Source organism: Pyrus communis, chromosome 17 (genome assembly GCF_041283825.1).
Source record: "Pyrus communis isolate YQ-2024b chromosome 17, ASM4128382v1, whole genome shotgun sequence".
Taxonomy (NCBI): Eukaryota; Viridiplantae; Streptophyta; class Magnoliopsida; order Rosales; family Rosaceae; genus Pyrus; species Pyrus communis.
Window position 1 is genome coordinate 28021489 of NC_142581.1, and position 70520 is coordinate 28092008.

The 70520-nt window shown below is 39.2% G+C and overlaps 5 protein-coding genes and 8 pseudogenes across 12 annotated transcripts in view; 8 read left to right on the forward strand and 5 right to left on the reverse strand.

Moving 5' to 3' along the window:
* The window catches only part of LOC137707676 (beta-carotene isomerase D27, chloroplastic-like), a 3991-nt pseudogene extending 828 nt beyond the window's left edge, over positions 1 to 3163 (reverse strand).
* Positions 3164 to 14633: 11470 nt separating this feature from the next.
* Positions 14634 to 16931, forward strand: LOC148689764 (uncharacterized; annotated as a pseudogene).
* Positions 16932 to 20192: 3261 nt separating this feature from the next.
* LOC137707674 (disease resistance protein RPV1 pseudogene) lies at positions 20193 to 21275 on the forward strand (annotated as a pseudogene).
* A 14-nt stretch (positions 21276 to 21289) lies between these two features.
* LOC148689765 (disease resistance protein RUN1-like) lies at positions 21290 to 22069 on the forward strand. Its single transcript, XM_088688530.1, has one exon. The coding sequence runs from the start codon at positions 21290 to 21292 to the stop codon at positions 22067 to 22069; it is 780 nt and encodes a 259-aa protein (XP_088544656.1).
* Positions 22070 to 28573: 6504 nt separating this feature from the next.
* LOC137707673 (ribonucleases P/MRP protein subunit POP1-like) lies at positions 28574 to 33291 on the reverse strand (annotated as a pseudogene). The gene is made up of 10 exons (XR_015958481.1): positions 32588 to 33291; positions 32373 to 32469; positions 32120 to 32227; positions 31813 to 32043; positions 31296 to 31414; positions 30734 to 31216; positions 30193 to 30293; positions 29522 to 30106; positions 29024 to 29191; positions 28574 to 28931 (listed from the first exon to the last, which is right to left on the reverse strand). The product of XR_015958481.1 is annotated as a ribonucleases P/MRP protein subunit POP1-like (transcript).
* A 476-nt stretch (positions 33292 to 33767) lies between these two features.
* LOC137708563 (TMV resistance protein N) lies at positions 33768 to 43035 on the forward strand. 4 transcript variants are annotated; one of them, XM_088689255.1, is made up of 10 exons: positions 33768 to 33993; positions 34083 to 34148; positions 34257 to 34343; positions 34520 to 34556; positions 35634 to 35787; positions 36765 to 37487; positions 39519 to 40611; positions 40704 to 41117; positions 41209 to 42144; positions 42254 to 43035. In XM_088689255.1, the coding sequence occupies exons 6-10, from the start codon at positions 36994 to 36996 to the stop codon at positions 42869 to 42871; spliced, it is 3555 nt and encodes a 1184-aa protein (XP_088545381.1). In that variant the 5' UTR covers positions 33768 to 33993; positions 34083 to 34148; positions 34257 to 34343; positions 34520 to 34556; positions 35634 to 35787; positions 36765 to 36993; the 3' UTR covers positions 42872 to 43035. The 4 variants fall into 4 exon arrangements, with proteins under 4 accessions (XP_088545381.1, XP_088545380.1, XP_088545382.1 ...); XM_088689254.1 differs by lacking the exon at positions 35634 to 35787; XM_088689258.1 differs by lacking the exon at positions 35634 to 35787 and having other exon boundaries at positions 33772 to 33993; positions 40707 to 41117.
* A 1240-nt stretch (positions 43036 to 44275) lies between these two features.
* Positions 44276 to 51186, reverse strand: LOC148689766 (putative alpha-xylosidase 2 pseudogene; annotated as a pseudogene). The gene is made up of 8 exons (XR_015958154.1): positions 50603 to 51186; positions 47333 to 47382; positions 46532 to 46718; positions 46247 to 46372; positions 46040 to 46107; positions 45357 to 45393; positions 44497 to 44571; positions 44276 to 44416 (listed from the first exon to the last, which is right to left on the reverse strand). The product of XR_015958154.1 is annotated as a putative alpha-xylosidase 2 pseudogene (transcript).
* Positions 51187 to 51654: 468 nt separating this feature from the next.
* Positions 51655 to 55215, reverse strand: LOC137749191 (uncharacterized; annotated as a pseudogene). Its single transcript, XR_015958155.1, has 6 exons — positions 55212 to 55215; positions 54944 to 55067; positions 54180 to 54827; positions 53725 to 53924; positions 53406 to 53650; positions 51655 to 53243 (listed from the first exon to the last, which is right to left on the reverse strand). The product of XR_015958155.1 is annotated as an uncharacterized LOC137749191 (transcript).
* A 959-nt stretch (positions 55216 to 56174) lies between these two features.
* LOC137749163 (pentatricopeptide repeat-containing protein At1g02370, mitochondrial-like) lies at positions 56175 to 58191 on the forward strand (annotated as a pseudogene). Its single transcript, XR_015958483.1, has 2 exons — positions 56175 to 56496; positions 56865 to 58191. The product of XR_015958483.1 is annotated as a pentatricopeptide repeat-containing protein At1g02370, mitochondrial-like (transcript).
* A 342-nt stretch (positions 58192 to 58533) lies between these two features.
* Positions 58534 to 63765, reverse strand: LOC148689767 (ribonucleases P/MRP protein subunit POP1-like). Its single transcript, XM_088689268.1, has 12 exons — positions 63661 to 63765; positions 63481 to 63552; positions 62631 to 63195; positions 62417 to 62512; positions 62159 to 62266; positions 61852 to 62082; positions 61328 to 61446; positions 60756 to 61241; positions 60253 to 60361; positions 59590 to 60173; positions 59003 to 59170; positions 58534 to 58896 (listed from the first exon to the last, which is right to left on the reverse strand). Exons 3-12 carry the CDS (start codon positions 63072 to 63074, stop codon positions 58701 to 58703), a joined length of 2541 nt encoding a protein of 846 aa, XP_088545394.1. The 5' UTR covers positions 63075 to 63195; positions 63481 to 63552; positions 63661 to 63765; the 3' UTR covers positions 58534 to 58700.
* Positions 63766 to 66288: 2523 nt separating this feature from the next.
* LOC148689768 (uncharacterized) lies at positions 66289 to 67385 on the forward strand. The gene is made up of 4 exons (XM_088689275.1): positions 66289 to 66518; positions 66607 to 66672; positions 66782 to 66868; positions 67041 to 67385. Exons 1-4 carry the CDS (start codon positions 66414 to 66416, stop codon positions 67050 to 67052), a joined length of 270 nt encoding a protein of 89 aa, XP_088545401.1. The 5' UTR covers positions 66289 to 66413; the 3' UTR covers positions 67053 to 67385.
* Positions 67386 to 69953: 2568 nt separating this feature from the next.
* Positions 69954 to 70520, forward strand: part of LOC137707672 (disease resistance protein RUN1) — a 6547-nt gene continuing 5980 nt past the window's right edge. Inside the window, exon 1 of the mRNA XM_088689265.1 lies at positions 69954 to 70520. This exon is cut by the window's right edge and continues 137 nt beyond it. The gene's annotated coding sequence lies outside the window, so the exon portion shown is untranslated.
* LOC148689769 (TMV resistance protein N pseudogene) overlaps positions 70164 to 70520 on the forward strand; it is a 363-nt pseudogene continuing 6 nt past the window's right edge.

The window sequence follows — 70520 nt, forward strand, 5'->3', positions numbered from 1 at the left end:
GGTAAGTCGACAAAACTTACTGTGTAAGAACCCATGAGCCATTGACAAGTAATTGCAGTTACCCTTGCAACCATGATGGGCCCTGGCAGCTACTTTTCCACCTTGTAAAGGTAGTATCAATAACCGATAAAGGTCTAGCAGCAACGGTGGAAACAAGGATCTCAATATTCTTACCTGCCAATTGAGCACAAAGCACATAAATAACACTCACTTATGGGCATCATCTACCCAATTAACAAACACACGCGGCTCCTTACATCTAAGAGAATAATTTTTGGGTGGGCGAATCGCAACTGACATATCAACAATGCGAATCACCCATAATTCAACACGTGATTAATAACTACAGGTGACAGTGTTAGCATCGACATCAAAATATCCTCAATTTGTATAGTATTCCTTCCTTGTAGACAAGTCACAGTTTGACATTTTTACATAATTGTTTCTATTTTTTATGCAAGTTATTTCACGTTACTATAAGTTTCAGTTTTTGATTTGCATGTAAGGAGTTAAGCAGCGTTGGTCAACTAATGTAGCACATGGATTAATAACTACATGTGACAATGACAATGTCAAAACTAAAAATTTTCTTCATACGTAGTATTGCCGGCCTCCTTACAAACAGATCACAATTCGACACAGGTTGATAAGTTTTTCTTAACAAGTTACTTCACATTACGTCAATATATGGTTCAGTTTGTGATTTGCTGGTAAGGAATCAAGAATTTTATTAGCCACTCTCCCTCCTGGTCTCCTCTAATATTATTTCATAGTTATTTTTGTAGTTTGATCGTATTATCATGTTTAGTTTGGTCTCCTCTAATATAATTGTTGAAAAGGACTGGAACAAAAGTAATTTGAGTGCCTTCTTCTTCGTTCTCGCAGCCACAAAAATAATATTTTAAGATTAGAGATTACAAACTGATCTACACACAATGATAGAATCAGTGCCATTTTCTCCGTGTTATAGCAATACATCATAACAAAATCAGTTTTTAGTTTTTTGAAATAAAGAAAAAGCCAAAAATCATAACAGCCTTAGCAGACAAACTCAGAAAAAGATAGAAACAAATAAAATATAGATTAGACAAACTCAGAAATTTTAGTTACTTCCGCTCATTATGAACGAAATCTAATCAAATAATATCCTAATCTCAAAGGGTTCTCCTCCACCACTCAAAATCTACTTTCAAACAACCACCAACAAAAGCAAAAAAAAAAAAAAAAAAAAAAAAAGGGCCACCAAGAGACACTAAAATAGTAAATCAACTTAATTCCAAAGATAATTTTGCATGATTGACAACGAAAAAGGGTATAGATACACCAATTACTGCTCTTAAATTTGGAAAGAGAGCTAAATTAGGATTAGAGTTCTTTCTCAAACTCGTGCCTGCCAACAGCAATTCTAGTTCGCACAGCCTCAAATGACCATCATGAAGGCAAATCTTAAACATCCAACACGGAAACAAATCAATTCCCTAAAATTTGAAATTGAAGATAATCCGAATATCGACCAAAACCTAGAATAGCTTACCTTCGTGTGTACAGCTCGTGACCAAGAATTTGTAGGTGAAACCGAATCAAGTTTGGAGTAGTGTAATTGGTAAACCAATTCCCAATAACATTCCTAATTACACTGGAAGAAGTTACTGCAATCTATTTGAATCTAAATGGCAACCCAAATCTGTGCCTACAAGAAAACATCAAGGCTGGAGAATGCTTTGTTAGACTTCCTATATATAACTATAGGAAAGGAGCTTTTAGTAATGTGGCATCATCAAATTTTCTTACAGAAGAACATTACATATTCATTTGTCATATCAATCAGAACATTAAGCGACCACAAAAGAATGATGTGCAAAAAAACATAAATAAAATAGATACACGGATGAAGTATACTGGCTTCTAACTTCATTCCTGTAGAATGAATGTAGCGTCGTAGTTCAGGATCTACGGGTTCAATGCTTCTCCCACAGCCGAGAATCAAAATCTCTGAAATAAATTATCAACTAATATCACTACAGAAATAACAAGAAGTAATTTATAAACAGAGTAACTTATTGTTTCCAGTATTCTGACAAGATGTAACAGATATCAACAAACATGAAAAGAAAAAAGGAATTACATCTGCTTTTTCTTAACCTTGTAAAGAGACCCAAAAATTAATGAAAAAGTGATACCCCTTCATCTTCTAATTTTCATTGCCCAAAACTCATCACAGAAATCAACAAAATCTGTAAGAGCCAAAAACTTTTGAGGCATTCTACATTTATCATTCTGTGCACCAGAATTTCTTACAATTTTCTACATTGTTTTTAGTAGAATCAATTTATGAGCCTGTTTGGGTCCAAAATATTACTGCTGGGCCGAGCAGCAGGATGTGCTCGGCCCAAGGTGATAACAAATACTATGGGTCGAATAATAAATCCCGGGCCAAGTGGCTGGGTCGGCCAAATCCTATCCTAAGTAGTCCGGATAAATAGAAAAGGTCAAGGAAGTCCTGGTGCGACCAGGATTCTTGACCGGCAAGGAATAAAGCCTCGAAAGGAAGGAAAATTCAGAATCCCAGTAGGAGTAGGTTTGTTCGAGTTAGAGGTGAAATGGGACAAGGACTCCCAATCCGAATCAGAGTGCGAATTGGTCTCAAGGAATGGGGTGCTATAAATACAAGAAATCACGCAACAGAAAGGCCCCTTCAATCAGCATACAATTGCCCTGCGCAAAACCTCTCAAACACCTTGAGATTTTTCCTTTTCTTTTCCTGCCGACACACCTTCATTTTGGATAAACAACACTGTGGAAGCACCCGGCGAGCATCTTCAGTTTGGATAAACAGCACTGCTGCCGCAGAATCAGCCGACTGATAAGCACCTTCAGTTTGGACAAACAGCACTGCGTCGAGGTCGACCGGTTATCTATCTAAGTCTCGGCCGAGAAGGGTTTTCGAACCTTTGTTGGCAGAGGTCACCTCGCTAGCCTTCTCGGCATAGTCAGGTGTTACGAATTGCATTGCTCGGCGTACTGGACTCCGAGTGATTTTATGATTAGATACTTGCGAGTAAGTTTCAGGGTTCGGCACTCCGACGGCCGAACTACGTTTACCATCAAGACATACATCATATTTGAGTACCTGTGCCCATATAGTTTGGTTTCGATTCGGCATGCTTATACTCTTACGAATATAATCACAGTGACCGAATCAGGCTCCGACGATTTGTGAACTCCGTAGAATTAGTGGCCTTGTTTTCAGGCTATAGAACCCAGAGACCGAGAGCGTTCCTTCCTCGGTCGCAATCGCAAGATACAGAAGTCAACAGCGCGCTTAACGCGACATCAACAAATTTTACTCCTCGGCCGACGAGTTAGCATGCCCCGCATTCAACCGAATGACGTAGTTAGCTTATTAGTTACTCGGCCTGCGCGCCACGTAGGTTTTGTAATTTTTAGAGTCAACATTTTGGCACGCCCCGTTCTTTCTTTCGATAAAGTTCAGGCTGCACCGGCCGAACTCGAAGACCATCGACCCCAGGTTAAGGACCCATTAAAAGAAGTTAATGTAGGCACGGCCGATGATCCTCGAACATTGTTTATCAGCGCGTTACTCCCACCGTCCATGAAGGCCGAACTCCGTAAGTTACTCCAGGAATTTAAAGATTGCTTCGCGTGGAGCTACCATGAAATGCCAAGCCTCGATCGAAACCTCGTAGAACATGAGTTACCCATCAAGGACGGGTGTAAGCCTTTTCGACAACCCCCTCGCCGATTTTCGACCGAAGTACAACTCGGCATTAAAGAAGAATTAGTTCGGCTTCTAAAAGCTAGGTTTATTAGGACCGCTCGGTATGTCGAATGGTTGGCCAATATCATCCCAGTGTTGAAGAAAAACGGTGCCCTTCGCATTTGCATCGATTTCCGTAATCTCAATCTGGTTACTCCCAAGGACGAATATACAATGCCAATCTTAGATTTATTAATTGATGCCGCAGCTAATCATGAACTGTTATCTTTTATGGACGGTCATGCGGGTTACAACCAGATTTTCATTGCCGAAGCTGACGTCCACAAAACGGCTTTCCGTTGCCCTGGGGCACTTGGAACTTACGAATGGGTAGTCATGCCATTCGGCCTCAAGAATGCCGGCGCCACATACCAACGCGCCATGAATATGATATTCCACGACTTAATCGGTACAATCGTCGAAGTTTATATCGATGATGTGGTCGTAAAATCTAAACGCCGTCAAACGCACCTGGACGATCTGCGGCAAGCGTTCCTTCATATGCGCAAGAACAACCTCAAAATGAACCCGGCCAAGTGTGCTTTCGGTGTTTCGGCCGGGAATTTCCTAGGATTTTTGGTGCACCATTGTGGCATCGAAGTCGACGAAAATAAAGCCCGCGCCATCATTAGCGCCCCACCTCCGACGACAAAGAAACAGCTCCAGTCGTTACTCGGGCAGATAAATTTCCTCCGTCGTTTCATCGCCAATTCGGCCGGTAAGATGAAGGCATTCTCTACGCTCCTTAAACTTAAGGATACCGACCAATTTGAGTGGCGTGAAGAGCATCAAACTGCATTTACGCAAATCAAGGTGGCCCTTTCCACTCCACCCGTGCTGGTTCCACCCTGTCGCAACAAACTCCTTAAATTGTACATTTCGGCAGCCGCCGAATCCATTGGTTGTCTCCTCGCGCAAGATAACAATGTAGGACATGAACAAGCTATCTTTTATCTTAGCCGAAATCTGAATTCACCAGAGCTCAATTATTCACCTGTCGAAAAACTTTGCTTAGCTTTGTTTTTTGCCGCATCCAAGCTTCGGCATTACATGCTCCCATCAGTTACGCAGGTCATCGCCCAAACAGACATAATTCGGTACATGCTTACTCGGCCTATCGTCAAAGGCCGAATCGGGAAATGGACGCTCGCCTTATCCGAGTTCAGCCTGCAGTACGTACCCTACAAGGCCGTCAAGGGGCAAGCTCTCGCTGACTTTTTGGCCCAACACCCTTCCCCTTATGGTTTTGCAGAGGGCGACGTCGACATCGGTTTAGTCACCACACGCGATAACCATTGGACCATGCATTTTGATGGTTCCAGTACTTCGACTTCGGCGGGTGTCGGTATTGCAATTCAATCGCCCCAACACCACCGATGGTATTTTTCTCTCAAGTTGGATTTCAGCTGCACAAATAATCAGGCCGAATATGAAGCCCTCATTATCGGCTTCCACGTTTTACACGATCTACGGGCCTCCCGCGTTCTTGTCCTCGGTGATTCCGAACTTGTGATTAACCAATTGAACGGCATTTTTCGTTGCATGAGTTGTACTTTAGCGCCATATCACATGGTCGCCACCTACCTGGCCGAGTCATTCGAACGGATCACATTTGAACATATTTCACGAGTCCACAACACAGACGCCGATGAACTCGCCCAGATCGCCTCCGGAGCACAACTCATGGGGGGCAGGCTAGGCCGAATTGCAGCCACAGGTCTACAATCGTACCCGGCCTTGATCAATTGGCAAACTCTCCAGCGCACACACGTAATACGTACTAGAGTAATATCGCTCCCATCCCTACTAGAACGAGGAGACCTCGTAGAAGTATGTGCCGTCGAGGTAGAACCAGATGATTGGAGAAAGACGATGTTACGGTACCTCGATAACCCCAACGGGAAACACGACCGAAGAACGAAGGTCCTCGCCACGAATTACGTGTCGTACCAAAATGAATTGTACCACAAGGGTGAGAATGGGTTACTACTATTGTGCCTCGGCCCACACGAGGCTGCCCAAGCAATGGCCAATGTACATGAAGGAATTTGTGGGACACATCAGTCTGGACGAAAGATGCGCTGGTTGCTTCGACGACACGGTTATTTTTGGCCCAATATATTGAAGGATTGCATTGAATATGCACGAAGATGCGTACCATGCCAAATTCATAGACCCGTGCAGAGAGCCCCGGCCGAATTACTTCACTCGGTTACTAAACCATGGCCGTTCAGGGGATGGGCAATGGACATAATTGGCAAAATTACGCCATCGTCGGGAGCAGCGAAACACGCGTGGATAATTGTAGCAACTGACTATTTCACTAAATGGGTCGAGGCAAGATCATACGCCGATTTAACAGCCAAAGAGGTATGCAATTTCGTAGAGGAGAACATTGTGACCAGATTCGGCGTGCCAGAAACGATCATAACTGACAATGGCACCATATTCATGGCCGATAGGTTTAAGGAATACGCAGCAAATTTGAATATCCGACTTGAGCAATCTACGCAGTACTACCCTCAGGCAAACGGACAGGCCGAGGCAAGCAATAAGGTGTTGATCGGCATCCTTGAGAAAATGGTAAGAGAGAGACCTGGGTTATGACATTTGAAGTTAAATGAAGCATTATGGGCATACCGAACTTCACCCCGGTCGGCCACTGGAACCACTCCTTACGCGTTAACTTATGGACACGACGCTATGTTACCAGTCGAATTGAGTATAAGCTCATTACGAGTGATCGAGCAGAGTAGTTTGTTCAGTGTCAAGTATGGTCAGGCGATGCGACAAGAATTAGAAGACTTAGAAGTAAATCGAATCGACGCGAGTAACTTATTGATAGCACAAAAGAAAATTGCCGAGCGAGCGTATAACCAGCGTGTAAGACAAAAAACGTTCGGTGAAGGAGAATTGGTTTGGCAAACCATGTTGCCTGTCGGGATTAAAGACCCCCGATTTGGTAAGTGGTCGCCGAATTGGGAAGGGCCATTCATCGTTCACAAAGTCCTCGGCAAGGGGGCATATCATCTCAAAGATCGGGCGGGTTCAGTTCACAAATTGCCGATTAATGGAAAATTTTTAAAAAAGTACTATCCAATTACATGGGAAATGCAAGAGTAAAAAGACCATTGTACGGGTAGCAAAAGAACCATTGTATTTATAGCAAAGAACAAATACAAAGATCAAATACAAAGATAATTTCCTAGGGGGTCGAGGGGAGGAAAGTCTCGAGGGCAGCTTTTAGCTCCAGCCACTTCGCTTCGCTCAAAATTATCTCAGCCTGCCTTGTCTTCTTGTTGCACTGCAGTTGCTGGATACGCCGTGTGCCGGCAGCGAAGGCCGTCAGCCTTGTTGGCCTCAAAGTCCTTCTCAAGCTCGGAAGCAGCAGCCGACCTTTGCCGTTGACGGTCAGAAATTTGACGCTGGAGGTCAGAGATTTGGCAATCAAACTCGGTCAGCTTCGTTTTCTTTGCTTTGATTGCCTCCAGCTCCACTCGGCCAGCCTCTTGCGCGACCTTGGCCACCTTCAAGTCGTCCTCAGCTTGTAGGGCTCGCTCGAAGATGAGAAAGTGTTGCCGAGTCCGCACCAAGAGGTCGGTGAGGAAAGAGATACTCTCCGTGCTCAGGTGACCACCGCTGGCGAGGTCATTAAGACACTCTCCAACGGAGTCAAGGCCCTTGCATCGGAGAGCTTGGGAGGCAGTAAGAGACAGGACTTCGTGCAGCTTCACGAAGGCTTCGGCCTCGGGCATGGCTCCCGCTGGTTCGGCAGGAGCAGCGGAGGAGCCGGCCTCACTGGTCGTGCTCTGCAGAAGGGCGTCAAACTCCAATTCCCACGATGGCTGCACATAAGAGGAAAACTTTGTAAATGACAGTAAGACGTCGTGATATAGTGCATAAAAAAAAGGGGATTGTTTTAGACCTGCCGAGAGGAGACTTCGTCCATGCCCTCTGGGTCATTGCTCGAACCCAGGGAACTTAATGGCCGAGCCCAGTGCCTTAGACCGCTTCGCAATTCACGCGGCCGATGGAGGTCATCTACATTTGATGGCCACGACGGTGGCCAGGAAATATAGACAACGCCCGTCGGCGCATAAAATTGTCGGTGAAATGAACGTTCGAGCACCTGACATTTAATAGTCTTCTAAGAACATGTGTCATAAGAAATCAACGCAAAAGAAACAAGACTTACAAAGGCCGAGGAGACTTCCTGCGGAGGAATGGGGAGATCTTCATCCTGCGGGTGGATCGGCGTTTCGGCCGTGGCCTTAGATTCGGTCATAGGCCTCTTGCCGCGATCCGCCGCAGAAGGACGCGGTCGAGCGGTCGCCTCGACGACCGGAGTAGGATGGACGGGAGGAGAGTTGACTGGTCGACGACGGCGTTCCAGTGGGACTTCGTCACTCTTACTCTCGACATCCTGAAAAAAAAAACATTTTGCATTACGACTAGAAACCTAAAGAAACAAGAGTGGGAGTGGAATTATACCTCTTCCAGAATGACCGTTGGAGTAGAGGGTGCCTCGGCAGGTGCAGCCGACTCCCCCACGGCAGGTGCCACGACCGGCTCCGAAGCTGGAGCTAATGCGACGGTGGGATCGGCCGTGGTCTCAGGAAGGGAGACGGCTAGAGGAGTCGGGTTCGGAGAAGCTGGGGCAGCCAGAACATAAGGAGAGCCGGCAGGAGCAGGCGTCCCTGTAGTGTCACTGGGGACAACATGAATCTCCCGATCGCCCTTCTTCGCCAATTTCTTGACGCGTTTAGAAGGGCGAGGGGCATCACCCTCCGGATTGGCCTCTCGGTGGGGGCGTTTGGCAGGGACTGCCCGCTCGGTGGTGATGGTCCTCTTCGTGGGCACCAACTTCTTCGCCCTCGCCACCGCGACGACCGTTTCCACTTTCCTCGACACACGACCCCCTGAAGAGCAAAGTAATTAATAACAAGGATTAAGAAAAAGAGAGAAAAGAAGAGCGGAAAGACTACCTTGGGCCGACTCCTTAGGATGAGCCGAAGGCGTTGGCCCGGGACGGTCGCCAAAGATCTTGCTCACCAGATCTTCGGCCGGGGCGCCGAAGAAGTCGCCGGTATACTCCTCCCACCAGTCCCCGAAGGTGTCGGTTCCCAAAGATTCAGAAACCGTCGGCCGGAGCCGGAATTTCCTGCACTTCTCTTGAAACTCCTGCTCCGACGTCTTGCATTCCCTTTCAGAGGAACCGAAAAGACGCCCTCAACTCAAGAGAGACCGAGAGGCAAGCAGGGGGACAGGGCAGCCTTGAAGATAGCCGAGCTGCCGAGCGACAAAATGGGGGTGGTAGACCTCCCAGCTGGCTCGGCGGGCATCGCAACCAAGAGGAAGATCGCGAGCCAGAACGAACGACCCCCAGCATTGACGGATGTCCGCATCCTCGGACTCGGCCCATGCTGCCGTAGGGAGCTTGAGCGAGGTAGGGTACTCCTGGCGCCGGCATACCAGGAACTCGTCATCCGAGAGGACGTCGAGACTGAGGAAGTGTTTGAAGACCTCGTCGGCTCGGTGAGGTAGCACCGGTCGAGAAGCCAGTTAAAGGCCGAGGACGGCCGTTCGTTGGAATGCAGGAACTTCCGGTCGAAGGGTGGAGAAGTAAACTTGCAACCAGAGTTGGAACACCCAGAGGGGTCCGTTCTGGTGCGGGTCAATCTTGCTAATGGTCGCATCGGCCAGGCAACGGTAGAGGTTGGCGAGTATGGCTGGACTGAGCGCCAGTGAGCGACCATTAGCCAATGCCTGGGCCACCGACATGTTCTCGACCAGGCATTTGTTTGACCTGGTACAACAGATGAATTTGTTGTACCAGTAGAAGAGGAAGGCCTCGTGCTCTCCCTTCCTAAGGCCTTCCTCGCCTCGGCCGGCGAAGTGAAGGATGAGAGTATTGTAGTTGAAGAAGTTCTTGTGGAGCTTCTGAACTTCTTCCCTTGAGGGCTCCTGATCGCCCCGGCTCAGCGTCTCGACGGCCCTTTCGTCGAATAATGCCTTCAGGTCGAGAGGAGAAGGGTATCCGGAAAGGGCGGCATCAATAGAAATGCCGGTTGGAGAAGTCCCAATGATGGCCGAGATGTCGAGGACTGTGGGGCCAAGAGGGCCGAATGGCAGGATCATGGTGTTGGTGGCCGAACACCATAAACTCAGGGCCGCCATTAGCAGCTCCTTATCCATGGCAATCTCCATGGTCGACAGAATAATGGCATCGTAGATGCCGAGAGCCTTCCATTCCTTGCCAAAGAATGTGCTCATTCGGTCAACCCAGGCGGCCCAGGCCGTGGTGGTTGAGGGCCAGGCTCCCTGAGGCCGCGCCAGAGTCCACTTCGACCAGTCGAACCCCTGCAGCAGGGGTATTAAACACTGCTCCTTGAGCATATTAGTGACAGACGACGGCACTACGTCTCTGAAGAGGGGACCCAGAATCTGGTGGGTGGTGGCCATGTCATTTTCAAATCGCAGCGTCTTGACGGCGCTCCGATCAATGAAATCTTTGCACTTATTGACCTCGTCAGAGAGCTTCAAAATAAAGGAGGCCATTTGTAGAGAGGAGAGGATATGTTTTGGAAGAAGAAGATATTGCAAAAGGAAGAACTGGAGGGTTTTTGTTTGAGCGAACAGGAATGATAAAATTGAGATTTTGGAATTTCTGAAGGCGTGAGATGCGAATGACAGAAGTGTGGGTATTTATAGGCTTTTCAGAATAAAGATCAAACGTCTGGAATTTGAAAAGCACTGGAATTCAAAAAGCAATGGTTCAAATTGGGGGGAAATTTAACCGGGAAAGGTTCCAATCATTTCGGATATTTTGGGAACATGTGAAGATAAGATCGAGGGGTCGAAAATCCAGGACGCACGATTGTGTGCGGCGACGGTTTTAATGCATTAATGAGGATAAGACGTTTCAGTTAGTGCACGATTTCGAGGGCCATGATTAAGAACTTTTAAGAGCGGCGGAATCGACACGTGGCTGTACGTTGGGGGCAACGAGGAGAATGCAATCATGTCTCATAAATGTGCAGGAATAATGGTCATTAAGGAAGTAAAGTCCAAAAAAGCAATAGGTGTTTCCGCTTCTTCAAGGCCGAGGCCCGACCAAGAGTTAACAGTCGGCGACCTCAGAAGCGAGGGGGCAATGTTTGGGTCCAAAATATTACTGCTGGGCCGAGCAGCAGGATGTGCTCGGCCCAAGGTGATAACAAATACTATGGGTCGAATAATAAATCCTGGGCTAGGTGGCTGGGTCGGCCAAATCTTATCCTAAGTAGTCCGGATAAATAGAAAAGGTCAAGGAAGTCCTGGTGCGACCAGGATTCTCGACCAGCAAGGAATAAAGCCTCGAAAGGAAGGAAAATTCAGAATCCCAGTAGGAGTAGGTTTGTTCGAGTTAGAGGTGAAATGGGACAAGGACTCCCAATCCGAATCAGAGTGCGAATTGGTCTCAAGGAATGGGGTGCTATAAATACAAGAAATCACGCAACAAAAAGGCCCCTTCAATCAGCATACAATTGCCCTGCGCAAAACCTCTCAAACACCTTGAGATTTTTCCTTTTCTTTTCCTGCCGACACACCTTCAGTTTGGATAAACAGCACTGTGGAAGCACCCGGCGAGCATCTTCAGTTTGGATAAACAGCACTGCTGCCGCAGAATCAGCCGACCGAGAAGCACCTTCAGTTTGGACAAACAGCACTGCGTCGAGGTCGACCGGTTATCTATCTAAGTCTCGGCCGAGAAGGGTTTTCGAACCTTTGTTGGCAGAGGTCACCTCGCTAGCCTTCTCGGCATAGTCAGGTGTTACGAATTGCATTGCTCGGCGTACTGGACGCCGAGTGATTTTATGATTGGATACTCGCGAGTAAGTTTCAGGGTTCGGCACTCCGATGGCCGAACTACGTTTACCATCAAGACATACATCGTATTTGAGTACCTGTGCCCATATAGTTTGGTTTCGATTCGGCGTGCTTATACTCTTACGAATATAATCACAGTGACCGAATCAGGCTCCGACGATTTGTGAACTCCGTAGAATTAGTGGCCTTGTCTTCAGGCTATAGAATCCAGAGACCGAGAGCGTTCCTTCCTCGGTCGCAATCGCAAGATACAAAAGTCAACAGCGCGCTCAACGTGACATCAACAAATTTTACTCCTCGGCCGAGCTCGGCCGACGAGTTGGCACGCCCCGCATTCAACCGAAGGACGTAGTTAGCTTATTAGTTACTCGGCCTGCGCACCACGTAGGTTTTGTAATTTTTAGAGTCAACAGAGCCATATAAATAGCAGTTTAAGTCAATTTTGTCATCCAGTGAGGAGGGGACGGCCAGACATAGCAAGGGAGATGAGGAAAAGAAAATCGGTTTGGAAAGAAAATTAAAAGAACCCCATGATTGAAGCCAAGGTTGTACATATCAATTTAGTCGACATTAAATTTTCCCATCAGAATGACATGTACTAGTAGGTCATTACTTTTTCAGATTTGGATGCAAAAGATGAAACACGATCACAATACTACAAGTTAACAATATAAGGACGTATATTTATGTTCTTATTCTCGGTCGGCCTCTCATGGGATTTTCATAAGTGCCATCTAAGTCACATGCTACGTGAAGAACACTATTCCCTGTAGCCTATAGTTATAAAAAGGTTTTCGGTTCAGTTACTTAAAGATCCAAGACCTTTTTGATTTGCTTTGGGTGTTGTCGTGAGAATGTTAGATTATTAGTGCTAGAATGTTAGAGGTATTATAAGCTTCTGCCCGTGTTTTGTACAAAGGAACTGGTCACGTATTGACTTGCTGCTTCTTAAAGAAAGGAAAATTGTTCTTCTGAATTCCACCTATGTGTCTACCTCAAGTAATTGACTAAGGCCAACCTAAAACCGAAGTTTGAAATTTAACAGGTATAGGCCGCACAAGTTGGAAGATTGATAAGCTGCATCACAACAACAATGTAGATGAAATTCAGATAAAACTGCTAGCTCACTGCTCAACTCAATTACTAAATATATTTACATACATATCGATAACACAATATGTATTTGGGTTAATATTTGAACATTGGACTTGGATGAAGAAAAGCCCAAGAATACTTAATAAAAGGAGACTTGCCCAAAACCCAGAAGAAAATTAAGGCATTCTCAACCAAAATGCAAGCCACGTGCTTGCCACTGAAGTGACAAGTGATGGAGACTAACCTACTATCAGCCAAAGAACACTTTCTAGTGGCATTACAAGTAAAAAGCTAATGACTCACCGCCCTCCAAAGTGCTTTCGGGCAAGAACAAAGTTGCAACAGTCCGGCTCATTTGTTATTCGGTAACATAATATGTACCACAAAGGCAAGTAGGCAACCCAATGTCTTATGCCAATTTGTTATTCGGTACAATTTCCACAGGAAAACATAAAATTAAGAGCAATCTTGGGCCACATCATTCCCTTATCTTAACAATTACTGTCTAAAACCGAAATTGCATCGAAATAATGGCGGTACATTGTGTTGCTATGATGCATGGACACGGGTAACAGCCATCGTATCCCGTATTTGACACGCAGGGATACGGATACGCATAGGATACGTGTGGATACGAGCCCGATACGTATCGGAATGAAGGGATACGTTATTTATTAATGAGATACGCGTATCATACTGTCGAGATACGCGTATCACACTTTTCAGATACGTTTTCAACTAAATCAGAGGATAATCCAACTAAATCAGAGGATAATCAGAAGAAAAAAAATAAAAAATAAATCAAGAAATCCGCACAGAATCGTGATTGATTCCAATTAGCTAAACTGAAACGATTGTTTGGCTAAAACCCAAAACGATTTTGGGTATAAAATAATGATTTACCTATTTTTCTTCACTTGAACCTCAGAAATCAGAATTCAGAAATCAGACTTGTCGTCTGCAACTGCTCCGTCGTCTCCGTCCAACTGCTTCGTCGTCTCCGTCCAACTGCTTCGTCGTCTCCGTCCAACTGCTTCGTCGTCTCCATAGTCTCCGTCTGCAACTGCTGGTAAGAGCTTTCGACTTCGTTTTCACTATGGTAATTTTGAAGCTTAATCTGGTTCCCAGAAACAGAACCCGGATCTGCAGATGAAAGGAAAACTTGCTTTCCTGTTTTTAATTTCGAAGTTAAAAGGACTGATTCAATGTGTAGATTGGAAAAAGGGCTTTTGCTTTTTGTATATAATATATTAAATTAATATAGTAGTTCAATGAATGCAGCTTCCTGGCACTGTCCGTGGAGAAATTTTTGGGAGTGCCGGGAACACCATGACACATGGTGTTCCCTCACCCATTAGGATTTAGTTTTATTTATTTATTGAAATATAAAATTGAAGGATATCCAAGATGTCAAATCCTAATGTGTGAGGGAACACCATGTGTCATGGTGTTCCCGGCACTCCCAAAAATTTCTCCTGTCCGTGGAAGCACTCAAATCTTTTGCTTATATTCTTTTGCTTTTTGTATATAATATAATAAAAAGGACCTCCATATATCCTTACGCCAACATTTTTCTATTGGAATAGCCTTTCATGATATTTAGATTATAATACATTGTTCTAGATATTATTGTACTTTCATGATATTTAGCTTAATCTGTTATGTAAATTGGGAATACAGTGTTCTAGATATTTAGATTATAATATTTTATGTATATGCTTTCATGATGCATTTTTTATTTCTTAAGTTAATATAAATTTTTCATGTATTAGTCTTTGTCTATACGATTATATGATGAATTGACTTTTATTGTTTATATGTTTGTTAATTTAGGAAAATGAATCACCCTGATAATGTTAATCTGGATGAGATTGTTGAAAATTATAATGCTCCGCTGTGGAAGTATGTCAAAAAGCTCGAAAAAGTGGGAAATAGAGGAGGAGGAAATACTAAATTTGAGTGCAATTATTGTCAAAAAAAACTTATAAAGGATCCTACTCTAGGGTCAAGTTTCATTTGTTAAAAATGTCTGGAAATGGGATCGCGCCTTGCAACAAGGTTACTGATGAAACTCTTGCGGAAATGAATAAGTTAGTTCGAGAGTGTGAATACAAGTTGAAGAGTTCTGCTCCTAAACATGTTTCGTTGCCCAATACTGGTTCATTCTGTTATGATCTACCTGAAGCAAATCTTGATCCAAAGAAGAGAAAGGGAAAAAGTGGGCCTCTCAGTAAAGCTTTTAACAAGGAGGCTCGAGATCAATGTGATGCCGAAGTTGCAAGGATGTTTTATACAGGTGGCTTATCATTTAACCTTGCAAGAAATCCGCACTATCGGAACTCATATGTTCGTGCTTCTACACTTCCAGGGTATGTTCCACCAGGTTACAACGCACTGAGAACTACTCTTCTGCAACAAGAGAAGAGTCACATTGAGCGGTGCCTCCAACCAATCAAGCGCACATGGAGCACTAAAGGTGTAAGTGTTTGCAGTGATGGGTGGACAGATGCTCAAAGGAGACCACTTATTAATATTATGGCAGCTTGTGAAAGTGGGCCAATGTTCTTGAGAGCAATTAATTGTGAAGGTGAATACAAAGACAAGCATTGTATTGCCAACTTTCTTACAGAAGCTATTAAAGAAATTGGTCATGAAAATGTTGTTCAAGTGATCACTGATAATGCCCCTGTTTGTAAAGCTGCTGGGTTACTTATTGAGGCCCACTATCCCCATATCTTTTGGACACCCTGTGTTGTTCACACTCTTAATCTTGCTTTGAAGAGTATATGTACTCCGAAACAAACAGAAGTTTCCTACGATGAGTGCAATTGGATTTCAACTATTGCTAGTGATGCTTGGTCCATAAAAAATTTTATTATGAACCATAGCATGAGATTGTCCATGTTTAATGAACATTGCAAACTAAAGTTACTTTCCATTGCCGAAACAAGGTTTGTTTTCTCCACTTTTTTTTTTTTCCTTATTTAATTATAAGTTGTCCTAATTTTTAAATTTTTCAGATTTGCTTCCACACTTGTGATGCTTAGAAGATTGAAGGAAATAAAGGAAGGTTTACAACAAATGGTGATTAGCCCGAATTGGGCTTTGTACAAAGAAGATGATTTGGTTAAAGCAATGATGGTGAAGCAAAAGATATTGGATGAGGATTTTTGGGAGAAGATTGATTATATTCTTTTCTTTACAGCTCCAATATATGAGGTTATTAGAATGGTTGACACAGATAAACCTTGTCTTCACTTGGTGTATGAGTGGTGGGATGCTATGATTGAAAAGGTGAAAGCTGCTATATACAGGAATGAGCGCAAGGCATTACATGAAAAAGCAGCTTTTTTGATGCGGTGTATCGCATTTTATTGGAGCGATGGACTAAAAGTAGCACACCACTTCATTGTTTGGCACATTCATTAAATCCAAGGTAAAGATTTTGCTAACTTACTTATAAATTCTTCTAGATTAATTTTTAGCTTTATGAGTACATTTTTAAACTGTTATTTCTTTTATTTTAGGTATTATAGTTCAGAATGGCTCCAAGAAGATCCTAGTCGTCTTGCTCCACACCAAGATGTTGAACTTACAATTGAAAGGAAAAAGTGCTTTGAGAGATACTTTTCCAATGAGGAAATTAGAAGAAATATCAATGTGGAGTATGCCTCTTTCTCTATGTGCTTGAATGACTTTGGAGCTATTGATTCTATGAATGATAGATTTCATTTGGAACCAGTGATGTGGTGGATTGTCCATGGAGCTTCTACACCTAGTCTCTAATCCATAGCGTTGAAGCTACTTGGACAACCTTGTTCCTCCTCTTGTTGTGAAAGAAATTGGAGCACTTATAGTTTTGTTCACTCTTTAAGAAGGAACAAGATTACACCACAAAGAGCTGAGGATTTGGTATTTGTGCATAATAATCTTCGTCTTTTATCAAGGAATAGCTCAACCTACAAGGAAGGTATTACTCAATTGTGGGATGCTGGAGGAGATGGCTTTGAAAACTTGGGTGAAGAAAGTGTCGGGATGCTTGAAATAGCTAACCTTTCACTTGATGAACCGTCATTGGAGACTACTTTAGTTACTGGAGGAGACATCATGAATGTGGAAGTTGAATGAGACTTTGCTTTTTTTTAATTTTCGTTTGGATTTTCATTTTAATTTTTCAAGTTTGAAGACTAATTGCTTGTTGGATGGACTATCTTTCTAACTGTTAGGAGTTTACTGAAATAAATTTAAATTTGAGTAATAAATTTGAATGTTTATTTTATAATATTTTAGATATATTTATTTATTTATATATATTTTTAATTACTGTATCCTTGACGTATCGTATCTTCATTTTTAGAAATTTGATGTGTCCCCGTATCGTATCGTATCGTATCGCCGTATCCGTGTCCGTGTCCATGCATCCTAGTTGTGTTGGGATAATTATTTCAACACACTATCGATGATATCACAAAATTTTCATGTATAATGAAAGAAAAAAGGGAAAGAAAGTAGAGAGCAAATACCTATGAGGAGTGACATCAGAGAATTTGGTGGGAGCCCAATACATTAACATATTGCCAACACAAAGCAAGCTTCCTTCGTAGTCCACACCATTCACTGTGAATCCATTTTCTGTGTAAAAGTGAAAGCATGTAGGGATTAATCAAAATTAATCAAGGAGTGACCGAAGGCGCGTCTGAGTGACCGAAGTGACTGTTGGGTTGTGGGCTTAGAATGGGCTTCTTTCCTGTTGGTTTGTGGGCTTCAGTGGGCTTCTTTCCGGAGGGGCCCAAATGAGTTTGGTTATGCTCCGACCGCCCTCGCTCTCGACCCCATTTTTTATTTCGCTCTCTGTCTCTGTCTCTGCCCCTTTCTCCTTCTCTACATGTTTTTGTCTGACTCTGCTGCTAATGCTGCAAAATAACCGAGTTCAAAATCCTCCCTCCTGAAACTTCTGCCCCAAATTGTGAATAGCTCATTAAAATAAGAAAAAAATTACAATACGAAAACGGTGGGATCCTAGGGTCACATCTTAACATCGGTAAAAAATTATTTGACTTTTTGTTATTTAAAGTTGGGTGTAAATAAAAAAATTATATCTTTCTAGCAAACTTAGACCATCTCCAAAGGAGATGTCAAATTATAAGAGTCAAATTATAATTGATAACTGATGTGATAATCTGAAGTCTTACGTTAAATTTTGTACTTCTCCAATCGAATTGTTAAATTGTATTTTATTATTTAAATAGAATTTTAAATGGTTATAATTATTAAAAAAAATGTTGAAACAAAATTTTTATTGGTTGAAATGTTAATGGAATAAGGGATCCACCATTAAAATGACTTAAAAATAAATTTGACTCCAAATCACAAGGTCTTCAAATCCAGTAAGCAAATAACACTTCGGTTGGAAGAGGGATGACAATGGATCGGTTTGGGGACGGAAATGTTATATTCATCCCCATAACCACGAAAATTAACCATCGGGTATTATCCATGACCATACCCACCAGATAACGGATTCCCCATCGATTAACGGTTATATCCATCTTCGTCAATACAAAAAATATATTTGCCCAATTGATGCATGATAATTTAGTAAATATTAATTTCGTCATCAAAATATTTCATGTATAAAATGATTTAATTAATGGATCTTGTGGAGCATAAAAATTAAAGCTAAACATTGATAATGTTGGTTAATCTTTGATATCTCCCATAAGTACCATTGAATTCTCATAGATTTTGATTCATATCAAAACTTTTGAACTTTGCCACAAAATGCAACTCACACAACGCAATTTTTGTATTCTCAATGTAAGATTCGGTGAATAATGAATATACATATATATATATATAGACATATATACACACATATTATATAATACTTTAATATTAAATAATTATATTATATATTATTTGTTTCAGATTCAGGTTCGGATATGAATTGGGAACCCCTATAACCATATCCAAAACCATAACCGAATAATATTTATGGTTTTTCCCCATACCCAAAATATACCCAAATTTTCATATCAAAATCCAATTCGTTCGGACGGTTATCCACGGTTACCGGGTTTAACGGTTAGAATTGTCATCCCTAGGTTAAATAAACTTTTGAATGTCAAATAGGCACAGTGGCATTCCACCTAGGATTTTGACATTTCCTTTAGAGATGCTCTTAACTAGACTTATGTTTGTATAAATAATCTGCTTTAATTGTACGTTAATTTAAAATGTAATCATTTAACTTCACATCTGAGTGGAAGAGCCTTAACGACTTAATTTCTCGTTCAATGGGAGATACTTTTAATGGTCAAGGATACACTCTAATAATGAAGGTTCTAAAAGACGTTAGGTACTAGTCAGAATGTGGGTTGGGGCCTAACGCTTAGGCAACTAGGCGGGGGCCTAGGCAGACTAAGCGGATTTAAGTAAATTTATTATATATTATATAAATAAGTGCCTATTCATACTTAAAGAACACCAAAAGATGGTTCAACTTTGAAAACATGGGAAACAAACATATAATGAGTCTTCATCCAAGTATCCAACAAATTTCTTATATTTTACTAACAAAATAGAATGCAAAAAGAAAGTTATTGATTTTCTGTTTAAGTGAAAGTCGCGATCTAGGTGGATGCCTTAGCGGGTTTAGATGGGCTAAGCGAGTGCCTTTGCGGGTTTGGGTAGGCTAGGCGAACGCCTAATCGGGTGTAAGCGCACTTTCTCAATTTTCAAACGTCTAAGAACTCAATTTTTTAGAATAGTGCTAATAGTTCTATTTGTGCTTACTTGAGTTTGATTTTAAACCCCACAAATTTTAGTTTATGCCAAGATCAAACATTTTTTTCTATGTTCTAAAAAGTGGCTTAGGTAACTAGTCAACACTACGATTCATTTTCAGGTGTTGAAAATGTTAGGTAGAGCACTTAGGCAAAGGTTACGTGGGCTAGGTGATTTTATTTTATTTTATTTATTTATTTTTCTTTAAAATGACCTTTACATTTTGAGGATTGTTATGGATTTGGGTTTTGATGAATTGTAAGAGATTTTATCGTCATTTATTGTTTTTTTAAATACAAAGCATCAAAGAAAAACCTTTTCTATTCCCCATATCCACCATGCATATCTCCTCCCTGTCCCCTTCGAACTATCACCTCTCCAACTTCCATATTTTGTTTTTCGTGATTTACCAGGGGTAAGGTTTATCTCCTCTTAACTAGGTGTGACTTTTCTTTTTTATATTTTTAAAATTCCCTCGCAAACTCCTTGTCTTTATCAAATATTAAGACGGACGCCCATTCAGATTCTTGCAGAGATCGCGAGGGTTGAATATGTCTTGTCCTACTTGTCCCTCTCAGAAACCGCATACAATTGTCCTAGGCCTTGCATATGCTTGCCCTGCATTCATTCATTGCAAGAACCAAGAAGCAGAGAGTTTCTCTACATGGATGCGTTCCGAGATTCTTCTTCCTCCTCTTATCGGTGTTCCTATCATGCCTTCTTGAGTTTCAGAGGCCAGGACACGCGCAAGGGTTTTACTGATCACCTCTATAGAGCCTTGGAGCTAGCAGGAATCCACACGTTTAGAGACAATGATGAAATCAAAAGAGGGGAGAATATAGAGTCGGAGTTAGAGAAGGCGATACAGGAGTCGCAAGTATCGATAATTGTCTTCTCCAAGGACTACGCTTCCTCAAGGTGGTGTTTGAACGAACTTCTGAAGATCATGGAACGTAGAAATACTGATCGTAGACATGTGGTTCTACCCGTTTTCTATGATGTGAATCCATCCGATGTCAGGAAGCAGAGTGGTTCTTTTGCTGAAGCATTTGCCAGACATGAGGAGATGGACAAGGTGGAGCTGTGGAGAAGAGCTCTTAGGGATGTTGCATCTTTGGGAGGAATGGTTTTAGGAGATCAGTAATTTCTATTCTCATAATGTTGTCATGCTAATTGAAAGCGTCTTTTAAATAAGTAAAAGGTTTTTTTAGCCAAAATAATCATGAGATATGCATAACTCTTCACTTTGATCGCTGAGATTTGAAATCGATAGAATTAATCCATGAGTTTGTCCACAATCAATCGTTTTGGTCATTCAGTGAAAAATCATGATTGATTGTGGACAAACTCATGGACCAATTCTATCGATTTCAAATCTCAGGGACCAAAGTAAGGAGTTATGCATATATATATCTCATGGTCCATTTGGGCTAAAAAAACCTTAGTAAAATTGTAGATGGCAGTGAAGTTTGAAGTTGTTCGATTTTGGTTTATATGCTCCTCTATATACTGCGATTTTGGTTTATATGTTCCTATCGATTTTGGTTCATACGTTCTCATGCTTATTTCTGCGTCCTATATTTCGATTCAAATGAATTACAGGTATGAGGGGCAGTTCATCCAAGATATTGTTGAAGAGATTAGAAAAAAAGTGGATCCCCCAGCTTTAGACGTTGCTCACTTTGCAGTTGGAATGGATAATCGTGTGAGACGCCTAAACAAGATGGATCAAATGATGTTGGTGTAGCTGTCATCTGTGGGATGGGTGGAATTGGCAAGAGCACTATCGCGAAAGCCGCTTATAACCGCAACTTTGATAGATTTCAAGGTGGCAGCTTTCTTGCAGATATACGAGAATCTTCAGAACAACCCAATGGTTTTGCTCGCTTGCAAAGAAAACTTCTTTCAGATATCCAAAGGGGGAAAGCTAAGAAAGTATACAATATGGATGAAGGAACAATCAGGATCAAACAAGCCGTAGGCCATAAAAAGGTTCTTATTGTTCTTGATGATGTGAGCAACCGGGATCAACTCAATGCAATTCTTGGAATGCGAGAGTGGCTTCATCTAGGAAGTAAAATTATCATAGCAACTCGACATGAGCATTTGTTAAATGCGCATGAAGTTTTTGAAAAGTTTGTGGTTCGAGAATTGAATGAGTATGAATCACTTGAAGTTTTCAGTTGGTATGCCTTCAGACAATCCCATCCAGTAGAAGGTTACAAGGAGCTTTCAAGACATGTGGTACAACACTGTGGAGGGCTTCCATTAGCTCTTCAAGTTCTGGGATCTTCTCTATCTGGAAAAAGTGTAGAAGTATGGCAAAGTGCATTGCATAAGTCAGACGTGATCCCTAATGACAAAATTCAAAAAGTTCTGAGGATAAGTTTTGATCCTTTACAAGATGATCACGACAAATGTTTGAGGAATTGGAGTCCATTTGCTCCAAATATGATACGAGTTTGGCAAATGTTGCTATACGCGGGTACTCAGTCAGGGCATGCACGAAGAAGCAGAATTGATCTTTGCAAATACCTGTAAGAAGACTAAAGGTAAAGGTGTTGGGGTTTAAAAATGCTTCACTACTTTGGAGATGTTTATCTCACAAAGGAGAATGTAATGCAGCGGAATTTGATAGGCAAGAGAAAGAAAAAAACACTCAAAGTGTTATACAAAATTTTTTATTCTCACACAATCTGAATACAAGAGGAAACACTCAAACACTCTTACACTTCTTCACTCTTTTTTCTCACTTCCTCTACATTCTTACATAGCAATACAATCTCTATTTATAGCCTTGATTAACCGACTCACCATGTCGGTGGAATTGGACTAAATTCCTCCTAGCCACAAGTTTTGTGGTTCTAGATATTTCTGCTTGCAAGCCTACTTAAATATTGCAAGAACTCTCCAGATTTTTTAGTATGCATGCCTAATGCACCGACAACCTTTTGCTAGAATTTTCTAGCACATTTCATGAGTTTTCTATGGGCTGGATCATCTTCTTGGGCCGAAGACAAGATTACCATTCAACAAAAAGGTCTTTCCTCGAGGCTTGGGAAATGCTCATGGTTCACGCCTTGAACACCCGTAAGGTGGATTTGGCTGATAACCATTTGGGAGCTGCTGTTTCAGTAAGCAAGGATGGGGAATCGCATCCATCCCCAGCTGCCAAAATTGCATTTCTCAAGTATTTTGAGGACAAGAAGGATGCTGATGCTGCTGATAAATTTTGCAAGATTCTGAAGCGTTACATAGCTGCTGGTAAGTTGGAACCTGCGATGCGTCAGAGATTGAAGGAAGAGCATATTGAAATAAGCCCCGAGCTTGAGAATTTGCTTCAAAAGGTTTTCGCGAGTGAATTGACTGTTGAATTGTAATCTTGTCTTGGCCCAAAGATAATTGATCTGGCCCATACACAAAGAAAGATCCATGCACATGCTAGAGAATTCTAGCAAAGTTCAAGTTGGTAGAAGAGTCTAGAAGAATGGTGAGGATTCCACCAACATACAAGATTAGTGTAGATAATTCTAGCTTAGGAAGGTAGTGGAATTATCTAGATATCTCTAGCATAATGTTTTCATGCTTCTCCAAGGTTCCATCCATGCCTATAAAAGGAGAAGGCATCCACACCATTTGAAACAACCAAGAGAGCAAGTAGCAAGAAGTGAAAGTGTCAAGTAAGAAGTAAGAAGAAGCAACAAAGCTTCTAAGAGTGTTTGAGTGTTTCCTCTTGTACTAAGTTTGTGAGTGAATAAAAACCTTGTGTAATACTTTGAGAATTCTTTCTTTCTCTTGCCTATCAATTCCGCTTCGTTACATTTTTCTTTGTGAGATAAACCTCTCCAAGTAGTGAAGCATTTTTAAACCCCCAACAAAGTGGTATCAGAGCTATGGCTAGCAATGCTATGGCAGCCTTCCAAGTTCCAGTGCTCGACAGCAACAACTTCGATAATTGGAGTATCAAAATGAAGGCCCTTTTGGGTGCACACGATGTCTGGGAGTCGTGGAGAAAGGCTACACTGAGCCAGAAGATGAAGCTACTCTGTCTCAACCCCAGAAGGAGAGTTTGAAAGATTCAAGAAAGAGAGACAAGAATGCTCTCTACCTCATCTACCAAGCATTAGATGACAATGGCTTTGAGAAGGTCTCGAGTGCAACATCTGCCAAGCAAGCATGGGAGAAGCTTCAAACCTCTTACAAAGGAGCCGAACAAGTGAAAAAGGTTCGTCTTCAAGTATTAAGAGGCGAGTTCGAATCTCTACAAATGAAAGGGTCTGAATCAATCTCTGATTATTTCTCAAGAGTCTTAGCCGTTTCCAATCAATTAAAAAGAAACGGAGAAAAGTTAGAAGATGTTAGAATTATGGAGAAGATACTACGTTCGTTGGACCCCAAGTTCGAGCACATTGTTGTGACGATTGAAGAAACTAAAAACTTGGAAGAAATTAGTATAGAGCAATTAATGGGTTCGCTACAAGCATATGAAGAGAAACATAAGAAGAGGCAAGGGAATGATGAACAGCTTCTCAAGACGCAAATCCAGCCAAAGAAGAAAGAAGAAAGCTTCAACAACGAGAGAAGCCAATACGGAAGAAGTCGTGGTCGAGGTCGCGGACGTGGACATGGGCGTGGATGTGGTTGGAACTTAAACAACCATAGCAACTACGAAAGAGGAGAAAGCTCAACAAAAGGTCGCGGAAGAGGACGCTCAAACTCAAGGTATGAAAAATCTCAAGTTCAATGCTATAATTGTCAAAAGTTTGGGCATTATGCTTGGGAATGTAGAGCTCTAAACAGCAGACTTGATGAGAAGGTCAATTATGTGAAAGAAGAGAAACAAGAGAATGGTGTTGTGCTACTAGCATGCAAGAACAATGATGGAGACCAAGACTATACATGGTACCTTGACACCGGCGCCAGCAACCACATGTGCGGAAGAAGAAGCATCTTCGTAGAGCTCAATGAATCAGTGAGTGGTAACATTTCTTTTGGAGATGAATCCAAAATACCCGTAAAAGGAAAAGGTAACATCCTTATTCCCCTAGAAAATGGGGGTCACCAATTAATTTCGAATGTCTACTATGTGCCCAATATGAAAAGCAACATTTTGAGTTTGGGTCAACTCTTAGAAAAAGGTTATGATTTTCATACGAAAAATTATATCCTTTTTCTTAGAGATGACAAAGGAAGATTAATTGCCAAGGCGAAAATGTCAAAGAATAGGATGTTTCCCATGAACATTCAAAACGATGTTGCAAAGTGTCTCAAGATATGTTACAAAGACATATCTTGGCTTTGGCATCTTCGTTTTGGGCATCTTAACTTTGGGGGATTGGAGTTATTATCCAAGAAGAAGATGGTGAGAGGCTTACAGTGTATCAGCCACCCTGATCAAGTTTGCGAAGGATGTTTACTTGGGAAACAGTTCAGGAAAAGCTTTCCAAAGGAGTCGACCACAAGAGCCCAGAAGCCACTCGAGCTCATTCACACCGATGTGTGCGGTCCAATAAAACCAAGCTCTTTGGGTAAAAATAATTATTTCCTTCTCTTCATTGATGATTTTTCAAGAAAAACCTGGGTGTATTTCTTGAAGCAGAAATCAGAAGTCTTTGGAGCATTCAAGAAGTTCAAAGCCGCTGTAGAAAAGGAGAGTGGTTGCAAGATCAAAGCCATGAGATCTGATCGAGGAGGAGAATTCACTTCGAAGGAATTTCAAGAGTTTTGTGAAGCAAATGGAATTCGTCGACCTTTGACAGTTCCAAGATCCCCTCAACAAAATGGAGTGGCGGAAAGAAAAAATCGAACCATCCTCGACATGGCTCGAAGCATGCTCAAAAGCAAGAAATTGCCTAAGGAATTGTGGGCAGAAGCTGTAGCATGTGCTGTCTACCTATCCAATCGGTCTCCAACAAGGAGTGTGTGGGAAAAAACTCCGCAAGAAGCATGGAGTGGAAGAAAACCAGGTATTTCTCATCTAAGAGTTTTTGGAAGCATAGCCCATGTACATGTACCAGACGAGAGGAGAACCAAACTCGATGACAAAAGTGAGAAGTTCATCTTCATCGGCTATGACACTAATTCAAAAGGCTATAAGTTGTATAATCCAAACAATGGGAAGACGGTGATCAGTCGAGACGTGATGTTCGATGAAGAAGGAGAATGGGATTTTGGCCCGCATGCAGGTGATCTTCACTTCTTTCCTCAATTTGAAGAAGATAATGAACAAGGGATGATGGAGCAAGCAAGAGAGGTTCAACAAGAATCCACTACTCCACCTGCTTCACCAACATCAACCAATCATGGTAATTCATCAGCATCAGCATTGTCAAGTGGGAGTCTAAATGAAAGAGAAGTACCACGCACAAGAAGTATACGAGATCTTTATGAGGTAGCTGAAAGACTTGATAATCCTACACTTTTCTGTCTCTTTGCTGATTGTGAACCAGTCGACTTCCAAGAAGCAGTGCAAGATACTAAGTGGAGGAAAGCAATGGATGAAGAAATTGAAGCAATCCAGAAGAATGATACATGGGAACTCACTGTTCTTCCGAAAGGACACAAAGCCATCGGAGTCAAGTGGGTATATAAGACAAAGAAAAATGCCAATGGAGAGGTCGAAAGATACAAGGCAAGACTAGTGGCGAAAGGCTATAGTCAAAGAGCCGGAATCGACTATGATGAGGTATTCGCACCCGTTGCTCGGTTGGAAACTATACGATTACTAATTTCTTTGGCAGCTCAAAACAGTTGGAAGATTCAACAAATGGATGTGAAGTCCGCCTTCCTAAATGGAGTCCTTGAAGAAGAAGTCTACATTCAGCAACCGTCAGGCTATGAGATCAAAGGGCATGAAGACAAAGTTCTGAAGCTGAAGAAAGCCCTCTATGGGTTAAAACAAGCGCCACGAGCATGGAATAGTCGCATCGACAAGTACTTTCAGGAAAACAACTTCATCAAGTGCCCTCATGAACATGCTCTCTACGTCAAAGTCAAAGATGAAGATATTTTGATTGTGTGCTTATATGTGGATGATCTAATCTTCACCGGGAGTAATCCAAGCATGTTTGAAGAGTTCAAGAGAGTGATGACCAAAGAATTTGAGATGACCGACATTGGGTTGGTGGCATATTACCTAGGCATTGAAGTCAAGCAGAACGAAGAAGGAATTTTCATTTCCCAAGAAAGCTACACAAAGGAGATACTGAAAAAGTTCAAAATGGACAACTGCAAGCCCGTGAGCACGCCAATGGAGTGCGGAGTCAAACTAACCAAGTATGACAAAGGAGAAAGCGTAGATCCAACATTTTTCAAAAGTCTAGTTGGAAGCTTACGCTACTTGACTTGCACAAGACCAGATATTCTCTATGCTGTCGGATTAATCAGTCGCCACATGGAGAATCCCACAACTACACATTTGAAAACGGCCAAAAGAATTCTTCGATACCTCAAAGGTACTGTTAACTTTGGCTTGTTTTATTCAAGTTCTGATAACTACAAACTTGCTGGATATAGCGACAGTGATTGGGCAGGAGATTCCGACGATAGAAAAAACACTACTGGATTTGTGTTCTTCATGGGAGACACTGCATTCACATGGATGTCGAAGAAGCAACCGATTGTCACTCTCTCTACCTGCGAAGCTGAATATGTAGCTACTACTTCATGTGTCTGCCATGCAATCTGGCTGAGAAACTTGCTGAAAGAATTAAGAATGCGACAAGAAGAGCCAACAAAGATCTATGTCGACAACAAGTCTGCAATAGCTCTAGCAAAGAATCCAGTATTCCATGACAGGAGCAAACACATAGATACCCGTTATCATTTCTTAAGAGAGTGCATTGCAAGAAAGGATGTGCAAGTGGAATACGTGAAGTCTCAAGACCAAGTTGCCGACATATTCACCAAGCCACTCAAACAAGAAGACTTTGTCAGACTAAGAAACTCAATTGGCGTCACAAGACAAGATTAAGGGGGGATGTTGAATTGTAATCTTGTCTTGGCCCAAAGATAATTGATCCGGCCCATACACAAAGAAAGATCCATGCACATGCTAGAGAATTCTAGCAAAGTTCAAGTTGGTAGAAGAGTCTAGAAGAATGGTGAGGATTCCACCAACATACAAGATTAGTGTAGATAATTCTAGCTTAGGAAGGTAGTGGAATTATCTAGATATCTCTAGCATAATGTTTTCATGCTTCTCCAAGGTTCCATCCATGCCTATAAAAGGAGAAGGCATCCACACCATTTGAAACAACCAAGAGAGCAAGTAGCAAGAAGTGAGAGTGTCAAGTAAGAAGTAAGAAGAAGCAACAAAGCTTCTAAGAGTGTTTGAGTGTTTCCTCTTGTACTAAGTTTGTGAGTGAATAAAAACCTTGTGTAATACTTTGAGAATTCTTTCTTTCTCTTGCCTATCAATTCCGCTGCGTTACATTTTTCTTTGTGAGATAAACCTCTCCAAGTAATGAAGCATTTTTAAACCCCCAACATTGACTGCTCCCTAGAACTTCGACATATTTTTTGGTTCTTGAACTTGTATAAAGGGAATCTTTAGCGTTGGATCTTTCGAGCTTTCAGTATTTTCAGATTGATGCAATCGGTATTGTATCAACACGTAAGTCTGCAGGCATAGATTTTTCTGTTTATGGTACCAAAACATGTTTTGCACTTCAATGCACATGCTTTTCATTGACTCTGAGCATTGGAACTTACGTTTTTAATCTCACATTCGTTATATCATTGTCTATCATGTAATGTCATTGTCCGAATATAGTCTTACCTGCGTGGTTCCGTGACACGCATTTAGTAAGCTTCGGGGGAGATAAGAGTAATGGTAGAACTTCACAAATTGATTAGATTTTTTTTTTGTTCATAGTAACGGACATTGTGCAGGTAGGTCATTTTTCCAGAGAACTGGGGAACAGGTTCATGGTCTTCTTTACACAAATCTATGTTTAGTTTACTACATAGATTACTGGCAATGATCACAAGAATATCGCCAACTAACGCTACTTCGAAATAAAAAAACCGCAAACTAAGGTTAAGTGTTTGTAAAGATGAAAGGTTATATGTATTATGTGACAAATGATTGTGACGTTGCCGAGACACGAAAAACATGAAGCTTCCTAGAACTATTTGGTTTAGTAAAAAGTAAATTTTGAACAATATTGTTTCGTGGTGCTACGCAAGCCAACCACATATTCTGCGGCTGCTCACAAGAATTCGACATCTTCTTCCTGATGCTCCAGAACTATGGTGGCAAGAGCAAGTCTATAAGCTGAAGATCTCAAATTCCTGACTAAGATCTCAAATTTTGAACTATGGTGGCACCAAATCCCATTGTTCCTCTCTGAGACAAGCGAGTACAACTGCCTCGCAAAAAGCTTGTGCTACTGGCTTCTTGCTGCATAAAAAATAATTTGGAAAATCATGAATGCATAGCAAAATATAAAGAAAAGATGGTCGTTGTAAAGTGGCAAGAGGCTGTGAACTAACCTCCCTCTAACAAAACCAGTGGTGACGAAGCCTATTGGCGAACGATAAGTTTCTCTAAGAACAGGGTCCTATGGCATTTGGAGTTCCCACTTACCAGAAGATTGCTCTGCGAAGTATGAAGCCACAGCAGATTGAGGCAATTGAAGTCCTCCATCGAAACTCTCTGACCTGCAAGACACACACATGAAGCTTATTTTTCAAAATTATTGGTCTGCAGCATGAATGGTGCTCTGAAATACGTATAAAGTCTTTCAAAAATAGCCGCAAAATTTCAAGTCACTCCCATGATTAAAATTTTCAACGGTTACATTAAATCTCAGAAAGTTTTCATTAATGCAGGTTCTGAATAAGAGGCGTAATGTAAATAGGTCACATTATCTCCTCTACTAGTATATAAAGACGAGAAAATTTCAAGCACCACCGTTGTAATACAATCATAAGCTTATAGGATATCATATAAACCATAAGCTTATAGGATATCAAAGAAAAAATGACTACCTGGTCCACAGTGATGTCCGTCAGTCGAGGTGCACAAATTACAGCTCCCTCTTCAAGAAAACCTTCCTTGTAAGCATGGAGTAATACTCTAACAAAAAATAGTTTATGACTGTTCTTAAATCTAGTAAACTGATCTTGGCCTGGACCAAGCTTGATTTCATCCCTCATAAAATTCGTGAAACTTGTCTCCTTATCAGCGACATAAGGATACAGACGTAAATGACAGCCTTGAATTTCACTCAAGAAATTTGTCAGCGAAAAACTCATCCGTGCTATAAAACCATCAAATGAATTTCCATGACAGGCGGCTAATGTAGCATCAGAATTTCCAGAGTCTGAATTAGATGATGAATTGCTCCTGATGCCATGTTGCTGCCTAAAACTTTCAGCATCTCCAACTGCATTAGATTCTTCGTTTAAAGCAACTCGGATACTATTCCATGGGGATAAAATGGGAACCCTCAAAGGTCTTATGGCTGGAGGACGAAGTTCCTCTTTAAGATTAGAAGCAGCAGCTTCGTTCTCCTTGAGGCATAAATAAGCATCGCAATCAGGAAAATCTGAAGGAAAATATGGCAACCCCACCTAGAAAATAAAAGGGACTTAAATGCAACGTTCGATAAACTGATATTAAATATTATAATTTATACATAATAAGTTTCAATGCTTACTTCACATGAAATCCAGCGCTTCTCTCTCAACCCCATTGCATGAGCCCCCTTAGAGACGAGAAATCCAAAATGCCTTGACTACGGGGAGTATAACAGACCATCTGTAAGGCAATAAGAGATAGACATCTAAGGTAACTTTAAAAATATATCAAACTCAATTGAACAGATGATAAAGTTTAATGCATTGAAGCAATTTTAAGGCGAGTCAGAAAAAAACAGATTGTCACATTGTACTTTCATGAAATTCCGAACTTCAAAGATCGCGTTATCAATTATTGCACAAAGAGTCAGTGGGAACATTTATGCCACGACTTTCATGTTTCCGATAAAAAAGACATAGAACTCTATAATATATATATATATCTTTATGAGAAACAAAATACATTAACAGTTTACAAACAGTACGAACATACAACTCAGGAAAAAGGTGCTCACTGAACCCACATATAAGCATTAATACAAGTACATAAAATATGCAGCAATTAGCATAATCCACATAACACTAAATGGAAGAATAAACCAGGAAAAAAAAGGAGTTTACCCAACATGCAAGCCTCTTCCGTTGCTATTCTTCAAAAGCATAATCAGGCAAGATCGTGAGCCCTGTGACGTGGAGGAAGTATTTAGTTCCCCTGAACTTGAATCATCGAGGCAGAAGAAATTCCTATTCTGGTCATGTTTTTCCTTGCAAAGAATAGCCTCTTCCACTGGAGGGCTTACTCCACTGCTAACATTGTTTGCTCTGATCTTGCCACTACCTGCAGGTTCATCTGAAAATCGTCCAAAGATAACATGCTTTTTGTCTTCAGTTCCTAGTACATCACCTAGTATACTAGCTGAACCTAAATCTTGAGCATCTGCAGTGTTTCCCTTCTCTGTTAATGTGCGAGGATCCTTGACATTAAGGGACAAAATTGCATGAGAAGGAATTTCCTCCTCGTTTTTAAGATGAATTGTAGATTGGGAATCCTCATCCACCTTGGCAGCTGAATGTCTCATCAACTTCCAAGAATTATCTCTAGTCCTATTCAGCCAGACAACAAAAATAGCCATCTTTAACCTCATTACTTGGTTAAGTCAATGAAATCCTCTCCATAACTCACCTGGTAGCAGGGATTAATGTCCTTTGAAGGAGTTGAAATGCTTTTGATCCCACTAATTCTAATTTTGCAAGTTGACCCTCAAGTGAGAAACAATTAATCACGATGTCCCTGCCCTCCATCTAAGATAATAAAGCATTATATGAATAACAGTAAATAATCTACCAAGAACATGTAGTATCATCTAACAGTAATGAGTTCTCTATTCTGACATCTACCAAGTCTAGACTAGAGGCGAACTTTGACATCTAAGCGCAGCACAAAAACCACTTGAGAGTAGCATTTGAAAAAAAATGTTGGCTTATCAGAGAATCAAGTACAAGGCATAGAAGTAGACGAGTTTCAGTATTGACATAAATCATCATTCAATCAAAGAATTAAATACCAAACCAGCACAGTTGCATTCTATCTTAAGATCCATAAATCATCGTTTCCTTCCTTCCGACATGAACTCAGATGAGATCAAGCCTCTATACACTAGCTATTGATGTTTGTGTGAACAAAAAGAAAGAATGGGTACCTCTTTTTGGCAAGCTAATTTCAAAGTGTCATAAGCTTCAGTGAGAGCAGAAGCATGTATCCACACCCAAAGCTGCCGATCAGTAGAAGAGTGCTTTGTACCCTCTAGTCCATTGAATTCATCGCCTTCACAGTCAGCTGCATTATTATCTCTATTTGGTTGGCCAGAAGGCCGCCACATACAGTTCACAGGAGCTATTGGTTTTGAAAGAGGTGCTCCCAAATGATGAAGCTGCGAAATATGGGTCATCAAGTGAATACCTCAAGTCATCCACATTCACAAAGAAGAGTGCAATAGGATAACTTACCATAGCATTATCATATATGACACCAGAAATAACAGAACTGGAAACATTTTCAGAACGAGTTGATGGAGGAGACACCATTACCATGCCTAACACTGATAGTAACGAATCCTGGATGCATATGAAGTAGGGTGTAACATCATAATTCAGTAGCAGAAAATAACATATTGCAACACTTTTCCTTTTGAAGAACAATAAATTAAAAGGTATACAAGTTCATAGGAATAAATTCATAAGATAGAAAGTAAATGCCTGCCTCCGGCCCCTCCAATTGGATAGCTACATGATAGCTTGCATCATGAACAAGCACTCCATCCCTGAACCACTTCAAGACAGCTCTGGACCCCCTTCCTCTACATTTTATTTTATTTTATAAAGTAGATAACAAACAAATTAGTATTTATCGAGAAATAGAACAAATAATAAGCGAAAAGTAAGGAATAGCACTGTTAAATTAATAATGCGTTTTACCTGCCCTGCAAACCCAAGGGAAGGTAGTAACCCCAAAGCTTTGTCATTGTGAACCGCTTCGCATGCCAAACATGTGTTCTAAGCCTCTTTGTACCATCCCCTGATGTGCAGAAACCCTTTTCAAGCAACATTTTAAGCTCAGCTCTCCTACGAATGCGACGAGGAACATTCTTCTTGTCATCTTTCTCTGGAGGCAATGTCAAAGCATTACTCTGATCAAGTTTTCGCTTCTTTCTATATCTTTTTTTGGCGGCTTGATTGTCGTAAGCGGTGGTTCTTCTTCTCTTGCTTCTCCGAGACCGGAAATCATTGTTCAATCTGTTAGATACAATTGAATGGAGTGTCTCAAGCTCTGAACCCCGTGATTCTGCAAACTTTTGGACATTGATTTTTCAAGGCGGAGTTGATGAAACCTGTTGCCGTCTGAAACCATCGGTAGCCATTAGACACAATTAAACCCCTCAGATGAAGAACGATATTATACAAGTCCGCCACAAAAAATTATAATCGACTCTTCACTCTTCGGACATCATTGATCTCTATTCGCAGTACTAGTCTATTACTCTCAAATGTCCAAAAACAGTTTGTAAGATTCTTCAAGGCTTTGGCAATCGCAAATGTGGTTCCAATTCCAATTAAATATAAAGTTGGAAACAATAGGAGACATGAGATACGAAATTCAGTCTAACTAACATCAATGATACAAAAACTTGAACTTAACTTTCGAAAACCAATATTTAAAGACACCGATAAATATATAAAGATTGAAACAAAGGAAACTACAAGATAGAAATCTGAATGCAATGTGAGCAACAAAATCAATTACTTGGCACTGCCACAGGAATTTAACATAAGAAACTCCTCACATCAATCACCAGTTGCGTTTCGAAACTCACCAGATATGCTCACAAGTTCATACTAATAATTATTTTAAAAACAGAAACAGAAGGAAAATAAGAACAAGGATTTGCGTTTCAGGTTCTGGTTATCTAGAGGTAGACGTCACAAAATTATATATCAGCCAACGAGAGCGACCAGAAATAGAGAGAGAGTACCTGACGACTGAGAGAAGAAGAACAGGTGAGAGAGAGAGGGAGAGGTGAGAGGGATGAGGAGAGATTTTGCAGCAGAAGAGTGGAGAAAGAAAGGAGGGAAAAGGGGTACCGAGCCAGCGGCTGCCTATTTGATACCTGGAGCAATTTAATTGATTACCGTTGGATCAATCTCAATGGCTGAAACTAAACACCTTCTGTATCCAAGAAGAACAGGTCTCGCAACTCTAAAAACACACACACTAGGGAGGCATCAAAGACCACGCCTCAGCCTTCTTCTTCTTCTTCCTCGCAATCTCTTCTCTCTCTACCACTTTCGCCGACTCAATCCACGGCTGCGGCGGCTTCGTCGAGGTAAAAGATTTCATCTTTTTCACTGTTAGAGTTAATGAATTCTACCCTTTTACCTGATCGAGTCTGTAATCGCCACTGTAAACTCTCAGGCTAGTTCTTCTCTGATCAAGGCCAGGAAGCCGCCCGATGCTAAATTGGATTATTCTCAGATCACGGTAAAACAATTTTTGGAATTAGTGCCTGAAATTTCACTGCATTTTCGTCACTAATCTAAACCAGATACGGGATATCGAACAAGTAACAAATTGATTTTGGGATTTTAGGTTGAGCTTCGGACAGTTGATGGGTTGTTGAAGGATAGCACTCAATGTGCTCCCAATGGTTACTACTTCATTACCGTATATGACAAGGTATTATTTCTTAATCTTTTTCGGTGTCGGATTTCGCTGGATCTTTACATTTCACGTGCTCTCATGCTTCAGTGATGATGTTGTGTTGTCTGAAACTTTCCGGTTGGGACTGTTAATTGTACAGTTGAACTACACCACTATCACATCATGAATGACAAGTTTTGTTTTTGTTACAGATCAAGTCCTGATATGCCTGTATTATTGTTGATCTTGGTAAGTTTACTTATTTATCTTTAGTTGGGTTCCTAATTATGCATGCTTGTACCTTACGTTGAAATTGGCTTCAACCGCTAGATCATTCCCTTTGGTCTCTTTCTTTGTCGCTATGTTTTATAGGTTCCAAAAATAGAAGAAAATTTTCTAAACTTGATTAACTTGCTGCACAAATAGTGGATGATCTAAAATATCTTGACCAGCATGTCCCGTTCGTTTATATCTTGTGTAGTGATTTATAGCAAACATGTGGTTCTTTTGTTTATCGCATTTGGTTTCAAAATTAAACTCTGCAAGATTAGTCATACCTTCTTTTCTTTTTCATGCTGTTGCACATCGAGTGGGAAGAATCTGAATTCATATTACTTTTCTCTGTTTTGTAAATTCATGTTGCCCTAAAATTGCATCCTCTGTTAGAGTTAATCTCGTTACTTCGCGTCGTATGACATTTTCTTTGGTAGTTCCTTTCCACTGAGCTGTGAGCACTGAGCCTCTTCATAGACTAGCTTTGAAGGTTGTAGCCTTGTTGGATGTTTTTTTACAGATTTGTATTCTGTGAATTATTGCACTTGACAATAATGAGGATGCTTGTTTTCTGAACGTGGATTGTCGAAAGATTAGATAGTTTGGAGATTGACAATAAAAGAAAGAATATAGTTTGGAGATTGGTCAATCTCGGTGCGAGTCATTGTTTAATAAAGGCTAGACATCGTTTAAAATAGTCTCTCTTCCGTGGCAGTCGCACCACTTCTTTTTAACCAACCTTTAACACACGTTTTCGTGGACTCACTCCGTGTATTTTAGCATTTTTGCAAAAATTATATAAATCAAAATTATTAAGACATTCATTTGTAATGAAGAAATGGATCAGATTTAGATGATCTTTTGGTAGACATAGTCTTTGAGAAAATAATAAGTGATAAACATTTCAGATCGTTTAAATATATAACGAAGTAAGTATTGCAAGAACGTGTGTCAAATATTATGTACAAAAAATGATACCACGGATTGAATGGACTGAACTTGCTCTGATAGATTTTCCTTGGCATTTCTCTATGTTTAATTTCATCATGGGAGCTGATCGTCAAACTCCCCCCTAATAGTCAAACTCCTATTCTATATTAACCTCACCGACCCATTGACTTAATCCATCGGGGAAACTTCCTCATCAATAAGTGTGAAGTGTCTTGGTGGCTATTAAGAATCTTCCCGCTGACTCGTCAACTGTAAGGTTTAACTCTTTCTCATCTACTGTACTTTATTTTTCTTGTTTTACTAGCCGCTTGTCAAAATTTATGCGTGCGATAATTAGTCTTTGTATGTTAAATTAGAAAATTTTTTACGATTTAAAAAAAAAAAATTAAGTTAATTTGTTTATATATTTGTCAATCATAAAACACCTACCAATTTACAATTTACACCGTGAAGTTTGGATGCAATTGCAACCTCAAACATCTTTAAAATATTTCAATTTTATACACAAATTTGTATTTTATTGCAATTTTATATATTTGTTAGTCAAATCGTCAATTTACTGTTAAGTGATGACTGGCAAATACATGAACCACATATTTCAAAGACTAGGCATATAAAAATAATTAATTATAAAAACAATTTAAATACAAAACTAAATAATAAACAAAGTAAAAAGGGACCCACCCACTCTTCTCCCACCCGAGCACACCACATGCATTTCCACCTTCTTTCCTACATTCTCCATCAGCACCACCCATTCCATACAACCACCGTGTCTTGTGGAACTAGTCCCCTACACCAATCTTCTTTCTAATTTGACTCCTTCACGTCAAGCCACATGCCCCCAAAAATACCCTAACCCCGAAAGTCAAATTAACGTTTGAAAAAAAAGAAAAAAAAATGTTAAATTAACGGTTTAACAAACGAATGTTTGAAATTGCTATAAAATACAAGTTCGTGTGTGAGATTGAAATGCTCTAAATATGTTGTATGAGGTTACAATTTCACTCAAACTTGAGGGTGTAAAATGTAATGTACTTAATTTTAATTGTAAATTTTGAAGTTTTCAAGGGCAATTTATGGTATTTACATGTAGAATGCTCCACAATTTAAGGTCTCCCACTTTTCAAGGGCAATTTAAGTTCTCCCAATTTATGGTATTTACATGTAGAATGCTTCACAATTTATGGTATTTACAATTTCACTCAACCTCGTAACATTTTTTTGTCCTAGTTTCATCAAAGCTGATAGTCAAACTCCTCTCAAATTCTGTACCTCAACATCCCATTCACTTACAAGGAAACTTCCTCGTCAGTAAGTGTGGAATTCCTGGTGGCTAATGGGAACCTTCCTCTTCATATATATGTCCCTCTCAGAAACTGCATATAATTGTCCTCGGCCTTGCATATTCGTGCCCTGCATTCAGTCATTGCAAGAACCAAGAAGCAGAGAGTTTCTCTAGATGGATGCTTTCCGAGATTCTTATTCGTCCTCTTACCGGTGTTCCTATCATGCCTTCTTGAGTTTCAGAGGCCAGGACACGCGCAAGGGCTTTACTGATCACCTCTATAGAGCCTTGGAGCTAGCAGGAATCCACATGTTTAGAGACGATGATGAAATCAAGAGAGGGGAGAAGATTGAGTCGGAGTTAGAGAAGGCGATACAGGAGTCACAAGTATCGATAATTGTCTTCTCCAAGGACTATGCTTCCTCAAGGTGGTGTTTGAACGAACTTTTGAAGATCGTGGAACGTAGAAATACTGATTGTAGACATGTGGTTCTGCCAGTTTTCTATGATGTGGATCCATCCGATGTCAGGAAGCAGAGTGGTTCTTTTGCTGAAGCATTTGCCAGACATGAGAAGCGATTCAGTACGGAGGAGATGGACAAGGTGGAGCTGTGGAGAAGAGCTCTTAGAGATGTTGCGTCTTTGGGAGGAATGGTTTTAGGAGATCGGTAATTTCTATTCTCATAATGTTCTCAAGCTAATTGAAAGTGTCTTTTAAATTAGAAAACTAGATTTTAATCTCTAAATAAGATGAAGTTTAGAAAAGTGTCTTATACAAGATTAAAAATTGATTTTAGATCTTAGACTCTATTTAATGCCAGCATATATTCAATGTCTCTTGTTTTATTTATAATTTTATGAATTTAAATTTTATGAAAATATTATAAATTTTAATTCTCATTATGGTAACATCTTATATAAGAAAATATTTTCGTAGAGATTTTTTGGCACACTTATGTTTTTGCATATTTTCTTATCTGCCACTAATTCATTACAATATATTTAGGTACGAAGGTACATTGGATTAGTATAATATGTTTAGGTACGGACATTTCGGTAAACTAGTTTAGTATAATATATTTAGGTACCAACATTTCGGTACACTAGTTTAGCATCATATAGTTAGGTACGGAATTTTTTATTTACTTATGTTTTTACATATTTTCTTATGTGTCACTAATTCACTACAATATATTTAGGTACAAACATTTTGGTACATTAATTTAGTAAAATATATTATGATACTAAAGTTTAGGTACATTAATCAAATAAAGTTAAATAAAATTCATTAAGTTAAATAAAATTAGTGAATTAAAATGTGTATAATAATGAATTTAAAATTTAATGTACAAAAGTTTTGTCACTCGATACATTAATAACCTCATTTACTAATTATATTTTATTTTTTTAATTATTTCTCTTTTTCTTCCTAATTTTTAATGTATTAATTTATTTCACTATAATTTTCATTTTCATTTCATTTATCGTAATATATTTTGTTGTAAACATTTAGATAAATTAATTTTTGTTATACAATATATTTCGATGTACTTTTTCTTCTTCATTTAGGTACATTAAATTTATTATAATACATTTCAATGCATACATTTAGATTCACATATTTCAGTACATACATTTCGATACAAACATTTAGGTACAATAATTCAATATAAAACATTTCGGTACTAACATTTCGATGCATACATTTTGGTACACACATTTAGGTACATTAATTTAATATAATATATTTCGGTTCTAACATTTAAACACATTAGTTAAATATCATACATTTCGGTGCTAATATTTCGGTACACACATTTAGGTACATTAATTAATATAATACATTTTGGTGCATATATTTCGATGCATACATTTCAGTACTAATATTTAAATACATTAGTTAAATATAATACATTTCGATACACACATTTCGGTACTAACATTTAGTTACATTAATTGAGTCTTTCAAGTTTTAAGAATGCTAAATAAAATTAATAAATTAAAAAAAAAACCCTTTTTTGGTCAAAAAATAAATTAAAATTTTGTATAATAATAAATTTAAATATTTAATAGGAGACATTAAATAAAATGCACATTAACTATTTTGAATTAAGGATACATTAAGGGATTATAATCAATATGTAATCTAACATCAGATTTATTTTAAATTTCAATCTTCTTGAAGATTAGAGTTAAAGAAAAACCCCTTTTTAAATTAAGTAAAAGGTTTTGTTTAGCCAAAATGATCTTGGGATTTGCATAACTCATCACTTTAGTCCATGAGATTTAAAATCAATATAAGGAGTCCCTGAGATTGTCTATCATCAATCATTTTGATCCATGGGTGAAAAATTAAGTTAAATAAGGATCAAAATAATAAAATTATCCTCAATTTAATAAACAATAGGCCAAAATGATTTGACCAAATTGAGGGTATTTTTATCATTTCATCCTTATTTTATGGAGATTTTTCAATAAATGATCAAAATATGGACAAACTCGGGACCAATTCTATCGATTTCAAATGTTGGGACCAAAGTAAGGAGTTGTGTATTTTGGCTAAAAAACCTCAAGTAAAATTGTAGATGGCAGTGAAGCTTGAAGTTGTTCAATTTTGGTTTATATTTTCCTATCGATTTTGGTTTTATTTGTTCTCATGCTTATTTCTGCGTCATATATTTCAATTAAATGAATTATAGGTATGAGGGGCAGTTCATCCAAGATATTGTTGAAGAGATTAGAAATGAACTGGATCACGCAGCTTTAGACGTCGCTCCCTTTTCAGTTGGAATGGATTATCGTGTGCAACGCCTAAACATGTGGTTACAAGATGAATCAAATGATGTTGGTGTAGCTGTCATCTGTGGGATGGGTGGAATTGGCAAGAGCACTATCGCGAAGGCCGCTTATAACCTTAACTTTGGTAGATTTCAAGGTAGCAGCTTTCTTGCAGATATACGAGAATCTTCAGAACATGGTTTTGTTGGCTTGCAAAGAAAACTTCTTTCAGATATCCAAAAGGGGAAAGCAAAGAAAGTATACAATACGGATGAAGGAACAATCAGGATCAAACAAGCCGTGGGCTATAAAAAAGTTCTTATTGTTCTTGATGATGTGAGCAACCGAGATCAACTCAATGCAATTCTTGGAATGCGAGAGTGGCTTCATCCAGGAAGTAAAATTATCGTAACAACTCGACATGAACATTTGTTAAATGCTTACGATGTTTTTGAAAAGTTCATGGTTCCAGAACTGAATGAGTACGAATCACTTGAGCTTTTCAGTTGGCATGCCTTCAGACAATCCCATCCAGAAGAAGGTTACATGGAGCTTTCAAGACATGTGGTACAGCACTGTGGAGGGCTTCCATTAGCTCTTCAAGTTCTGGGATCTTCTCTATCCGGAAAAAGTGTAGAAGTATGGCAAAGTGCATTGCAGAAGTTAGACGTGATCCCTAATGACAAAATTCAAAAAGTTCTGAGGATAAGTTTTGATTCTTTACAAGATGATCATGACAAAAATTTATTCCTTCACATAGCCAGTTTCTTCACAGGAAAGAAGATGGATTATACGAGTACAATGTTGGACAGCTTAGAGTTTTACACAAGGATTGGGATTGAAAATCTAGTTGACAGATGCCTAGTGAAAATTCAATGGCCGAACAGGTTGGTCATGCATCAATTGGTGAGAAACATGGCAATGGAAATTATTCGTGAGGAATCACCTGATGACCCCGGAAAACGTAGTAGAGTGTTGCAGAAAGATGCCTCTAATATTTTGAGAAAATTAAGTGTAAGAACTATGTTTTTCATGTGTATGTATTTTTAGTTATGATTTGTTGTCCAGTACTAGTTATATACTTACTCAATGATCTGATTTGTTAGCAGGGTACGGAAAATATTAAGGGCCTCATGCTCAACCTTGCTAGCAAAACAACGTTTGTTGGATGTCATAAAAAACGATGCCATGATGAAGATTATGATGGAAATTGTTCAAGACGACGTCGGCTTGGTTTCTTCTCTTGGAAGCCAGTTAGCTTTTCATCCACAAACTCAGCTTCTGCATCAAATGAGATGGATTTCAACTCTGAGGTGTTTAGAAGGATGCACAATCTTGAACTTCTCATGCTCAACAACATCAACGTCAGGGGAAGCTACGAAGATTTTCCAAAAAGTTTAATATGTTTATCTTGGAGAGGATTCCACTTAAAATCAGTACCAGAAAAATTTTATTTGGAAAACCTGGTTGTTCTTGACATGCGAAATAGTAGCCTACAACATGTTTGGAGTGGGATCAGGGTACGTAACTCTCTCTCTCTCTCTCACTCTTTCTCTCACACATGTCCATTATATCTTCTTAGAAATTGATTAATACTTGTTATTCAAACAGTTTCTTCCGAGGCTGAAAATTCTTAATCTCAGTCATTCACATGGCCTTAGGACAACCCCCGACTTCTCAGGACTCCCTAACCTTGAGAGATTGATTCTTAAACATTGCATAAATTTGGTTGAGGTTGATGAATCCATCGGATACCTAGAGAAACTTCTTGTTTTGAATCTAGGAGGCTGCAAAAATCTCATGAAGCTTCCAATATTGAGATCTGTGCGGGATCTTGATCTTTCTGGTTGCTCAAAGCTTGTGCTTGGTGCCAATACGACTGCCACAACTGATCACTTACAATCTACAGCTTGTGAAATGAAGAAGCTCAATCTGTTATCACCTAAATCATGGTATTCAATCTGGTCGTCGGTGTCGCCGAGAAAAAATATTGAATCAAGCAGTTTCTCATTGGCAAGTTTACCGCATTCCTTAACAAGTTTACGTCTGGATTGCTGCAATCTATCAGAGATTCCGAGTGCCCTTACTATGCTGCCTTCGTTAGAGTACTTGGATCTGAATAACAATCCAATTACAAGCCTACCAGAGAGCATGAACAATCTTGATAAGCTTCGCACTCTTGCAGTAGAAGGTTGCAGAAACCTCACAATGCTTCCAGAGCTCCCACATGGTTTGAAACAATTGAATGGTAAAGGTTGCACATCATTGAAAAGAATAACAAATTTACCGAACTTGCACATATCACCGCCCACGCATCCCTTGTCAGAAGACATACCGTCGGACATAGGTTTAATGTATTACAACATATTATTGGACTCAAATTTATGGTATTGTGGGAAACTAGTTGATGTTGCAAGCTTGTTCAATACACTACCATTGAGCAGCTTTGACATAAAACTCCTCAAAGATATCGATCTATTCGATTTGAAACCCAACGGTGGCATTGAGGTCCTAAGGAACAACTTTTGTGCAAGAAGGCGCTCCAAGGTTTTCTCTCTCTCTCTCTCTCTCTCTCTGTTATGTACAAGTGCTTATAGTATGATCTCTATGGCATAAACGATTAGATTGTAATCACAACATCACCATGAAACTGCAGGGAACTTTTGAATGTGGCATATATAGCATTTTTGTCCATGAGAGCAAGATTCCAGATCGGTTCAATTACTGGAGCATGGGTAACACTGTTTTCTCTATTATTGTTCCTTCACAGCCTAATATCAAGATCGTAGGTTTAAATGCATGTATATTGTTTGACCGGCAATCGGATCGAAGCCCTGAGATTGCAAGTTTCTGGCTTGAACTTAGGAATGAGACAAAGTGCCTTAAGTGGAGATTGAGCACGTGGAATGAGGTTGAATGGAAAGTGATGAACGAAGATATGTTATGGCTAACCCATTGGATTATGGGGAACAATGAATTGGAATGCGGGGAAGAAGTGTGTCTTGAAATAATCAAAGCGCAAGTCGGTTTCGTCACAAAGGAGATTGGAGTCCAGTTTGTGTACGAGCGGCAAAATAAGGATAAGGACGATGTCCCATCAAGTAGTGAAGATGCATTGATCCCACGTATCATGGGAGCGGACTTATTAGGCTTTGATAAATGGATTAATAACTGCGAGAATGAATCTATTTCAACTGTCGTCTGCGGGGTTCATTACAATCTCTGTAACCGTGAAGTGATCGATCTTGAGAATGAGTCCCGCAAGACCCCATAGTAACCAGTGCTCTAAACTATTACCCAGTTTAATTCAAATTGATGTTGGTGATGCACAAATCACTAGATTCAAATGTGTATTGGTTGTTAAGCTTCGTTTCTATCTATTTTTAATTTTTCCCTAAAAAATTGTTTTCAATAATTTAATATACAAAATTTCATGCCTGTATGAAGTATGAATTTAAAATCTGTTTTTAAGAAAAATAAAGTTTTAGAGCTCAACTAAAAAATAAGCTCACGCGTTGCAGCATGAACCAACTGTTTCAGACGTAACTGCATGAATAAGACACATTTCAGGCGTGACTGCATACATAAATAAGACACAAAGTGCAAGAAGTAAAGCTCATATTTTTAGCAGTATTATTTTAACAACAATTCTTCAAGTGGTGGATTGCCCCGATGGGTAGGGCATTTCTCTTAGTCCTACTGCATCATGGGTTCAAAGTTCCAACCATCCCCAATTGGAGATGGGCAACGGTTATGACAGGCAGGTAACCGCAGTTATTTACCCATAACCGTTTATGCTCATACCCCATAACCGTTTTCCCGTTAGGTAATTGCCTAAACGGTTAACCATACCCATAACCGCATACTCATTTAACCGTAACCGTTTAATCCCTGTTTACCCATTTACCCTTCTTCCCCCTTTATATCTTTTTTTTTTTTTTTTTTTTTTTTTACCATTACCCCTTTTTCACCCATCAACATATTTTTTAACAACTTGAAAATTTAAAAAAATTATCATAATTTTCTTTTTTTAAACAATTAAACACCGTTATAGGTACATTCATCATCCATTTCCGTATTTTAATTTTTTAAGTCCTTATACCATTCCAATAATTAAAATAATAGTTTAAGGACGATATTTTTAACTGTTATCAATGAAGGTAAATATAACATTTGGTAAGTATTATTGGGTTACAAAAATTGTTTAGAAGACATTTCTGTCAATTTCATGGTTACTCGCAAGGAATTTAAATTAATTTGGCGAATTCCTTGATGATGAGAATCATCATTCCTGTAGCAATGTTATTGAGAGAAGGACCGCTGAATTCCTTGCTAATTTATTGGGTCCTAAGTATTATTGGATCGAGAACATAGTTTGTGTTAATTTTACATATATAAAATAAATGGGTAAACGGTTACCCGTTTATAACCGCGGTTAATACCTAAAACCGGCTATTTAAATTTCGCGGGTAAACGGTTATACCCAGAACCGTTTATTTATATAAACAATTTATTCATAACCGTAACCGTTTAATTTAAATAGACGGGTAACCGCAGTTACCCATAACCAATGGGTATTTACCCATCCCTATCCCCAGTACCAGTTTAAGCACACCAAAGACCAAATTTAGCATGTTATGTCGTCATCCACCTAACCCCAGCAGATACTCATACAAAATTCAAACAGAACTTGCCAAATTCATCCTCTTAAAATACAAAACGAAAATAGTTTATGATCACTGACCTCTTTGAATCGAATGAAATTCAGATTCTTCAATGATCTGTGGTTCATGATTTCCCTTTGAACATGTTCATCCATCTGCATCACCAAAAAAAAAAATATATATATATATATATTTAAAAAAAAATACAAAATGAAAATAGTTTATTATCACTAACCTCTTTGGATCGAATGATATTTGGATGGTCCAGTGATCTATGGTTCATGATTTCCCTTTGAACATGTTCATCTATCTGCATCACCAAAAAATTAATAAATATTTTAAAAAAAATACAAAATTTAAAGGATAAGAATTGCGAAGATTCTTAGGTCTTAGTTCGGAATGAAATAGCTCGTCTCACCTCCATATATTAACAAATCTTAGTCTATATGATTTTGCCAGAGCCACCGAATGTTGAATATATATCTGTTGAATGTTCTACTACCATCAACATTATAAAGGTTTCTAATTGAATCATAAGTTTAAAATCCAAGCATGAAAGCCTTACAGAGATAAATAAACAAATGTAAATAACTAATTAGGCAGTACACAGCAGAGAGGGGAGAGAGAAAGAGCAGTTGAAGGAGTGAGAAGCAAAGTAGCATAACAAGTGGAAAGTAAGCAATTAAGCATAGTCATCTCACGTAGGGAATGCCTGAGAACTGATCTTTGCTTCTCTTCCTTATGATCCTCTTAAATGCAATTCTACACATTTCTAAACCAAATTTACAAAGCAGAATTCAAAGAAATTTAAAGAAACCTAGTAAAGATTCAAACTTTTTTATTATCCGAAAGATATACATAACCCCACGTAACAAAAATAAATTTATGACACAAACGACATGATCTTTAGCCACAAAAAGCAAGAGAGAGAGAGAGAGAGAGAGAGAGAGAGAGAGAGAGAGAGATTTTGCTTTTTGCACTATGCAGAATGTGCAGAGAACCAAAATATCATAACCCATTTAACAACATGATATTTTAGGCAATAAGGCATCACATTTAAACCCCAAATGAAAGAATTTGAGAGAGAGGGCATACGTGGTTGCCAAGAAGAGGAAGAGAGCAATTCTATTTCCTGTAAAAATGAAGAAACAGAGCATTCACAAACACATGCACAAATCTCAAAGGAAATTGGTAAGAAATAATCGTAATTGAGAAAATAATCAGAAAACCAGAGAGGACACAACTGGAGTCTAATTCTACAGAACCCATGACAGACAAATATCCAAAATTAACAGATTACATTAACAACATTCCAACAAAAGTAAGAAGACCAGATAAATTATCTATTCTAACGTACATTAGTTCCATCATGCATAAATCAAGGGAAGGCCAGTATCTAAGGTAATCCAACATATTAAAGCATCCAAACACAGACTCAGAATTACAAAACGCATGAAAATTCACATTCCAACGTGTTATGAAAATGCAATCACCAATTTCAGATCAACCCAAACCAAATAAACTTATATCAGTACGCATCAAACCCACCAAACTCAATCAATTTCATCGGTATATAATTGCACGAAAAGTTACATTGAATGCAGACTCAATCAATTTCCCCAAAGTCATTGTTAACTGAAAATCAATACCAAACCCATAAATACCACCATAGAAGTTGGCAAAACCCAAAACAAAATACAAAAAATTACTCATATAATCACAGAAAAACATGAAATTTGAGCACCCATTTGGCCAAGTTAAAGGATCAAGGCACTCACATCATCGAAGTACTCTTTGGGAAGATCTTCTAATACTGGTTCTTCCTTTTTCTTGCTTTTCCACAGAGCTGCCATAAAAAACCCAGAGAAGCACACATTCAGAAAAGAAAAGGTCCAAAACTGCCATAAAGAATCCAGAAAGCATACAAATTTATCAGAACAAAAACCAAATGATGTGAATGAGTAGTGAGAGGTTGTGTTAGGCACCTGAAACACGTTTTGGTTTCAACTGAAAGGGCCAGAGCGTTGCATGCGAGGAAGATGACGATAGGATTCCAGAGACAACATCCACATTCTCTTTTCTTGGGTGAACTAACCAAACCATATTATATACTAAAACGACATCAAAAATCATTCACAAAATCACAAATAAATAGAACAAAAACATTCACAAAAGAATTCCCCAGGTTTTCAAATGGAAATTACACATTTACGTAGCTTATATAAAAAGCCAAAATATAAAAAATTAATCAAAAGGTTGAGAGAACTCACATCCCAGTAATGCTTATTGCTGATATTAACACCCACTGACACCAGCCCTTGGTTTGTGGAATTCCCAGGCCCAACTCCATGACCTCCGTCTCTGCCCAACTCCATGGCCTCTGTCTCTACCATCCCAGTAAGAGCTTACCAAACTTTTCAAATGGCTAAATTGTTCATTTAACTTGATAACTTCTTCCTGCAATCCATAAGTAAGATCATTAGATGCGGTAAATAAAACATCATACTTCGTCCATGGCATTCTAGCAGAGAAACCAATTGCATTCAGATGGAGCCTAATTTGTGGAACTACATTTATATGCACTGAAATACATTATCATGTTGTCATATTTAAAACTGAGGTTTATGCAGTATGCTATCTTTAGCATACACAAAATTTTTGCCCCTCATTTTTGAAGTTCTGCACTTCATAATTTATATACCTTCAGTTTCCCTTCCAATGAAGGTATGGACTGCTTTCCATTTGGAATTTTCGTAAGACAATGTTATGATATTCCTAATTTAGAATGTGTTTCCATTCTAATCTATGCAAGCCCTAAATCATAACTAGTGTACAATTAGATCTCAATTACTCTGATGTGTTTGAGCATGTGGCACGGCATGAGAATCAGAACCACTCCATGTTGTTCTCCGCTTCGTGATTTGGTCATCAAACAATACTTCATTCCCTCCATCTCTTATCACGTCTTCTTAATGATCATTAGTTCGCCTCCAAACTGAATCCACAAAAAACTACAAATTAATCCCAAAACAATCATACAAAAAAATTGCGGATTAGAGTCGATTACGTACCATTTTCCCAGGATGTAGAGCTCGGTGATGATTCCCTCCTCGTTTTGCACCTTAAACATCGACATTTTAAACCAGAAACCAAAATCAAACAAACATAAAGAAATACGACTGACAGAATCACACTGTAAGCCACCACTCCCTCGCTTCCACCGTTCCACCCACAACACCAAAAACAACAATAACAATAATAACAATGTACACTCAGACAAAACAAAAATGCACCAAAGCCCTCCAGTGCTATAACAGCACTTCTAGGACAACTTCAATATCTATGGACTGTTCCTTTCTCCATGTTACAACGATAGTATTAGAGCTCTTACAACATCACAGATGCATGACCAAGAGTGTATTCGACAACCTTTTCTCTGATCCTTTTCATCAGTTGGTCCTAAAGATTGTATTCTTTTAAATTCATCTTCTTTTTCGGTATCAACACACATTTATCACTTCATATGACGAACACAAAACACCTAACATTTTGGGTGACAAATTAGAAGCAACTAATCAGAAGCTGGGTACTGAGAATTAAATTACTCTTAGTTCTTATAGTCCTAATGGAAATTACTCATTGATTCACAAAATTAATCAAACTAAAATGCAAGAAAAGCAAAATCAACAACCCATATCAAAATAATATGAAAAGATCCCAACAAACCAACCAAACAATTAACATTTAAAATAAAAAATTCCAAAGTTGGAGGGAAATAGCACCAGAAAAAATATACACATCCAATGCTTTTAATATAAAGCTAGAAGTAGGAATAACTGAGTAAGTTAATGAAGGCAAAGCAGAGGGTAGGAAGCAGAACATACCAAGAGACCACTAGGGCATCCGGGCCGGTCTGCCGATGAACGCCGTGTACTGGTCGACAAAGCCTAATGGCATCGGCCCGGCAAAGAAGTAAAAGTCGAAAACAGCCCCAATGACCTTGTAGGTGAGAGAAGTCCCTCTGTAGAACACATCCATGCCATTGCAGATGCTTTGGTAATAAAAAATTACAGTTTTATTCAAGTTTCTCAGTCACAAACTAACCACCCTTTGTTGAGCAGCAAGGAAGAGGGGGAGAAAATTGATTCCTGGAGGAGCTTTTTCGTTCAAAACTAAGTCGAGCTGCGAGGATGAAGGGTCGAGGATTGTTCGTGAGCTGGTGTTGCGGATATAAACATATAGAAAGCGCCACTGTCTCATAACAAACACAAATTGAATATGATCACCATGTCACATTAATTACCTAAAATTCAAAATGTTATATACATTAGGATGTTGAACAAATTAGTTACATTTCATTAAACTAAAAGATTTACAGAATACGAGAAATAAAGAATATGTATTGTTTATATGAAAATAGAATAACAAAGAACATCATTGAGTCATTGATTACCATTTTATTCGGTAGTTTCCTCCAATTGCAATTGTTGAGATTGTAGGAGATCTTCGAATAAAACCTTTAATTCAACCATCCGTACACAAACATAATAGACAATGTTTTTTAGCGAATTATGGACAAAGCTTAATATTCAAATGCAATGAAGTGGAAAACAAAATCCAATTCTAGGACGAATTGAATCCTTATTAATCCTTCCTGGTCTAGTACCTAAGAACCAATGAAGTGGCAATATATGGATATGCATGCTATAAGAAACCATTCATTTGTAGATGGTATTGTGTCACCAATATTGTATTAAAAATCTACCCATGATAAAGATGCAATATATAGTTTGGTAAAAAATCAAAACGAAGAGTTAACAAAGGAAAAGGATTAAGACGTTGAAAATCAAAATTGGATTCTTTTATTTGGTAAAGACGGTTACCCCACTGGCTGTCTGAAACCACAAACACTTTTTTACATGGAAACTTTATAAACTAATACATTAAAATAAATCTAAGTGTTATAAATGAAAAATCCTGGGATTGATAGCAATGGCATTAACAGTGCCACCACATCCCAAATAAATGAACGAAAATATAGTGATTAACGTACAACTAAGAAGCTCAAGCTTGAACATAAACCAAGGCATAAGAGCTCACCAAACTTTACAAATGGCTAAATTGTTCATTTAACTTGATAACTTCTTCCTGCAATCCATAAGTAAGATCATTAGATGCGGTAAATAAAACATCATACTTCGTCCATGGCAATCTAGCAGAGAAACCAATTGCATTCAGATGGAGCCTAATTTGTGGAACTACATTTATATGCACTGAAATACATTATCATGTTGTCATATTTAAAACTGAGGTTTATGCAGTATGCTATCTTTAGCATACACAAAATTTTTGCCCCTCATTTTTGAAGTTCTGCACTTCATAATTTATATACTTTCAGTTTCCCTTCTAATGAAGGTATGGACTGCTTTCCATTTGGAATTTTCGTAAGACAATGTTATGATATTCCTAATTTAGAATGTGTTTCCATTCTAATGAATGCAAGCCCTAAATCATAAATATTGTACAATTTGATCTCAATTACTCTGATGTGTTTGAGCATGTGGCAGGGCATGAGAATCAGAACCACTCCATGTTGTTCTCCGCTTCATGATTTGGTCATCAAACAATACTTCATTCCCTCCATCCGTTATCACATCTTCTTGGTGATCATTAGTTCGTCTCCGAACTGTAGCCACAAAAAACAATAACAATAATAACAATGTACACTCAGACAAAACAAAAATGCACCAAAGCCCTCCAGTGCTATAACAGCACTTCTAGGACAACTTCGATATCTATGGACTGTTCCTTTCTCCATGTTACAACGATAGTATTAGAGCTCTTACAACATCACAGATGCATGACCAAGAGTGTATTCGACAACCTTTTCTCTGATCCTTTTCATCAGTTGGTCCTAAAGATTGTATTCTTTTAAATTCATCTTCTTTTTCGGTATCAACACACATTTATCACTTCATATGTCGAACACAAAACACCTAACATTTTGGGTGACAAATTAGAAGCAAGTAATCGGAATCTGGGTACTGAGAATTAAATTACTCTTTGTTCTTATAGTCCTAATGGAAATTACTCATTGATTCACAAAATTAATCAAACTAAAATGCAAGAAAAGCAAAATCAACAACCCATATCAAAATAATATGAAAAGATCCCAACAAACCAACCAAACAATTAACATTTAAAAATAAAAAATTGCAAAGTTGGAGGGAAAGAAGCACCAGAAAAAATATACACATCCAATGCTTTTAATCTAAAGCTAGAAGTAGGAATAACCGAGCAAGTTAATGAAGGCAAAGCAGAGGGTAGGAAGCAGAACATACCAAGAGACCAGTAGGGCATCCGGGCCGGTCTGCCGATGAACGCCGTGTAATGGTCGACAACGCCTAACGGCGTCGGCTCGGCAGAGAAGTAAAAGTCGAAAACACCCCCAATGACCTTGTAGGTGAGAGAAGTCCCTCTGTAGAACACATCCATGCCATTGCTGTTGAGCAGCAGAACAGAGTGCGCGTAAGAATCGTTGCCGACATTCCGGAGATCCGTGTAAACCCGGGTAGGACCCGTACAAATCAGTGTTGAGATTGATCGCCGAGACTTCAGTGGTGAAGAGGGTGTATGGATCGTTCGGATAGAGCTTGAACCCGTGCAGCTGAGAGTTCTCTCCGAGGCCGTAAAGGGAGGAGTCCTTCGGCAGCCGGGTGGATATCTCGAGGTACTGGTCCTTAAACACCAGTTCGCCATATGGGTCTTCGGATTCGGAGCTCGAATTGAAGAGGACCTGCCCGTCGGACTTCCTCTTGAAGGCGAACCCAAATGGGTCCGAGATGTAGCTGAAAATGAGCTCAGAGCCGGAGTACTCTGAGACTTCGATGGGGCTCTTCGTCTTCGCCTGAAACACGCTTTGGTTTCAAATGAAAGGGCCAGAGCCTTGCATGCGAGGAAGATGACGATAGGATTCCAGAGATAGAGAAAGGAGGAGTAAGACGACGGAGGCGAGAGAAGGGAGACGGCGGCAAGAGGAGCAGAGGACGGAGGCGAGACCGTCTGTATCGTGGTCTGCGAGACGGAGAAGGCAAGGAGGGTTTGAGACCGTCTGCATCGTATCGTTATTCCCTTCCCGCGATCATCAACGCGTGTACATCAAGATCAGCGGCAGAAGGCCTTCTTTACACTAAATTTGTAAATAAATTGAAATTCATCCCATAACACTGTTCATTTGAATAGTATAATTGGAATCCTCTTTTTTTTTCTTTTTTTTTTTTTTTCTTTGTTTTGAAACAAAAATCCCTTTTTAAGACTAAAAAATGGCATCCTACTTAAAAATTACTTTAGTCTAAGGAATCCTTTTTTAGACTAAAGTAATTTTTAAGTAGGATGCCGGTTAGATTTTACGCAAACCAAAACCTTACAATTAGTCATACTTGTCAAAAGGCCTCAGAAGTCTCCACTAAAATGCTTCCCTAAGCACAAGTACATACTGATGCCATTGACAAACTCATCGCTGCTGTTAATGCTTTCGGCGCCATTTTTACATTTCCCTCTTAGTAAGATGAGATGAAGAAGGGTTCTCAGAAGATCCAGTTCCGGTATCTCAATTCAACTGCGCAGTTGTTCCTCGTTGTAACTCGATCTTGAGTACCTTACAACCATCATATTGCCAACAGCTTTTGAGTCCCGACTACAATCAGAAGCATTTACCAAGTTGTCACGAGGGCCGTAGATACTGGCAGCGTCATCAGCGGAGGATGGGTGATTAATCGTGCTTCTGTTATTGTTTTCAGTTTCCATTCTATCATTTTCTGTAATGACACCTGGAGTTTCAGCCGCTTCAACCACTTGCAATTCAACAGATGTCTTGCAAATAACAACGGGTTCAATATCATGGCCGTGGTAATCATCAGGATGAGTTACTGTGCATTGCTCCACAAAACTCCATTGTTAGAGGAAGAGATATTCATGTCCTCATCCATCGTATTTTCTTGGCTATTTCTATTTAAGATGTCATCCTTAAATCCGGTTGGATTAGTGCGAGCATCATCTGCAGAAGACAGGTCTTCAACCTCTCTGTTAAACAATGACCTCAAAGCACTGCTAGACACAACCTGATCAACAGAATGCAACCCGGGTGGGGAAATGCAGATGGATGACGGGTCGACATCCATCTCATCGCGAGTAATTTCTTCTCCATAACTCTCATTACATAGGTCATTTCCACGTGCTACCAAATTACTTGGTTCGGTAGCCACTTTACCCTTGGTTCTCTCAGCTCCATCCCCACAGTTATTCTTATGTAGAGATAATACTTCCTCATTTATTGGATCCTTATTTACCACTTCTTGATTTCAATTGGCGAAAGACGCCACATCCATTGTGGTATCTTTGCTTTCCATATTAATTAGTCCACTGCTAAAGAAACAGCCTGATCATGAATCAAAGAATCATGAGGTGGGCAGTGTAGCATATCAATCAAGGCCTTGTGGTACTGCAATAGGCTGATAGATGGCGTAGACAACCCTTTCCAGCAGACATTAATAACTTTGAGTATATGTTCACACAGGTTGCCCATTTCTGCCCAACGGCAGTTGCAAATACCGAACTGCGAACCAAGGTTCCAAACAACATAAGTATTCTCTTGGTCGAGCTCCTCAATAACTTTTGCACGTGTACCTTCTATGACAATATTGCAGTCAGGAATCTTCAAAGCTTTACGCCAAGATGTTAAACCACTCGCCCACTCATCTTTCCAATATCATGCAAAATCATCCTTCTCGGAATATTCATCAAGCCAGAAGTAGGAATGCACTTTTGTACCCAGCTTATCAATCAACCAATCAGCTCGTTTGTACACGCTAGGTTTCTTCTCGTTCAATAGCCTAAGCTTTAGCTCTTTGTGGTAGAACTCCATTGCCGCAGAGGTTTCCTGGCTAGCAAGAGGAATATTTTGTAGTGCAGAAATCCACATCCCTGAGTCAAGAGACATTTTTCTTGCACGTGTTATTCAAGATAAAAGCAAAAGAAAAAAAAGGTTCCTATTTAAAGAGAAGAGGGTGAATGAATTAAACGATACACTTGTTACGTCGTATCATAAGGCAAAATATACCCCTACTGAATATGATAGTGACTAACCAATTCTAGGATACCAGGTTGCCTTAAAGTAATCCATAAAATCTGATTCATCAAAAAAATCTTCTATAAAGTCCTCAAACAAACGCTTGCTTCCTCGTTGTTGACAGATGTTATCCACTGCCTGATGAAGCCTCCTTGATGTTGTAGCTCGCATCTCATTGTCCACACATTTCTTTACTAAGTTTTTATGCCATGCATGATGAACCCGCCAAAAGCTTATCATCACTGAACACTGAAATACATCACTGAGTATAATGAAAAAGAACTTCAGTGAATAAAATTGTCAGTATGAAGACTGGACGAGGACTGAGCAACCAACCTGATGGTGAGCACATCAGCTAGAGGATCATCCACTATGAAACCAGCTAAATTCCATGCAGGATCTTTCGTTTGATCTCTATTGTAAAAAGCTCTCATCCATTTATGGGCATTGGAACTTTCAAACTTCGGAGCAACTATCCACGCTACCGGAATGACCTTGTTGTCTTCATTAAATACAAGGAAACTATGAACGGGATACTAAATAAGGAAAACTAATGAAAATGGCTTGAAAACTTTGAGTTTTAACGATAAGGACAAAATAAAGGGTAATGTGAATAGTACCAGATTTGATTTTTTAGTGTAAAAATATGGTTTTTCATTCAAGTGAACAGTACCGTGGGTTTTCGTTAAAACTCCCAAATAAATAACGTTGCAACAAGAACTAATTCTGTTTCTCATTATTACTATTAACAAATGTAGTTGATAATAAAAGGGTGAACAAACTAAACGGACCTTCCATTTGGTTGTTCCAAACCTTGATCAGAAGCTATAAGGCTGTGATTGCCAAAGCGAATCATCTGTTGCAACTGCCACTCTGTTTGAATGCCCAAAGTTAAAAGGTCCACATCAGAGAAATCCTCATAGAAGAGAACATGACTCTGATGGTTTTCTACCCACATGTTAATGCTAACTGCAACATCAGCATCCAATTCATATATAGAACGTCGAATGACCCTCTCCTGCCTCCGAACATAACTATGGGTTAAAAGGTCATTGCAATTAGATGGACCACCTTGTTTCTCTACTGATTCATTGTGTCTCTGCATTATACTTTCCACAGAGACCCCCACATATAACAAAGACTGCACACGAAGAAGCAGACAATCAGAGATACAAGGGGCAAACATAACACGTGTTCCAGCAGCCATCTTATCTTGTGGACCATGGCATGGCGCTCCTTTCCTATCTACATGCTAATCCTGATTATATATGATAAGCGCCACTGAGGGTTCAGCAATTAATCGTTTCACAATAAAGTGGCAGGTACAACCTCTCTTGGTTTTCAGTCGACCAGCATTTTTCTTCTTTGAGATATTAATCCTGCAGGGTCGTACAAGCCCACCCTTCCTCTGGTCATCAGGGCCAAAGGAACACCAATATCTACACATTTGAAAAAAAAAAAAAAAAAAAAAAAAAAAAAAAAAAAGAAGATAGGTTAAGCTGATAGGATACAGGAATGCTGGCTAAAATGGACAAGGGTAAAAACTGGAACTTACAGAATATATTCAAGAATACCATCAACCTTTGGTTTGTAAGGCGTCTTTGGCTGCCGCCGTCGCCTCGCTTCAACGTATAAAGGTCTAGCAGCAACGGTGAAAACAAGGATCTCAATATTCTTGCCTGCCAATTGAGCACAAAGCACCTACATAACACTCACTTATGGGTATCATCTACCCAATTAACAAACACACATGGCTCCTTACATCTAAGTGAACAATTTTTGGGTGGGTGAATCGCAACTAACATATCAACTATGCAAATCACCCATAGTACAACACGTGATTAATAACCACAAGTGACAATGTTAGCATCGACATCAAAACATCCTCAATTTGTATAGTATTCCCTCCTTGTAGACAAGTCACAGTTTGACATTTCTACATAATTGTTTCTGTTTTTTTATACAAGTTATTTCACATTACTCTAAGTTTCAGTTTTTGATTTGCATGTAAGGAGTTAGGTAGCATTGGTCGACTAATATAGCACATGGATTAATAACTACACGTGACAATGACAATGTCAAAACTAAAAAATTTCTCCATACGTAGTATTGTCAGCCTCCTTACAAACAGGTCACAATTCAACATAGGTTGATAAGTTTTTCTTAACAAGTTACTTCACATTACGTCAATATATGGTTCAGTTTGCGATTTGCTGGTAAGAAATCGGGAATTTTATTAGCCACTCTCCCTCCTGGTCTCCTCTAATATTCTTTCATAGTTATTTTTGTATTTTAATCATATTATCATGTTTAGTCAGGTATTGGTGATAACACGATTAAACTACAAAAATGAAGACACAAGAATAAAAGTGAAAATTACAATGAACTACATGGATTTTAATTCAACCTATTTCAAAACGTCATAAAACAGAATAATTAACTAAAATGAACAACTTTTGACCTTTTGGTTGCTGAAATGATCGAAATCAAATTTTGCCAAACATAACAACATCGCGTCAACAACACAACGACTATAAAAACATCGTGTCAACTACACAACGGCTATAAAAGGACGATGTATGCTATAAAATGGATTATTTTAGTAATCAATTTTCAGACGGAAAAAAAAAAAAAAAAAAATCTCAATTGGGCCGGTGCCTGGCCTCGACCCATTATCGGGCCCAGTTTAATTAGATAAAAATGTGTGATTTAAATGCACCGTGTGGAAACCGAAATCTAACTTGTCCAACACGTTAAACCCTAGAAACCCCCTTTGGCTTTGAGAGAGAGAGAGAGAGAGAGAGAGAATCGACTCCCACAAAAATGAATCTGAGCCGTTCGATATTTACCGGAATGTGGCTGGCGAGGAAGCTCTGCACGACAGTTGAGGCTGCGACGGTGGCGGAAGCTGTGACGGCGGCGAAAATGGGTCAGCCTGGAAACCCCATTAGGCTTTATCGGAGGCTATCGGCTTTGGGAGCGACCGGAGAAAACTTGGCGAAGACGTTAAACCAGTACATTATGGAGGGCGAAATGTTCAGGAAGAGTCAGCTCGCGAAATGCAACAAGGAGCTCCGCAAGCACGGCAAGCACCAGCAGGCCCTCGAGGTTACGCCCATTTCCACTTCTACCCCTCCCCCTTTATTTTTTGCTTCATTTTATCCCGAAATTTTCAATTGCAGGCAATGTGAATCTATTTCTTGAATTTTAGGGCCGTTTGATAATCATTTCGTTTTTAGGTTTTAGTTTTCATTTTTGTTTTAGAGATAGGAGACATAGAAGAGCGGAAGAAGGATGGTGGGAGAGATGTAAAAGAAATATCTTAAAGAAACTATAAACGAAATGGTTGTCAAACGGGTACTTAGGTGTTTCGAGTACAATTTGATCTAATATTTGTATTACACTGCTTAGTGCTTCATAGATTTCAAGATAGTAAGTAGTAATATGTTCTGTTGTTGATTCGGTTGTTAGTGCAGATAATGGAATGGATGGATTTAATGAAAATGGAGTACTCGAAATCAGACTATGCCGTACGCGTGGATCTTACGTCCAAAGTCAAAGGGATAGAAGCCGCTGAGGATTATGTCAGCGGCCTACCGGAATCGTCAAAGGACCTATTCACTTACAGTGCACTTATGCACTGTTACTGCAAGGAACTGATGGAAGAAAAGGTACTGGCGCTTTTTGCAACGATGGATGAGTTGGGATGTGCTTCGTCTACTTTTATCTTTAACAGTCTCATGTCTCTGCATATGAGAAAGCAGAACCCGGAGAAAGTGGATCCTTTAGTGCAAGAAATGAAGGAGAGAAACATCCTTCTGGACAAACGTACTTATAAAACATGGATGCAGAGCTACGCCGCCTTAGAAGATTTCGAAGCAGTAGCACTACTATTTTTTAATTAGCCTCTATGCCTGCACTTCTAATCTAAGTGGAGTCAAAAGGGTATGGAAAACACTCAGGAAATCTTTCCCCACAAAAAACAATGAAAGCTATCTTGTAATGCTTCAGGCCCTTTGTAAGCTAAATGACATTGAGGGATTGAAAGAAATGTTTGAGGAATGGGAGTCCATTTGCTCCTAATATGATATGAGTTTGGCAAATGTTGCTATACGTGGGTACCTCAGTCAGGGCATGCACGAAGAAGCAGAATTGATCTTTGCAAATGCCTGTAAGAAGACGAAAGGTAAGGGGTCTTTCCTTGAGGCTCGGGAAATGCTCATGGTTCACGCCTTGAACACCCGTAGGGTGGATTTGGCTGATAGCCATTTGGGAGCTGCTGTTTCGGAAAGCAAGGATGGGGAGTGGCATCCATCCCCAGATACCAGAATTGCATTTCTCAAGTATTTTGAGGACGAGAAAGATGTTGATGGTGCTGAGAAATTTTGCAAGATTCTGAAGCGTCTAGGTTGTCTCTGTTGCAATGAGTATTGTTTGTTGCTTAAGACTTACATAGCTGCTGGAAAATCGGATCCTGCGATGCGTCAGAGATTGAAGGAAGAGCATATTGAAATCAGCCCCGAGCTTGAGAATTTACTTGAAAAGGTTTCCGAGTGAATTGACTGCTTAGAGCAGCCCCCTAGAACTTCCAACACATTTTTCGGTTCTTGAACTTGTATAAAGGGAATCTTTAGCGTTGGATCTTTCGAGCTTTCAGTATTTTCAGATTGATACAATCAGTATTGTATCAACACGTAAGTATGCAGGCATAGATTTTGCTGTTTATGGTATCAAAACATGTTTTGCACTTCAGTGCACATGCTTTTCATTGACTCTCAGCATTGGAACTTACGTTTTTAATCACACATTCGTTATATCATTGTCCGAATATAATCTTACCTGTGTGGTCGTGACACGCATTTGGTAAGCTTCGGGGGAGATAAGAGTAATGGTAGAACTCACGAAACTTAGTTGATTAGATTTTTTTTTTTTTTTTTTTTTTTTTTTTTTTTTTTTTGGTTTTTTGTTCATAGTAACGGGCATTGTGCAAGGTAGGTCATTTTTTTCAGAGAACTGGGGAACAGGCTCATGGTCTTCTTTACACAAATCTATGTTTAGTTTACTACATAGATTAGTGGCAACAATCACACGAATATCGCCAACTACCGCTACTTCGAAATCAAAAAACTGCAAACTAAGGTTAAGTGTTTGTAAAGATGAAAGATTATATGTATTACGTGACTAATGACTGTGATGTTGCCGAGACACGAAAAACATGAAGCTTCCTAGAACTATTTGGTTTAGTAAAAAGTAAATTTCGAACAACATTGTTTCGTGGTGCTACACAAGCCAACCACATATTCTGCGGCTCCTCACAAGAATTCGACATCTTCCTGATGCTCCAGAACAATGGTGGCAAGAGCAAGTCTATAAGCTGAAGATCTCAAATTCCTGACTAGAACATATATTTCCTTTCGTCTTCGCTTAGCTGGCGCCGAATCCCATTGTTCCTCTCTGAGACGAGCGAGTACAACTGCCTCACAAAAAGCTTCTGCTACTGGCTTCTTGCTGCATATAAAATAAAATGCAACTTAGCACACGGCAAATTATGAATGCATAACAAAATAGAAAGAAAAGATGGTCGTTGTAAAGTGGCAAGAGGCTGTGAACTAACCACCCTCTAACAAAACCGGTGGTGATGAAGCCTATTGGCGAACGATGAGTTTCTCTAAGAACAGCGTCCTCTGGCATTTGGAGTTCCCACTTACCAGAAGATTGCTCTGTGAAGTACGATGCCACAGCAGATTGAGGCATTTGAAGTCCTCCATCAAAATTCTCTGACCTGCAAGACTCGCACATGAAGCTTATTTTCAAAATTATTGGTCTGCAGCATGAATATTGCTCTTAAATACGTATAAACGTCTTTCAAAAATGGCCATAAAATTTCAAGTCACTCCCAAGATTAAAATTTTCAACGGTTACATTAAATTTCAGAAAATTTTCATCAATGCAAGTTCTGAATAATGAGGCGTAACATAAATAGGTCACATTATCTCTCAAACTGGACTTTATCCTGGTCCAGGCACATTAAAGCAGACACATTCAATAAACTCATTAATCACCAAGATGAAAACCACTCTACTAGTAATAAACGACGAGGAAATTTCAAGCACCACCGTTACAATCATAATCATAAGCTTTTAGGATATTACTTGAAGGGATAAATCATAAGCTTATAGGATATCAAACAAAATAGACTACCTGGTCCACAGTGATATGTCTGTCAGTCGAGGCGCACAAATTACAGCTCCCTCTTCAAGAAAACCTTCCTTGTAAGCATGGAGTAATACTCTAACAAAACATAATCTACGGTTGTGCTTAAATCTAGTAAACTGATCTCGGCCCGGACCAAGCTTGATTTCATCCCTCATAAACTTCATGAAACTTGTCTCCTTATCAGCCACATAAGGAAACAGATGTAAATGACAGCCTTCAATTTCATTCAAGAAATTTGTCAGTGAAAAACTCATCCGTGCTACAAAACCATCAAATGAATTTCCATGACAGCCAGCTAATGTAGCAGAGTTTCCACACTCTGAATTAGATGATGAATTGCTTCTGACACCATGTTGCTGCCTAAAACTCTCGGCATCTCCAACTGCATTAGATTCTTCGTTTAAAGAAACACGGATACTATTCCATGGGGATAAAATGGGAACCCTCAAAGGTCTTATGGCTGGAGGACGCAGTTCCTCTTTAAGATTAGAGGCAGCAGCTTCGGTTTCCTTGAGGCATAAATATGCATCGCAATCAGGAAAATCTGAAGGAAAATATGGCAACCCCACCTAGAAAATAAAAGGGACTTAGATGGAACGTTCGATAACCTTTTATTAAATATTATACCCAATAAGTTTCAATGCTTACTTCACATGAAATCCACCGCTTCTCTCTCAAACCCATTGCATGAGCCCCCATAGAGACAAGAAAAATCCAAAATGCCTTAACCCAGCTTAATGGGAGTATAACAGACCATCTGTAAGGAAATAAGTGATGGACTTCTAAGGTAACTTTAAAAATATGAAAGTCAATTGAACAGATGATAAAGTTCGTGATGCAATTTTAAGGCGAGTCAGAAAAGAACAGATTGTCACATTCTACTGTTTATGAAATTCAGAATGTCGAACATCACGTTAACAATTATTGCACGAAGAGTTAGTAGGGTAAAAAAGACAGAGAACTATATAATATATCTTATGAGAAACAAAATATATTAACAGTTTATAAACAGTACGAACATACAACTCAGAAGAAATGGTGTCAACTGAACCCACATATAAGCATTAATACAAGAACATCAAATATGCAGCAATTAACTTAATCCACATAACGCTAATAGAAGAATAAACCAGGAAAAAAAAGGAGTTTACCCAACATGCAAGCCTCTTCCGTTACTATTCTTCAAAAGCATAATCAGGCAAGACCGTGAGCCCTGTGACGTGGAGGAAGTATTTAGTGCCCCTGAACTTGAATCATTGAGGCAGAAGAAATTCCTCTTCTGGTCATGTCTTTCATTGCAAAGAACAGCCTCTTCCACTGGAGGGCTTACTCCACTGCTAACATCCCACAAATTGTTTGCTCTGATATTGCCACTACCTGCAGGTTTGTCTGAAAATTGTCCACAGATAATATGCTCTTTGTCTTCAGTTCCTAGCACATCACCTAGTATACTAGCAGAACCTAAATCTTGAGCATCTGCATTGTTTCCAGTCTCTGTCAATGTGCGAGGATCCTTGACATTAAGGGACAAAATTGCATGAGAAGGAATTTCCTCCTCGTTTTGAAGATAAATTGTAGATTGGGAATCATCATCCGCCTCAGCAGCTGAATGTCTCATCAACTTCCAAGAATGATCTCTAGTCGTATTCAGCCAGACAACAAAATTAGCCATCTTTAACCTCATTACTTTCTTAAAATCAATGAAATCCTTTCCGTAACTCACTTGGTAGCGGGGATTAATGTCCTTTGAAGGAGTTGAAATGCTTTTGATCCCACACATTCTAATTTTGCAAGTTGACCCTCAAGTGAGAAACAATTAATCACGATGCCCCTGCCCTCCATCTAAGATAATAATGCATTATATGAATCAGTAAATAATCTACTCAGAAAATGTAGTATCATCTAACAGCAATGTGTTCTCTATACTGACATCTACCAAGCCTCGACTAGAGGCGAACTTTGACACCTAAGCACAGCACATAAACCACTTGAGAGTAGCATTTTGTGAAAAAATGTCAGCTTATCAGAGTATCAAGTGCAAAGCATAGTAGTAGACGAGTTTCAGTATTGCCAATTTGCCATAAATCATCATTCATTCAGAGATTTAAATACCAAACCAGTACTGTTGCATTCTATCTTAAGATCCATAAATCATCACATACTTCCTTCTGACGTGAAGTCAGATGAGATTCAGCCTCTATACACTTACGATTGATATTTGTGTGAACAAAACGAAAGAATGGGTACCTCTTTTTGGCAAGCTAATTTCAGAGTGTCATAAGCTTCAGAGAGAGCAGAAGCATGTATCCACACCCAAAGCTGGCGATCAGTAGAAGAGTGCTTTGTACCCTCTGGTCCATTACATTCATCACCTTCACAGGCAGCGGCATCATTATCTCTATTTGGTTGGCCAGAAGGCCGCCACATATAGTTCACAGGAGCAATTGGTTTTGAAAGAGGTGCTCCCAAATGATGAAGCTGCAGAAAATGGGTCATGTAGTCAATACCTCAAGTCATCCACATTCACAAAGAAAAGTGCAATAGGATAACTTACCATAGCATTATCATATGTGAGACCCGAAATAACAGAACGGGAAACATTTTCAAAACGAGTTGACGGAGGAGGCACCATTACCATGCCTAACATTGATAGTAACGAATCCTGTATGCATATGAAAAATGTCGTAACATCATAATTTAGTAGCAGAAAAGAACATATTACAACACTTCACCTTTTGAAGAAAAATAAATTAAAGGGTATACAATTTCCTAGGAATAGATTCATAAGATAGGAAGTAAAGTAAATGCCTGCCTCTGGGCCCTCCAACTGGATAGCTGCATGATAGCTTGCATCATGAACAAGCATTCCATCCTTGAACCACTTCAAGACAGCTCTGGACCCCCTTCCTCTACATTTTATTTTATTTTATAAAATAGATAACAAACAAATTAGTATTTATCAAGAAACATAACAAATAATACGCAAAAAGTAAGGAATAGCACTGCTAAATTAATAATGCGTTTTATCTGCCCTGCAAACCCAAGGGAAGGTAGTAACCCCAAAGCTTTGTCATTGTGAACCGCTTCGCATGCCAAACATGTGTTCTAAGCCTCTTTGTACCATCCCCTGATGTGCAGAAGCCCTTTTCAAGGTTCATTTTAAGCTCAGCTCTCCTACGAATGCGACGAGGAACGCTCTTCTTGTCATCTTTCTCTGGAGGCAACATCAAAGCATTACTCTGATCAAGTTTTCGCTTCTTTCTACATCTTTTTTTGGCGGCTTGATTGTCGTAAGCAGTGGTTCTTCTTCTCTTGCTTCTCCGAGACCGGAAATCATTGTTCAATCTGTTAGATACAATTGAATGGAGTGTCTCAAGCTCTGAACCCCGTGATTCTGCAAACTTTTGGACATTGATTTTTCGAGGCGGAGCTGATGAAACCTGTTGCCGTCTGAAACCATCGGTAGCCATTAGACACAATTAAACCCCTCAGATGAAGAACGATATTATACCAGTCCACCACACAAAATTATAATCGCCTCTTCACTCTTCAGACATCATTGGTCTCTATTCGCAGTACTAGTCTATTACTCTGAAATGTCCAAAAACAATTTGTAAGATTCTTCAAAGCTTAGCAATCGCAAGTTCGCAACTGTGGTTCCAATTCCAAATAAATATAAAGATGGAAACAATTGAAGACATGAGATACGAAATTCAGTCTAACTAACATCAATGATACAACAACTTCAACTTAACTTTCGAAAACCAATATGAAAAGACACAAAGCTAAATGAGCAACTGTGGATAAATATATAAAGATTGAAACAAAGAAAACTATAAGATAAGAAATTCTGAATGCAGTGCAGAGCAGACTCACCAGAAAACTATGTGAGATTGCGAAATTATCGGAACTGAATGGCTTTGGATTTGCGTTTCAGCTTCTGGTTATCTAGAGGTAGACATCACAAAATTATATATCAGCCAACGAGAGCGAGCGGCAAGAATAAAGTTAATTAATTTCAATGAAAATATTGAAAAATAAAGAATAAAACTTTACCATGGGAATCTGCAAGTAGAGAGAGAGAGTACCTGTCGACCTGACTACTGCAAGTAGAGAGAGAGAGTACCTGTCGACCTGACTACTGAGAGAAGAACAGGTGAGAGAGAGAGAGGGAGAGGGGGGGAGAGAGAGAGAGAGAGAGAGAGAGGGATTTTGCAGCAGAAGGGTGGAGAAAGACAGGAGGGAAAAGGGGTACCGAGCAAGCGGCTGCCCATTTGATACCTGGAGCAATTTAATTGATTACCGTTGGATCAATCTCAACGGCTGAAACTAAGGGATGTATTTAATTCAGAATTTGTGATACTTTAATAGATTTAAAAATCTATTAATTTTTATAGAGTTTAATTGATTTGTAGAAATTTTATATAAAATTTTGATTCAATTCCCTCGAAATCTCATGGGGAGATGTGAGATTTGTAGATGCTTAAAATGCACTACAAAATCTCTCCAATTCCCTCTACTTCCTCAACTTTCTCATATGCTTTAAAATCAAATTCTAATTAAATACACCTGAAATGTTATAAACTTATTTAAAATCCTAATTGAATGCACTATGATTTATAAGGATTTTAATAAATTATCTTAAAATTTTAATTGAATACATTGATGAGTCCATATTATACCATATATTTTACCCTCATCTTAGTATTAATATATTAGTTATTTTGGTATAATTTTGATACTTTATTGTATATTTTCAATGTAGGACATACGACTTCCTTTGGAGCAAAAAGTGACCAAACGAATGAATTTTGGAGTGATTCCAATTGGAGGATGTTCGTAATTCTTTTAAGATGATTGTATCAAAGATTAAGATTTTTCTACTGAGCCGTTTGACCGTGGAGATAAAATAAAGGCCCAGCGCACAACTTTCCCAAATTAACATTTCTTGACGTTTTGGATATTTTGGAGGTCAAGATGACATATTTTGATGAAGATTCCTTCTGATGATTTGTAGGGGACTTCTCTAGCTTTCAAAAGAGACCTTTTAGGACCAAATCGGAGTTGATTTGGCTGGTCAAAAGTTTGATTTCTTAAGAAGTCCGAATTTCGGTTTAAATAGAAAACCTTTTATTTTCTGTTTTATTATTTTATTATAGTTCCTAGTTTTATTCTAAGACACTTTAGGGTTTTATTTTGTAGTAGTATAAATAAGATTTTTTAGCTGTTAGGGTTAGGAGGGAAGAGAGGTGGAAACACACGCACAAGCCTTTGACAAAGTTTATTTTTTAGGTGTTTTCTATCTTTGTTCTTCATAATATTTTGTTTTATGATTGTTCATAAATAGTTATTTTGCTAGGACGAAGCCACGAGTCTTAGCATAAATATGTGATTTTATTAATTTGCTTATGAATAGAAGCATGCTTGCTTTGAATTATTAATCACCTTGATTAAACTATCTAATTGTCTTAATGATTCACGACCATTAAGGTTTTTAGACAAGTAACTTGATGCAATTTCTGATAGAACATCACCCTGAAATTGAACAGGGCTTCTTGTGATTAGTAATTGTAAGTTCACTTAAGGCGAACATTTGCATAGTTTTTCAAAGGGTTTTCACAAAACTTAATGAGTCTTGCATGTTTATATTTAATCTGAACATCACAGACGAGTTGCATGTTAGATATACGTTTTCGCTTGAACATTGTGAGGAAAAAATGCTTTAGGAAAACCTAACTTTCAGAGCATGTATGTGGAAATTAATAAGTAATTAGTAAAATTGCATAGGATTGTAACGGTGACGGCTGAACCCTAAGTTTTACAAATTGATTTTCTTTTAAATTGTTCTCTAGTTAATTTCTTTAATAGTTTTATTTTAAAATTCGTTTTTATTATTCTAAAATCAACAATTTCCAAACTTTTTTTAAAATAATTAATTAAGAGTTGGTTTTAAACATAAATTATTCATTCAATTCTTGTGAAAAACGATATTGCTTGAACTACCATATTACGACAACCTTGTACTTTTGCAAGTATTTTTAAGTGTTTTTATCCCTATTTTGCAGTTGGTAAAAACTCATATCATACATTTTGAATTTCAGATAATCAGTTTAAATCCTAATTGAATACCTCTATATTCATTAAAAGAATTAAAACCCCTCAAAAACCTAATTGAATAGCTCCTAAGACCAACTCCAATGGTGGGCTAAAAACCAAATTACCCCCCCCCCAAATTCCCCCCCCCCCTCCCCCCAAAAACCCACTTCAACCCAAGGGGAAAACTGGGGCTAAATGCTAAACCAATGCCAAATTCCCCCCAAAATTTAGCCCAGAAATCAGAATGGACTCCACCCAATATTTATCGGAATTTAAATTTTTTTAGATTAAAATGTTTATAAAATTAATTTACAATAGTCTACATATTTATTTATTTTTTAAATTTAATTTAACAAAAAAAATGGTCTAAGTTCATTCTTTAATAATTCCGGGCTAAAATTTTAGATTAGAACGGTTGGAGTAGAAAAGTTGTTTCTAAACTAAAAGCTAAATTTTTCGGACTAAAATATTTAACTTTTAGCCCAACCATTGTAGATGCTCTGAACACTTTCTGTATCCAAGAAAAACAAGGTATCGGACTGATTCATCAACTCTCTCTCTCTCTCTCTCTCTCTCTCTCTCTCTTGTTTTATTTAAGTGATGGATCATATAAACTAGGGAAGCCAGATCAGCGTCGTTGTTTTCAGAGAAACACATCTTCTCGGTCCTCGCCAACCTCTCAACTCCAAAAACACACACACGAGGAAGGCCAAATGGGCATCAAAGACCACGCCTCAGCCTTCTTCTTCTTCCTCGCAATCTCTTCCCTTTCTACCACTTTCGCCGATTCAATCCACGGCTGCGGCGGCTTCGTCAAGGTAAAAGACTTCATCTTTTTCACTGTTAGAGTTATGGGTCCTACCCCTTTACCTGATCGAGTATGTAATCGCCACTGTAAACTTTCAGGCTAGTTCTTCTCTGATCAATGCCAGGAAGCCCACCGATGTTAAATTGGATTATTATCACATCACGGTAAAACAATTTTTGGAATTACTGCCTGAAATTTCACTGCATTTTCGTCACTAATCTAAACCCAGATACGGGATATCGAACAAGTAGCAAATTGTTTTTGGGATTTTACGTTGAGCTTCGGACAGTTGATGGGTTGTTGAAGGATAGCACTCAATGTGCTCCCAATGGTTACTACTTCATTCCCGTATATGACAAGGTATTATTTCTTATTCTTTTTCGGTGTCGGATTTCGCTGGATCTTTACATTTCACGTGCTCTCATGCTTCAGTGATGATGATGTGTTGTCTGAAACTTTCCGGTTGGGACTGTTAATTGTACAAACTACACCACTCTCACATCATGAATGACAAGTTTTGTTTTTGTTACAGATCAAGTCCTGATATGCTTGTACCTTTCGTTCCATACATTGAAATTGGCTTCAACCGCTAGATCATTCACTTTGGTCACTTTCTTTGTCGCTATGTTTTATAGGTTCAAAAAATAGAAGAAAATTTTCTAAACTTGATTGACTTGCTGAACAAATGGTGGATGATCTAAAATATCTTGACCAGCATGTCCCGTTCGTTTATATCTTGTGTAGTGATTTATAACAAACCTGTGGTTCTTTTGTTTATCGCATTTGGTTTCAAAATTAAACTCTGCAAGATTAGTCAGACCTTCTTTTCTTTTTCATGCTGTTGCACATCGAGTGGGAAGAATCTGAGTTCATATTACTTTTCTCTGTTTTGTAAATTCGTGTTGCCCTAAAATATGCATCCCCTGTTAGAGTTAATCTCGTTACTTCATAGAGAGAGAGCACTAGACCAATGAACCAGGGTCTAACAGGATGCGATTGACCTTGTGATTGTAAATCTCCCCGTTGGGACGATTGTGTTCAGTTGTTTTCAGCATGAGGTCGTCGTTAGTGAAGGTGACAGCAGCCGAATACTGGGCATACAGGGCCTCCTTCATGTTCACCTCAGCGAACTGGCTTTGATATTTGTCAGGATCCAGCAGCGCCTGGACAAAGGCAGTCCTGATATCGGATGACAGCATCAGGGCATCATACACGCGGCTGGAATCTTCTTCAGGTTTTAGAGGTTAGAGCAGCAGCATGTACTCTTTTGAGATAGCATTTGGTCTTAGGATTGGTACTGACCAAGTGATCAGAGGGCTCAAGGGTGCAACGTGCTAGACCTAAGACTTCAACAGGAGTTATTTATTTTCCTAATCTTTTGGGAAAACTTTTACTACTAATCCCTCTTCTGGAAAGAGAGTTCCTCTCTCCGTTACACCTATAATGGAGTACGCCCGTTCTTACCTTTGGGGAGTTAAGGTACTAAATTTTACTGGACCGCCTTACTAATAAAGGGGCTTTTCTTATGAAAGAATAAGAACTCCCCTTGAGGGGGAACTTGTTTCACGGGAGTGCCTAAAGGTGTTAAAACAACTATGTAACTTAATGAAGGACTATGGCAGAAAATCCTTAGGCGCTTTGTTGCCCTCTTGGCAGACTATGACCAATTCCAGATCATAAGGGAAAATCCGCTCTATGTGAAAAAGGTGCTTTGCATAAGGTCTAGTTCCTTGGTCACTGGATTGGCGACGGCAAGAGAAGGTGCGTGCAAGCCGTGGTGGACTGGGAGACGCCACGCAAGGTGCAGTAACTACGATTCTTCCTCGAATTTGTCATACTTTTAATTTTTTTTTATATAATAGAAAAGTATAAAAGTTCATCGGGGGCTTCTCGGGGGATCAGAAGGGCTTAAGCTACTTTTGCCTTACCTTCTATTAGGGCGAATGAGGGGCGTGTGCAATAGTTTTCTTTCTTTCTCTCGCTCGATCGCTTCAATGCCTATAATTTGAGAGATAAGAGGAAAGCCTTCTCTCGAATTCGAAGATGTGACACAAATAATGACTCTCTTCGCCGGGATGTCAGCAGGTTAGGCAGCTGTAAGGTTTTTTAATATTCGGTGGAAGGCAGGTTGAAACTCTGCCCCAACCAAGTGAAACTAAGGGTCTGAAAGAGTTCACGATCTGATCTATGGCCGCTAAGAATGTCCATTAAAAGGAGCGGGCCGATGGGGTCGTTTTTCAAGCACGAATAGAACGATCGTGAAGGGGGTGCGCAACCTAGAGAGATGGCCATATCTCTTTGATGAATGTGGTATCGAGGTTCGGTTCATTTGGAAAAGAGGTCAGTCTTAGGGGAGACCATGCGAATGGTTGAATTGATGACCTCGCTTCGATCTCTTCGACTGAACCTGAAGGAGACTTCGATCATTCAACTTTAGCTTCTGAAGGAACCATGTCAATGGCAGTGAATCTTCTCTTTCAGATCCTGGCCTTGGTAGAACTTGTCTTTGATTGGGATTTCGATTGAGGCCGGTTCCTCATGTGCCTAAGAAGCCGAAGCAATCTCGATTTAAGCCAATTCCAGTTTTTCCTACTAAATCTTTTTTATAGTCGATCAAAGGGGAGCATAAGCAAGTTCAGTGGTTGAAACCTCTGTAATCGATGGGAGCAAACTCATATTAGGCACTCCCGCAGCATCAACTGGTACAAGGAAGAGGCACGATACAAAGTACGTGCATATTAGGCACTCCCGCAGCATCAACTGGCATATAAAAATAATTAATTATAAAAACAATTTAAATACAAAACTAAATAATAAACAAAGTAAAAAGGGACCCACCTCCTCTTCTCCCACCCGAGCACACCACATGCATTTCCACCTTCTTTCCTTCTTTCTCCATCAGCACCACCCATTCCATACAACCACCACGTCATGTGGAACTAGTCCCCTCCCCTAGACCAATCTTCTTTGTAATTTGACTCCTTCAAGTCAAGCCACATGCCCCCAAAAATACCCTAACCCCGAAAGTCAAATTAACGTTTGAAAAAAATAAATAAATAAATAACAGTTTGACTAACAGACGTATGAAATTGCTACAAAATACAAGTTTGTGTATGAGATTGAAATGCTCTAAAGATGTTGTATGAAGTTACAATTTTACTCAAACTTGAGGGTGTTAAATGTAATTTACTTAATTTAATTGTAAATCTTGAAGTTTTCAAGGGCAAGTTATGGTATTTACATTTAGAATTTTGAAGTTTTGAAGTTTCCATGGATAATTTATGGTATTTTGAATGTTTCATCCCTTTATATATATATATATATATATATATATATATATATATATATAGATGAGAATTAAGGTTTATGTACACCTCGTAACTTTTTATTGTCCTAGTTTCATCAAAGAAGTGCTAGTGGGGGATTCTCCACAACAACTGATAGTCAAACTCCTCTCAAATTCTATACCTCAACATCCCATTCACTGACTAGGAAACTTCCTCGTCAATAAGTGTGGAGTGCCTGGTGGCTAATGGGAACCTTCCTCTTCATACATATGTCCCTCTCAGAAACTGCATATAATTGTCCTTGGCCTTGCATATGCTTGCCCTGCATCCATTCGTTGCAAGAACCAAGAAGCAGAGAGTTTCTCTAGATGGATGCTTTCCGAGATTCTTCTTCCTCCTCTTACCGGTGTTCCTATCATGCCTTCTTGAGTTTCAGAGGCCAGGACACACGCAAGGGCTTTACTGATCACCTTTATAGAGCCTTGGAGCTAGCAGGAATCCACACGTTTAGAGACGATGATGAAATCAAGAGAGGGGAGAATATTGAGTCGGAGTTAGAGAAGGCGATACAGGAGTCACAAGTATCGATAATTGTCTTCTCCAAGGACTACGCTTCCTCAAGGTGGTGTTTGAACGAACTTCTGAAGATCATGGAACGTAGAAATACTGATCGTAGACATGTGGTTCTGCCAGTTTTCTATGATGTGGATCCATCCGATGTCAGG

Bases quoted from the DNA above. Each gene is read 5' to 3' on its own strand.
- LOC137708563 (XM_088689255.1), top strand. From the start codon at position 36,994: ATGGATGCTTTCCGAGATTCTTATTCGTCCTCTTACCGGTGTTCCTAT. The intron at 37,488-39,518 runs GTAATTTCTATT...AATGAATTATAG, and splicing joins GGAATGGTTTTAGGAGATCG to GTATGAGGGGCAGTTCATCC. The intron at 42,145-42,253 runs GTTTTCTCTCTC...ATGAAACTGCAG, and splicing joins GTGCAAGAAGGCGCTCCAAG to GGAACTTTTGAATGTGGCAT.
- LOC148689767 (XM_088689268.1), bottom strand. From the start codon at position 63,074: ATGGCTACCGATGGTTTCAGACGGCAACAGGTTTCATCAGCTCCGCCT. The intron at 61,447-61,851 runs GTACCCATTCTT...TTATTATCTTAG, and splicing joins AATTAGCTTGCCAAAAAGAG to ATGGAGGGCAGGGGCATCGT. The intron at 61,242-61,327 runs GTGAGTTACGGA...GAATACGACTAG, and splicing joins ACATTAATCCCCGCTACCAA to AGATCATTCTTGGAAGTTGA.
- LOC148689768 (XM_088689275.1), top strand. From the start codon at position 66,414: ATGGGCATCAAAGACCACGCCTCAGCCTTCTTCTTCTTCCTCGCAATC. The intron at 66,519-66,606 runs GTAAAAGACTTC...GTAAACTTTCAG, and splicing joins GCTGCGGCGGCTTCGTCAAG to GCTAGTTCTTCTCTGATCAA. The intron at 66,673-66,781 runs GTAAAACAATTT...TTGGGATTTTAC, and splicing joins TGGATTATTATCACATCACG to GTTGAGCTTCGGACAGTTGA.
- LOC148689765 (XM_088688530.1), top strand. From the start codon at position 21,290: ATGGGTGGAATTGGCAAGAGCACTATCGCGAAAGCCGCTTATAACCGC.